This window comes from Myotis nattereri, assembly GCF_964212035.1.
Source record: "Myotis nattereri genome assembly, chromosome: 2".
NCBI lineage: Eukaryota > Metazoa > Chordata > Mammalia > Chiroptera > Vespertilionidae > Myotis > Myotis nattereri.
In genome coordinates, this window is record NC_138076.1 from 211,421,314 (window position 1) to 211,490,301 (window position 68,988).

The 68,988-nt window shown below is 55.1% G+C and overlaps 3 protein-coding genes across 4 annotated transcripts; 1 reads left to right on the forward strand and 2 right to left on the reverse strand.

Moving 5' to 3' along the window:
* Positions 1 to 1,765: 1,765 nt before the first annotated feature.
* Positions 1,766 to 19,515, forward strand: L3MBTL2 (L3MBTL histone methyl-lysine binding protein 2). The gene is made up of 17 exons (XM_081084273.1): positions 1,766 to 1,855; positions 5,151 to 5,391; positions 6,977 to 7,110; positions 8,821 to 8,944; positions 9,711 to 9,790; positions 11,377 to 11,494; positions 11,918 to 12,052; positions 12,295 to 12,383; positions 13,308 to 13,539; positions 13,973 to 14,049; positions 14,215 to 14,319; positions 14,665 to 14,812; positions 14,931 to 15,013; positions 15,291 to 15,525; positions 15,983 to 16,048; positions 16,821 to 16,937; positions 17,367 to 19,515. Exons 1-17 carry the CDS (start codon positions 1,832 to 1,834, stop codon positions 17,477 to 17,479), a joined length of 2,121 nt encoding a protein of 706 aa, XP_080940399.1. The 5' UTR covers positions 1,766 to 1,831; the 3' UTR covers positions 17,480 to 19,515.
* On the reverse strand, positions 18,556 to 29,041 carry CHADL (chondroadherin like; the record flags this gene model as incomplete). The annotated part of the gene is made up of 6 exons (XM_081084054.1): positions 18,556 to 18,781; positions 21,838 to 22,032; positions 22,659 to 22,825; positions 23,329 to 25,026; positions 25,781 to 25,958; positions 29,025 to 29,041. The coding sequence occupies 6 exons, from the start codon at positions 29,039 to 29,041 to the stop codon at positions 18,556 to 18,558; spliced, it is 2,481 nt and encodes an 826-aa protein (XP_080940180.1).
* Positions 29,042 to 30,743: 1,702 nt separating this feature from the next.
* Positions 30,744 to 58,314, reverse strand: RANGAP1 (Ran GTPase activating protein 1). Of its 2 annotated transcripts, none has more exons than XM_081082907.1 (16): positions 58,295 to 58,314; positions 50,794 to 50,943; positions 46,521 to 46,648; positions 43,663 to 43,722; positions 42,487 to 42,666; positions 40,394 to 40,528; positions 39,234 to 39,392; positions 39,033 to 39,146; positions 38,001 to 38,100; positions 37,819 to 37,903; positions 36,697 to 36,886; positions 35,709 to 35,828; positions 34,358 to 34,460; positions 33,289 to 33,377; positions 32,930 to 33,051; positions 30,744 to 31,742 (listed from the first exon to the last, which is right to left on the reverse strand). In XM_081082907.1, the coding sequence occupies exons 2-16, from the start codon at positions 50,903 to 50,905 to the stop codon at positions 31,673 to 31,675; spliced, it is 1,767 nt and encodes a 588-aa protein (XP_080939033.1). In that variant the 5' UTR covers positions 50,906 to 50,943; positions 58,295 to 58,314; the 3' UTR covers positions 30,744 to 31,672. The 2 variants fall into 2 exon arrangements, with proteins under 2 accessions (XP_080939033.1, XP_080939032.1); XM_081082906.1 differs by lacking the exon at positions 58,295 to 58,314 and adding an exon at positions 55,039 to 55,465.
* Positions 58,315 to 68,988: the final 10,674 nt, after the last annotated feature.

The following is a 68,988-nucleotide window of genomic DNA, read 5'->3' on the forward strand; positions in this document are numbered from 1 at the left end:
GTCCTGGCTTTGTAGCTCAGTTGGTTAGAGTATGGGCCGGATACAGCAAGTTTGTGGGTTTGATCCCCAGTCAGCACACATGCAAGAGTCAACCAATGAATGCATGGAAGGGCAGAGTGGCAAGTTGGTGCTTCTCTCTCTCAAACCAATCAATAAATAAATACATTTAAAAAATATATATTTTTATTGATTTCAGAGAGGAAGGGAGAGAGAGAGAGAGAGAGAGAGAGAGAGAGAGAGAGAGAGAGATAAAAACATCAATGATGAGAGAGAATCATTGATTGGCTGCCTCCTGCATGCCCCCCGCTGGGGATCAAGCCTGCAACCCAGGCATGTGCCCTTGACCGGAATTGAACTTGGGACCTTTCAGTCCACAGGCCAATGCTCAATCCACTGAGCCAAACTGGCCAGGGCAAATAAAATTTTAATACATTTTTTTTTTATTGATTTAGAGAGAGAGGAAGGGAAAGGAATTGAGAGAAACATTGACAAGAGAGAAACATCGATTGGCTGCCTCCCACATGCTCCCCACCTGGGGTCAAGCCCACAACCCAGGCATGTGCCCTGACCAGGAACCAACCAGTGACCTCTTGATTCATGGGTCGCACCCAACCACTGGGCCACACTGGCTAGGCAATTTCAAAAAAATTTTATTAAAGGAATATATTTAACACATATTTAGCCTCCACTTACTTCAGGGGTCCTCAAACTACGGCCCTCGGGCCACATGCAAATACAAATATTGTGTTTGTTCCCGTTTTGTTTTTTTACTTCAAAATAAGATATGTGCAGTCTGCATAGGAATTTGTTCATAGTTTTTTTTTTTTTTTAAACTATAGTCTGGCCCTCAAACGGTCTGAGGGACAGTGAACCGGCCCCCTGTTTAAAAAGTTTGAGGACCCCTGATTTAGATTCTCAATTAAATCAGAGCACAGCATAACATAGAGAAAGAATTTGAACTAATTCTTAAACTCCAATCCAGTGTGATCTTGGAAACTGTCTAAACACAAAGATGTTTCCTCCTCTTTCAAAAGGTGAGGCGTCCCCGGATTTGAGGTGTTTGTGAAGCTCCAGGACAGCACCTGGCACCGGGAGCCTGAAGAAGGTTGTGGGAAATCCAAACGGAATGAGGCAGAGAGCCTCATCCTTGAGGTTTTATTCAGGAGAGGGTGATGTAGGGCCAGTGTTGCAGGATTTTAAATATGCGGAACATGTATAGCATTGGGCATAAGAGTATTCCTGTTTCTCCCTGAATAGGAAATGAGTTTCTCTGCTAGGCACCCGGTCCTGGAAAAGCACCTGACTATCGCGGGTATCAATAACTGACTAATGCAGATGGGATCTGGGTGACGGGAGGAGGTTGTCTTGCAGTGGTTCTCAACCTTCCTAATGCCGCGACCCTTTAATACAGTTCCTCATGTTGCGGTGACCCCCAATTTCATTGTGACAAATTGATCATAATTAAGGCATAGTGATTAATCACAAAAACAATATGTAATTATATATGTATTTTCCGATGGTCTTAGGCGACCCCTGTGAAAGGGTCGTTGGACCCCCAAAGGGGTCGCGACCCACAGGCTGAGAACCGCTGTAGAGAAATAAAAAAAACCAGCGCCCCCGCCACAAGCACCCCGGGATGAACTACAAGTCCCACAAGACCCCGCCTCAATGGGAGGCGGGGCGCAGGCGAGGGCGGCACCGGCTGTTCCTCTTTCTTGAAGCGTGATTGGCTCGCGGCTCTGGGAGGCGACCAATGAGCGCACTCGGGAAAAGCGGCGAGGCCAATATGGCTTCCTGCACCTGGTGACGGTTGTGGGAACTGTTGGGTCTCATGGAGAAGCCGCGCGGCGTCGAGGTGAGTGGGAGAGGACTTCGGCGGGAGGGAAAGGGAACCCCGAGAGCCCAGCTCGAGGGACGCTGCTGCGGGCCTTCCAGCGACGCCTTGCGGTGCTGGGTGGGGGGATGGATAAACAGGCTGAGCAGGGCCAGAGGGGTCGGTGCTGCCTTCGGGTCCGAGGTGGCTGGGGTCGGCGTCTGGGAGCAGTTCCCGGAGGAACCGCCTCCCTGGCCTCGGGAAGGGGAACCGGATTGGGGGGTCTGAGAGCTCCCGAATCCCCGTCGTCCCTCCTGTCGCGCGGCCCCGTTCTTTAGGACTTGCGAGGCCTGTCACATCCCGGGTGGCGTGACGGGAGACGAAGGCAGAATAAGCATTCCGTGTCTAGGCTGCCCACGTGCGCCGTCTCCCGGGACACGCACCACCGTCCTGGGTACTGTTTCGCTTTTACGGTTCTACGGGCTGCGGCTTCGGTAGCGAGACTCCAGGAAGTTCACGCCGCCGGGAGGCGGAGGAGCCGGCGCCCAGACTCCACCTGTTCGGTCCCCGCTCTGCCGACCTGTGCCCCGCTCACTCGTTCATCATTGGCTTCCGGTCGCCTTGTGTTTTGTGTGTTTTTGTTTTTGTTTTTGGAGACCAGAAGGGAGAGGGAGAGAAACATCCATCGGCTGCCTCCTGCGCGCCCCCTACTGGGCATTTGGGGATCGACCCCGCACCCCAGGCTGGTGCCCCGACGGAGATCCCAACTGGCCACCTCCTGGGACGCCGCCCAGCTAACTTAGCCTCCACGGCCAGGGCCTTGTCACCCTGTATTTGAATTCAGTTTCCTTTCTAGCACATTTGCATGTGTAGTTGGAACTATAAAGTGGAATCGCCCTTGAACCAGGGGGTCACGGTTGGATTCCGGGGGTTGGATTCCGGGTCAGAGCACACGCCTGGCTTGCGTGCTCCATCCCCAGTAGGAGGCCTGCAGGAGGCAGCCAGTTGTTGATTCTCTCTCATCACTGATGTTTCTCTCTCCCCCCCCTCTCCCTTCCTCTCTCTGAAATCAATTGGAAATATATATATATATATATATTTAAGAATAATAGCTCACACTTTGAGAGCTGTCACTAAGTCCTGGAAACAGATCGCGGCTTTACATATATCTTCATAACAGTCTTCTAAAAGGAGGCCTGCTTTTATCTCCCGTGCCCTAGTGAGGAAACAGAGAGCGGCAAGGGTGACTGTCTTGCACCAAAGCACACAAAAGTGGCAGAGCCAGGATTCAAACCTGGGCAAATCTGATCTGAAATGCCATGCTTTTAACCAGTAAAAATTGCCAATATTCATTGAATACTTACTATGTGCAGGTCACTGTTCCAGTGCTACTCCTTACTTTGCCCCAAAGCCTATGAAATAGGTGGTATTGTGCTCATTTACAGATGGGGAAACAGACACTGGAAGACTGACGGACTGCAGAGCACACAGCTGGTAAAAACTAGCACTGGGCCCTGGCCAGGGTACTCAGCGAGGCAGCGGTTCTCAACCTGTGGGTCGCGACCCCTTTGGCGGTCGAACGACCCTTTCACAGGGGTCGCCCAAGACCATCCTGCCTATCAGATATTTACATGACGATTCATAACGGTAGCAACATGACAGTGATGAAGTAGCAACGAAAATAATGCTATGGTTGGGTCACAACATGAGGAGCTGTATTTAAAGGGCCAGAAGGTTGCGAACCACTGAATTAGAGCATCACACTGCGCACCGAAGGGTTGCTCGCTCCCACCCGGGTCGGTGGATGTGTGTGGGGGAGGCAACCAATAGATGTGTCTCTCTCAATGATGTTTCTCTTTCTCCTCCTTCTTCCTCCCTTCCTCCCTCCCTCCCTCCCTCCCACACTCTCTCTAAAAGCAATGGAAAAAATATCCTCAGGTGAGGATTAATAACAACAACAAAACTAGAGATGGTATTTGAGCCCTGACCTAGAGTCCAAATTCTTCACACCTTTTCCACTACACGCCAGGTAGATTCATATACACTATCTCATTTACATCTCACATCCTGTGAGCCAAGTTTTTTATTTATTTTATAGATAGGAAAATTGAGTTCCAGAGGTTAAATGCCTTGCCCCAGAGCCCCAGCTAGTTAGGATCAGAGCTAAGTCCCAAGTTGTGGTCCATTCCACTGTGCTATAGCTAGTGTGTCTTCTGCCTTGCAAGTCCTTCTTACGGCAGTCTGGCTCCCAAATTAACTTTTCTCTGACTTAAGTTGTTTTTGAGGTGATTTTGATGTACATATGCTGAAGGGGGAAGAATACATTTCTACTGAGTTCAGTTTCAGACCACCGCAACAAAGACAGTCGTAATCCATTTGCTGGTGGAGAGTCTTGCCTTCAATTTGTGAAAATTGCAACATCTGTGAAGTGCAATAGACACCAAAATCTGCAGATGCTCAAGTCCCTTATATAAAATATCATAGTATTTGCAAATAACCTATGCACATCCTCCCTTATACCTTAATTCATCTCCTGATTACTTAAAATACCTAATACAATATAAATGCTATGTAAATAGTTGTTATTCTGTATCACTTAAGGAATAATGGCCGAAACCGGTTTGGCTCAGTGGATAGAGCGTCGGCCTGCGGACTAAAGAGTCCCGGGTTCGATTCCGGTCAAGGGCATGTACCTGGGTTGCGGGCACATCCCCAGTGGGAGATGTGCAGGAGGCGGCTGATGGATGTTTCTCTCCCATCGATGTTTCTAACTCTCTATCTCTCTCCCTTCCGCTCTGTAAAAAATCAATATATTATATTAAAAAAAAAAAGGAATAATGAAAAGAAAATTGTCTTCATATGTTCAGTACAGATGCGACCACAGGCCTAACTATATGGTACATGTCAGCAACACTAACATTGTATTGATTTTTTTTTACGGGAATGTGGAACCCACTGATATGGAGGGCTGGCTGTGTATTTCTTTCCCAGAAAGTCTTCATAAGGCACGTCACTTAGGATATTTTCATATCATTGTATTCTATTGAATCATGTAAAATATCATCATTTACAAATCCATAGAAGGAGCTTGCTTAATTCCTAAAACATGTTTTTTTCTGTTTTAAGCTATTCTGTTGAATTGTGCCTGCAAAGTGTATGAACAAGAGTAACGATCTGGTGTTCCCAAAGGGGTGTTTGATTCTGCCTGCCATTTTGCCCAAAAATGTTGACTGACCAAAAACTGGAAAGGGAGCAGCTAGCGATCTGCAGCTGCCCTCCCTGTACACGAAGCCAACCAGGATTCCTGCCTGCTGTGTGTCCTCCTTTCTTGCACTAGGAGATTCCTTCTTCAGAACCCATGGAGGAGGAAGAGGAAGATGACGACTTGGAGCTCTTTGGTGGCTATGACAGCTTCCGGGGTTACAACAGCAGTGCGGGCAGCGAGAGCAGCTCCTATCTAGAGGAGTCCAGCGAAGCAGAAAACGAAGAGAGGGAAGCAGGGGAGCTGCCCACCTCCCCCCTGCATCTGCTCAGCCCTGGGACTCCTCGCTCCTTGGACGGCAGTGGTTCCGAGCCAGGTGCCTTCAGAGTGTCCCTGAAGATGGGAGGTTTCAGGAGGCTGTGGCGGAAGAGGGGGGATATAGGCCATGTGGACAGAGTTGTCAGGTGTAAAGGGCTGTTTGGTCTTAAGTATGAGGGATCAGATGTGTAAGGACCTGTGAGAGAGACAGAAGCACCCCAATTATCCCCAAAGGTCATTTCCGCTGGTGCAGTCTGATTTCAAATTGTGATTTCACTCCTTTCATACAACTGATTTTATTCAGCACATATTAGGTGCTAGTCATTAACATGGCACTGCTTTTACATTTGTGTGAATAGCTGGTGTATTTTTTAAAAATATATTTTTTTAAAATTAATTTTAGAGAGGAAGGGAGAAGGGAAAGAGAGATAGAAACATCAGTGATGAAAGAGAATCATTGATCGGCTGCCTCCTGCATGCCCCCTACTGGGGATCGAGCTCACGACCCGGGCATGTGCCCTTGACCAGAATTGAACCCAGGACCCTTCAGTCCACAGGCCAATGCTCTATCCACTGAGCCAGGGTAACTGGTGGATTTTTTTAAATATATTTTTATGGATTTCAGAGAGGAAGGGAGAGGGAGAAATAGATAGAAACATCAATGATGAGAGAGAATCACTGATTGGCTGCCTCCTGAGGATTGAGCCCGCAACCCATGCATGTGCCCTTGACCAGGATCGAACCTGGGACCCTTCAGTCCACAGGCTGATGCTCTATCCACTGAGCCAAACCAGCAATGGCAGCTGGTGGATTTTTAAGCATGGATGTTGAGAAGGTAGGATACCTAAAGTGTTCTGATTATTATCCAGGAAGCAACAAGAAATAGCTTATGGTTTGGAAGTGACAGTGAGGGAAATAGAGAATAAAGTGACCCCTGGGTAAGAGGAGTAGGTGGTTGGGCAGATAAGAATCCCCATGGAGCATATGGAAGCTAGTTGGCTTCAGTGATGTGATGCTTGGACAGCCGCTGGACCCATGTCGGGGTCTCCACATGTCACTGCCTGTGAAGAGAGGCAGGTTAGACGGTCTCTGAGGACACTCTGTTCCTTGGTGCCCAGACTCTTCAGAACAATTATCTAAGACTCTCTGCCACTTGAATCTTATTTCTTTTCTATTCATCCTGTGCTCTCTGCCTTCGTGTGTCTGTCTCCCTTCTGTCTTCTAGTTGGTCTCTTAGAATCTCAGAACTTTAGGAATAGAAAGGCCCAAGAGAGACCATCGAGCCTAGGGTTCTCTAGCTCTGGCTTGGGCATTTTTAAGAGCCCCCGAGTGATTCTAATGTGAAGCCGGGGTTGAAACACTGATCTAGTTCAGTCTCTTTATAGATGAGAAAAAAATAGACTCATAAGTTAAATGATTTGGGCACTTTTTTCTACTTTTTTCCTCTGCAAACTTTCCAACACGTTTCTTCGTGGATTTCCCCCCACTATTGACACACAGCCAAGGGATGCCAAGCAGCTTATCTTATGTGAAGTAGATTCAGGATTTACCTGGTTAATGCAGTGCCAGGCTTTGAGGGCCTATCATTCTGTTTGATTTGGGGTGACATATCAGGTCAGTCATGTGCTAAGTTCTCTTCCCAGCTGTCTGTGAGATGTGTGGCATCGTGGGTACAAGGGAAGCCTTCTTCTCCAAGACCAAGAGGTTCTGCAGCGTCTCCTGTTCCAGGAGCTACTCCTCCAACTCCAAGAAAGCCAGTATCTTGGCTAGATTACAGGTGAGAGGCAGTCACTTGGGAAGACCCTTCCTGGGGCCCAGGGTACTGAGACAGGAACAGCCAACTAACTGATGGCAAGGGGCCAAGAGGGCTTGGGGAGGACCTTGCCTGTATCCATCCGAGGATGTAAATTACCTGGTATTAAGTATGATCTCAAACTTTAGAGGGCAGAGGAATCTATTTATGGAGCTTATTAACTTGCAGGTTCCTGGAGCTGCATTCACTTCATTCCCCACTCTGGGGAGGTTCAGTAAGTTTTAAACAAAAATGCCCTTGGTCCTTGCACCACACTTTTATAAATGTTCTGAAAGGAAACTGGGAGCCAGCCACAGGCTCATCAGCCATAGTGGGTTTAGATGGTTGATGTCTCATCTCTGACTCCATGTCATAGGCAGCCAGAAAGTCTTACCAATCTCCAGTTAATTACTGACATTCGTAGCAGTTTCAGACATGGAGAGATTCTGATATGCTGTCCGACCCGGACGCTAACTGGGACGTGTGCTGAAGTCCAGAGGAAGAATGACTTATTAGGGTGGCTCTGGGCTGAGGCAGCAGAGCGAGGCTGGAAGCGAATCTCAGGTGCTGGCCTCGTGTTGTTTATGGTGACTGGCTGCCGTCCACAATGCCTGTTCTCACACTTGGCTGCATGTTGAGCTCACCTAGAAGGTTTTAAAAATATTGACGCTTGGGTCTTGCTCCCAAAGAGCCTGACTTAATTGGGATGAAGTGTGGCCTGGACATGGGGGCTTCAAAGAGCTCCTCAGGTGAACCTACGGTGCGGGCAGGCTCGGGCCCCTGCTCTGATGTGTAGTGAGTCAGGGAGCCAGTTCTGCTTAGTGCTTCCTGCACTCGCTCACCTTCACGAGACCACTACTGTTGTCGCCCTCATTTTGTGGATTGTAGTCAAGGCATGGAAAATCCTTCCTCCGTGAGCTAGTAATATTGTGAATGGCTGCAATTTGGAGGTACTTACTGAGGGTTTGGCACTCTCAATGTAACCAGTGATCTCTAAAAATAATTTTTAAAAAGTCCTTTTAAAGGGCCACAAATTTTTAGTAACTTGCTGAAAGGTACACAAATACACTTGATCTTAGCCAAAAGGCCGAGAGGCGATGAAAGGCACACAAGTAAAATTGAGTCAGGATTTGACCCCAGGTTTGTGTGGGTTCTAAATCCACATTTCTACTACACTGATCTCTAGCAAATTCTCTGGGCCTCTGAGCAGTGCTTAGGTTACAAATTACAGAATGGATCGGCGTCCATCAGCTTTAGGGGAGGACTCTGAGCACCTGATGGAAGCGGAACCTCCATGTATATACAAAATGTCTCCCGGTTCCGTTCACAGATCCCCTGAAGCCCATTCTCTGCCATAAATCTGTAGAAACGCAGGAGCAAGTAATAGCTGAGAGTTCAGGCCGCTAGGAAAAGGTTGCTGCAGGAAGCAAAAGTTTGAAAGATGGAACAGGTGTCCCTCTCTGCCTTGCTGCTCAGCCATCTGTCCCCAGTGCCTCCCCAGTGAACAAGAGTTAAGCCCTTCTCCCATCCTTGCAACCCTTATTGTTATTAGCATCACCTTGATTTACAAATGGAGAAACTGGAACCCCGAGAGCTTACTAGGAACTGACTCATGTTAAGATTTAAACCTAAGCAGTCTAAGTCCAGAGCTAGATTCTTAGCCAGTATTCTCCACACATCCTCTCTGCCCTGCAGGGAAAACCACCTACCAAGAAAGCCAAAGTCCTGCATAAAGCAGCCTGGTCTGCCAAAATTGGAGCCTTTCTCCACTCCCAAGGGACAGGACAGCTAGCAGATGGGACACCAACAGGGCAAGATGGTAAGCGGGCAGAGGACTGTGCTCAGGGAGCTGCTGGGCATCGGTATGGGGGGCCAGGACTGGGTGGCCCACTCTGGGAGTGAGGAGAAAAGATGGTCTGCTAGAAAGAGCCCTGACCCTGTCTTACTGTGGGTTGCATCTTCCTCACCTGGTAGCTATTGTGGAAATGACTGCAGAAAATCCCTTCAGACACCCTAAATGGCAGGACCCCCACTGATCATTCAAAAGCCGTGAATTAGCCTCTATTGTTTTGCAATGATGTTAGCTCTATGCTTTCTGTTTCCCGGGGCGGTGGAAAACCAGGTCTAGTTGGGAGGGGTGGTGCAATAAGAAAGGGAACTTTGAATGCAGAGCAATTTCTGAGCAAGTTAAGTACAGGCACAAAGCAACTCTGCTCTGAGTGGTCTGAGTTTCTGACAGAAATTGAGCTCCATAGGTGTGAGGGTTGCCTGCTGTAGCCAATGACAGGTCAGGGGAGGTCTGAGGAATTTAAACTCAAGGGTCTTTGAATTTCATTTTCCTTTGGGGGAAGAAAGGCCAGACATTTCCTTCTGATTGTTTACTCCTGAGAGTCTGGCAGCCTTTGGAGAAGGTCCTGATGGCCACTCGGGCAGGTACGGGGACAGGTGGCCTCGCCATGCACTTGGGACTAAGGCGCTGCTGTGGTGGGAAAGGGACCTGCCTCCAGGCTCCTCAGGGGCCAGCTGCCTGGGGTGGCTGCTGCCTGAGCTCCGGACTCCACTCTCTTCAACTCCTTTGTCTGCAGCGCTGGTCTTGGGGTTCGACTGGGGGAAGTTCCTGAAGGATCACAGCTACAAGGCTGCTCCTGTCAGCTGTTTCAAGCACGTGAGTGCCCTGGCGGGGAGGGGAGAGGGAGCCGGGAACCCGGGGCTCACCACCCACCTCACCTCACTGCCTCGCAAACACGGTTCCAGGCTGGACGCTGCATTGGCACCGCGAGAGAACGGTGGTGGTGGAGCAGGGTCCTGGTGGTCGAAGTCCAGCTTTGTTACTCGTTTACCTTTCTGTTCACTTCTTTGCAAAAGTCTTCCCTCGGACCCTCACTGAGGGCTTCTAGCACTGCACTGCCCCTCTGAGGGGAACTTGTTATTTACATAATGGAACTTGGTGCTAGCTTATGTCTGAGCACCAGATATGAACTCCTGTTCTCCTTTCTTCCCATTGTCCATGTTTCCCATTGAAAGCTTGGTGCTTCTGAACTAGCCTGGGCCCCTTGGTCCCTGGGAGGCGGATGTGGATGCCTCCTGGAGCCCCTTCTGCAGGCGGCTCCCTGGCCCTATCATTGAGAAACACCAGCAGGGGGAGGCCCTGGGGGCTGGGCGTGGAGTGGAGGCACTGACTGTGAAGCATCCGTAGGCGGTGGTTGCAGGCTAGGAGGGAGGCCTAGAGCAGCACTCTTTTGTCTTTCAAGCCAATTTCCAAAACACCAGGAAATGTAGGTGGAGGCCTCTCACCAGAGTAAACCCGCCCCCTGGCCTCTCCTTTCTGAGCTGCTGCTGAACTCTGCAGGGTGCCCTGAACAGTGGAGAGCTGACCTTCGACTCCTCTGAATGGCTGGTGCAGGTGGCCTCCTAGTTGCCCTGAATTCTCTAGCACTCCTGGCACTGGCACCTTCGCTGCAGGGGAGTTAACGGCACACTTGCATTTAACATGTCCGGCTCACGTGCTCTGGGAAAAGCCCGCCCCTGTGTGCCTGGGTAGCATTCTGGGTCTATGATGAACCCGATCTCTGTGGCCAGGGACATGGGGCAGGATACCCCGATTGGCTTAAGCAGGCTGGGATGCAGAAGAGGTGAGTTTCCCCCAAGGAGATGAGGTGCTATGGCAGCAAAGTGAGGGTTGGTCGGTGGGAAGGCACCCAAAAAGCAGCCCCTGCTGTCGGGGCACTTGTCCGGGCGGAGAGAGGACCAGCTGGAGGGGCGAGGAAAGAACTCGCCGGAGTAGTGTGTGCTGGGCGGCTCTGTGAGCGCCCGGGGTCATGATCCTTACTGCCCAGGCTTGAGTGACGATTAAGGACGTGATATTTGTGCCAAGAACAGGGTTTGGCACGTGATAAGCACTAGCAGCTGTAATGTGTCGTGCAGGGTGGCATGCAGGCTGGCACAGGTGTGATGTGCTCAAGATGCTACAGCGAGGGGCTGGTCCTGTACCGACTAGTACTCGGGGCTGCCTGACTGATCTCTGACGTCACTCTGGCCACCCCCATCTCCATTCCCTGACTGCTCTTCAAGGGCAGCAGACACACCTTGCTCACCTCTTCCCCCCTCATCCTGTGCCTGTTTTCCTCATCCAGTGTCTGATGCGAAAGGCGAAAGACACAATCAGTTGGGAAGCCATGGGGCCAGCGCTCTTCTCTGCCAGCCCAGGCAGTGACTTCACTGTTTCCTTTGGGTTCTCTCGTCCCCACCCAGGTCCCACTCTATGACCAGTGGGAGGATGTGATGAAGGGGATGAAGGTGGAGGTGCTCAACAGTGACGCTGTGCTCCCCAGCCGGGTGTACTGGATTGCCTCTGTCATCCAGGCCGCAGGTGGGTGTCCTCTGGCCAAAGAGGAGCAGGGTCTGGAGAGGGGCGTCTGTAGATGGGTGGGCAGTGCTGTGGGCAACAAAACCCCACCTGCTGGGGTTGCTGGCGCCCTGGCAGCCCTACCTCGCCTGCCTTAGAGGGGACCACCGAGCTGGGTGAGTTTGGAAACTCCCATTTTTTAAGGTTTATTCCAGGGATACTCAAACTATAGAAAATTAATTCTCCCCATTATGCCGCACTGCTTTCCAAGTAAGTGGCATGGGTTTGTTTTGGCCATGACTCGGTGGACAGCAGAGACCACAGTGTCTGCAAGGAGTTCTTGGAGGTGGCAGCTGAAAGTCTGGGTTAGGCTGCGGAAGGAGGAAGGCCTAAGAACACACCTTTCCCCGTCGCACCCTCCCTCACTGCGGCTCGTGTCCTCTCCAGGGTACCGAGTACTGCTCCGGTACGAGGGCTTTGAAAATGATGGCAGCCACGACTTCTGGTGCAACCTGGGAACCGTGGATGTCCACCCCATCGGCTGGTGCGCCATCAACAGCAAGATCCTGGTGCCGCCCCGGAGTGAGTTGTGAGGGTTCCGTGTGCTGGTGTCCGAGAGCCCTTCGGTTAGGCAGAACAGAACCCACTTGCCTCCTCTGTCCCAGAGGCCTCGTGGCAGCTCCGGGTTTAGAGCCTGATTGTATAGGATGAGGTGATTGCGGACCGAAAGGCAGAAATAAGTCGTCCATCTCCTGGGGTGGCTCTGGCGCCCCCTGTCGGTGGAAGTGTTGTCAGCGTGTAACCAGGAATCTTCTGTCTCGCAGCCATCCACGCCAAATTCACCGACTGGAAGGGCTACCTCATGAAGCGGTTGGTGGGCTCCCGGACGCTTCCCGTGGATTTCCATATCAAGGTCCGGCACTGAGCCCTTTGGGTCTCCTAAGTGGTCTCCTTCCTGACCCCCTGTTTGATGTGCTTCCTGCTGCTTGTTGGTTCTTCCTAAGACCCTTGTCTAACAGTCGCAGTGGCTCTATGGGGGCAGGCATTGCTACTAAGGTGCTACAAAAGCCATTCAGAGTCGCGGCCCGGTGAGGCCAGAGCTGGAATTGGATGGATGGAAGCAAAGGCGACTGCTCAGGAGGCTTGTGTGTGCCACCAGCAGGAGGCGGGCAGGAGAGGGGGTGTGGGACACCTGTGGGTCAGAACACAGGTCCCGGAAGGAGCACAAGGCTGGATACTGGGATCAGGTTCAAGGCTCAGCTCTGGCACGAATGACTGTGACCCTGGGCAGGTCACCTGACCCTCTGGGCCCCTGCTTCCTTAGTCTGCAAAGGGTTCTGTAATTCCCTGCAGGTTTCTTTTTTTTTTTTTAGATAATGGGGTTTTTTTGTTTTTATTTTTAACATATTTTTTATTGATTTTTTACAGAGAGGAAGGGAGAGAGATAGAGAGTTAGAAACATCGATGAGAGAGAAACATCGATCAGCTGCCTCCTGCACATCTCCTACTGGGGATGTGCCCGCAACCCAGGTACATGCCCTTGACCGGAATCGAACCTGGGACCCTTCAGTCCACAGGCCAATGCTCTATCCACTGAGCCAAACCGGTTTCGGCCCCTGCAGGTTTCTTACTGGCATTCTGGTGTGCGCGTTGTGAGCTGCGTGCCTTCTCAGTGTCATCCTCAGGACGTGGAGGCCAGGGTGGAATCGGGGGACAAGAGGGCTCACTTCCTGACTCAGCGTTCGGGCGGCTCCACCCCACTTCCCTGTCCTCTGGTTGCTTGTACCAAGGTGGTGGCAGGGCCATGCCCACAGCAGCCTGTGCTCTGATGTTGCAGATGGTGGAGAGCATGAAGTACCCCTTCCGGCAGGGCATGCGGCTGGAGGTGGTGGACAAGTCCCAGGTGTCTCGGACCCGCATGGCCGTGGTGGACACGGTGATTGGGGGTCGCCTACGGCTCCTGTACGAGGATGGCGACAGTGACGACGACTTCTGGTGCCATATGTGGAGCCCCCTGATCCATCCAGTGGGTTGGTCACGGCGTGTCGGCCACGGCATCAAGCTGTCAGGTTAGCAGAGCCCCAGGCAGCCTGACCCCAGCTCTGTCACCCCGAGGCTGGGTGGGAGCACCTCTGTACCCCACAACAACGCCCTGTGGTATGGGTGCTCATCTCCACCCTGCAGTTGGCAATACTGAGGCCCAGAGAGGTTGAGTGACTTGACCAAGGTCACTCAGCTTGCAGGTGGTAAAACTGATTTGGAACTAGAGACCACAGGCCCCATCTTCCCCCCGTCACCTGGGAGGAGAATGGGTCTTGGGGCTAATAGTTCCCATAGAGCGTGCCTGACGTGCTTGTCTTCTAGTCCAGGCGGGTGGGGGCTGAGACACAGATCACAGTATCTGCAGGGCAGCACCCGCATTTCTGGGGAGTGTAGCGATGGCCCTGTTAGCAGCCTTCAACTCCCTTCTCTCCCTCACTCCCTCTGCCATCTCCCCAAAAGAGAGGCGCAGCGACATGGCCCATCATCCCACCTTCCGGAAAATCTACTGTGATGCTGTTCCTTACCTGTTCAAGAAGGTGAGGCACCACTCTTGGGCCCTTTCCCCTTGATCTTGGGTCCAATCCAGGCCTTAGGACCCTGGCCCTCCCTGTTCCCTTCCCAGGCCTCTGGCAGGAGAGGCCTGCTCCCTCCGCCCTGCACTTGGGCTGTCCCAGGTGCCCCAGCTGTCCCATTCCTTTAAGGTTCGCGCTGTCTACACAGAAGGCGGTTGGTTTGAGGAGGGGATGAAGCTGGAGGCCATCGACCCCCTGAATCTGGGCAACATCTGCGTGGCAACCATCTGCAAGGTGAGCCTGTGGCTGCCTCAACCTCCAGGCGGCTCAGGGGAGGGAGCTGGTGCAGAGCCCTCACTCCATGTCCACCACATTCCGGCTGCCTGCTCCTGGAGCCCTAAGTTCCGTTAGCTCCCCACTGAGAACACAGTGGCACAAAGACAGACGTGGGCCCTGTGGGCACGCATTACTGTCCAGTGAGGAGGGTCAGTAATCTCAAGCATAGGCTTCAGAGTGCCGTAGCTGGAGCAGCAGCTCAGGGGAGCCATGGCCTCGTGTCCCACCACAGCCACCTTGCCCTGGGATGGGGTGCAGCTCATGATACTATGTTCTCTGGGTACCCCTCTCGACCACCCCCAGGTTCTCCTGGATGGCTACCTAATGATCTGTGTGGACGGGGGGCCCTCCACCGATGGCTCGGACTGGTTCTGTTACCACGCCTCCTCTCACGCCATCTTCCCAGCCACCTTCTGCCAAAAGAATGACATTGAGCTCACACTCCCAAAAGGTAAGACTGGCCTGACCAGGCTACAGGTGCCCCTTTGGCTGGTGCTCCCTCCTGGACTTCTCCCACTCCCCCTCCTCCTACTCCCCCTCCTCCCTCCACATCTCCTTCTGCTCCTCAGGCTACGACACACGCACTTTCAACTGGGACACCTACTTGGAGAAGACCAAGTCAAAAGCAGCTCCATCGAGACTCTTTAACATGGTGAGGAGACTGAGGACTGGGTACTTGGGTGACCTCGGATTGGCCCTGCCCACTGTCAGCGAGTATCTGCTGCTGAGATCAGCCACTTCCGGGGAGAGGGCCCCGCTCCTAACACAGGCACCGCGCCCTAATAGTCCAGCGGTCCCTTTCCCACAGGGACTGGTGCTTGGGCACAAAGTACAGGGGGGCCATTGGTCAGAGGGACCTTCCCCTGCAGGCACTCACCACTGGGGCAGGGAGCTGGCTGGCTAGGTCACTGCCTTCTTCCTCCTCCCAGGACTGTCCCAACCATGGCTTCAAGGTGGGCATGAAGCTGGAGGCCGTGGACCTGATGGAGCCCCGGCTCATCTGCGTGGCCACGGTGAAGCGGGTGGTGCATCGGCTCCTCAGCATCCACTTTGACGGCTGGGACAACGAGTATGACCAGTGGGTGGACTGTGAGTCCCCGGACATCTACCCCGTCGGCTGGTGCGAGCTCACCGGCTACCAGCTCCAGCCACCCGTGGCCACAGGTCTGGGTTCTTGCAGCCCCAAGGGGTTCCTGACTTTCATTTTTCCTTCCTTCCAACCACGCCCCCTGCCCCATGCCCACCTCATTCTGTGGCATGAGATCGAGAAGTCTCTTGGCCCACCCTTGCTCCTGACTTCTCTGTCTCCCTTTCCCTCTGGCCTGCAGAGCTCCTTCCTTGATCTTGCCCACTCTGTCATATGCTCGTGCCCTTATGCACCCAGGTAAACTACCCAGGTCCCTCGGTGCAGCCCTGGTGACGAGGGTGGGAAGGGACAGCTGCTCTCCAGTCCCTCCCCCAGCCCCTTCCCCTTTCTCATGCCCAACTTTGGCTTTCCTTCTTGGGGTGTCCCGAGTGTCAGGGAGGCTATGAGGGGTGGGCAGGGGTCTCGGGATGTGCCTCTACCCTGTGTCCTCTCAGAACTCTCTCCTCACCTCTTGTCCTTTTCTTTCAACAACAGAGCCAACCACACCTCTGAAGGCCAAAGAGGCCACGAAGAAAAGAAAGAAGCAGTTTGGGAAGAAAAGTAAGTGGCTCTAAAGCTGCCTGGGCTGGTGTGGGACCTGGATCAGCAGGGCCTGTGGCCCTGGGAGCAGAGCTTGGGTGTTGTCACTGAGGTCATGACGACGGTCCCTCCATCTCCTCCCCTTCCCATTTGGCCTCACAGGCCATCATCCTGTCTTCAGTGACCCAGAGCAGAGTAGGGAGCCTTTAGTCCCTGGCAGTGGTCAGATGCCAGGAAAAGACAGGAGGTTGTATTTGAGAGCAAGAAGGGGAGGGAGGGGCCCCATGCTGCCCATGACAGGAACCGACCCCTCTGCTGTGCTCAGCTGCTGGGTGTGGAAGTCAGAGGTGCTGGAGGAAACGAAGCTGCTCCCCAGGCTGCCGGTCTTCCCTCTGCCCCCTTCGGGACGGGAGCAAGGGCAGCCACAGCTTCAGGGTCACTTCCCCAGGCGACGCCACTCTCAGCAGGTCCTGAGTCCAGCAGGGGCTTGGCTCGGGGCAGCCGGTTGGAGGGGGCAGGGAGTAGAGGAGGGTGGTGGCGAGGTAGCCTCCATGACCAGCACCACCCAGAGAAGAGGTGCCCGCAGTGGGAGGCCGCTGAGCAGGATTAAGGTTGTGAAGGGCTCTGAGCCTCGGGCACAGGGCCTGAGGGGTGAGGTCAGAAGTTCAGGCCAGTTCCCCTAAATCGGTACCATCCCCTCTGCTCTGCTGCCCAGCCGCTGGATGAGATCCAACCTTCAAGCCTCGCATGGATGTGACCCTAATGCCGGGTTTAATTCCAATTTTATTCAAAGGGAAAAGAATGCCACCGACCAAGACGCGGCCCCTGAGACAGGGATCCAAGAAGCCCCTGCTGGATGAGGACCCACGGGCCACAGAGAAGGTCTCGGCAGGGGCCGCTCCCGATGAGAGTAAGAGCCCAGGGCGGGCTGGCGGGCAGGGCAGCCTGTGGCAGGGCTCAGGGGCGGCGCCTCTCCTTCCCCACCTGGCACAGAAGGGTACAGTCAATTTTGAAGGGAATTTTTTGGGCACCAAGCAGCCCTTCTCAGACCACTGGGCAGAAGAGCTTCCGAAACACCCACCCCCAGATCTGAGCGGAGCCAAGCAGCTCAGCCTGGCCTCTCCACCTCTGCCCACCTCGTGCTTGGCAGGGTGAGCGGCAAAGGGGCAGGTGCAGCGTCTCTGGCACAGCCAGCCTGGCGGGCATGACAGGGCCTGGGCCTTCTCCGCACCTCATCCTGAGACCCCCATCTAGGGAGTGAGATCCCTTCCCCAGACCCTCCCAGTGTTACATGCACAGCCTCTCTCTCTCCCCCTACCCCCACCTCCTCCCTCTTCAGTCATCGCTGTGCGCGTGAAGGAAGAGCATGTGGAAGCGGCCACGCCTGACCAGGCCCTGAGTCCAGAGCTGCCTGTTTCCATCGAGAACATCAAACAGGAGGCAGATGACTGAGCCGCCCCTGCTGCCAGCCTGGCGGCCACCGGGACAGCCAGCGCAGGCTCCTCTGTCGCCACCTCCCTTCCACCCTCCTCAGTTTGGAGACTCAGCCTTTTTGCATAAATACCGCCTGGTGCTGAGGGCCCGGCACTGAAGGATGAGCCGGGTCTCCTTTGACCTGCCTTGTGACCTCTGCCCTCTGGCAAGGCCTAGTGACTGGGGCTGCCTGGGGTCCCCACATGGTCGGAGTGGCTCCCTCTCCAGCTGCAGTTCCTGAAGCTCTCCCAGTCGCCCCCTCCACACCCCTCAGCCGCCGGGGTTGGGGGCTGTGGCCTGGGCTTGCCACACTGCAAGACAAAACAGTGAAGTGTGCGTGCGCCTGTGTGTGCGGCCCAGCACGGCACATAGATAAAGGCCTGCAGCCGCTCTTGAGGGGGAGGCCTCGCCTGGTTGGGGTGAGTGGTGTGATGGTCTGAACATTTTACCAAGTGGCCTGTCTTGCCTCCTGGGCTGTGCTCTTTGCTCCCAGCTCCGCAGGGACAGCCATGTCTGTCGGGCAGCTGAGAAGCAGTGACCAGGATGTGGGTTTCAGTGGCTTGTGAGGCGTCCTTGACCTATGTTCTCTGTTGGCAGGAGCACCAGTTCCCATTTCTAAAAGGGCAGAGGTGGGGTGTGCTCCCTGGCTGGGGGCTTGCAGGGACCTAGCGAGGGGAAGACCACACCAGCCCGTGCCCCTGGGGGAGCAGCAGGTGTGGGAGCCCCACCTGATTGGGAGACGACCTCCAGCCTTGATCTGAACCTGCTCCAGAGGCCGGCTGGGCTGGGGCCTGTCCTTGCCACTCCCCTTCTGTGAACCAGGGTCAGAGGCACAGGGCTGCGAGGGGAGTGTCAGCCCTGCTGGCGGAGGAGCCCGTGCAGGAGCTCCGGAAGCAGGGAGCAGGGGTAACAGGACACACTTCCTGGTTCCCTCTCCTCTGCTGTCCAAGCCCTTACCTCCTTAACACGGGTTTCCCTGCTCCTCTCGGAAATTACATTCTAGTTCACCTCCTGTTTGCCCAAATTAGTCTCCTTTGAAACTGTCTCCTTTCTGATCAGTCCTGTCTCTTCATTCGCTCCCCTTTCTGGAACCTAAGGCGGAAGCTGCAGGCCTCAGCCCTTTTCTTTCCTCTGCTGTGGTAGGGAGCCGCACTGTCAGGGTCCACCTCTAAGGCACAGCTGTGCTGGCCCAGAGTCCAGCTGCCGCCTCTGAGCTGGTCGATCAGGCTGCTGTGGCCTGTGTTTGCCACACGGGGTGCTGTCTGCTTGCTCAGGGCCTGGCTATGTGGTGTCATCCCAGGGATGGGTGATCAGCCCAAGGGGAGCCAATTTCCAGTCAGTGGAGAGAACGTGGGCTGGTCTCCTTTTCTGAAGGCATTAGGCAGCCCCACATGGTGCAGAAACGAGCCCCAGAAAGCAGCTTGTTGGTGCAGCCTGATTTCTCCAAAAAGCGACTAGATTTGCAAACAGCGAAGGCCAAAAGCAGGGACAGACCTGGGTGTGACAGGCCGTGGCATCAACCCCCAGGGACGAAGACGGCCCAGGTGTTCCCTGTGGCTTCTGGGGAAACTGGGATCGAATGGCACTTTGGCCTTTAGTTCTTGAATGAAGAAGTGACGCCTACAGGTGCCGTGGGCACAAAAGCTCATGACGGCGGAGCTGAAGGACAAGTTTAGCTGCCACTCAGGCCCTGGACTGGCCTCCCCAGACAGTGAGATAATGAAATCCCTTACTTGCTGAAGTCCAGTTTGTCTGATTTTTGTTCCTTACAGCAGCGTGTATTCTGATATACCGCCTCATAGTAACAATTGCGAGGTGAGTTCACATGTGAAGAAGCAATAAAGAATAAATGGCACCTGTCTCCATAGCAACCACAGATAGTGCCCTTACTTCTGCCATTCCCCTCCCCCAGACCCTGAGTTCCCCCAAGGCTGAGCGCCAGTGATGGCGAACCTCTGACACGCGAACTCATTTTTTTGGTTGATTTTTCTTTGTTAAATGGCATTTAAATATATAAAATAAATATCAAAATATGTCTTTGTTTTACTATGATTGCAAATATAAAAAAATTTCTATATGTGACACGGCATCAGAGTTAAGTTAGGGTTTTTCAAAATGCTGACACGCCAAGCTCAAAAGGTTCGCCATCACTGGCCTAGCCTGTGCCTTGTCCCTCGTGCCCTCTGCATGGGCCTGGTACAATGAGTGTGTACGACATGAAAGGGTATGGATGGGGCCTAAAGGTCAGTTGGATGTGTCGCAGGTGCAAGAGTTGACCTCTGGGGCATTCTTCCCCACAGCACAGAATGACCTGTGTCTCAGCTCCCGGAGGGTCTCAGTGAGGCTGCTGGCTGGGAACCTCCTGAAGGCCCTTCCGACTCCCTGCTTCTGCTGGACATGCCGCAGCTCCCGGTGCCGATTCGCCAAGTCCAAATGCACCTCACACTTTCCTGCCACCTAGTCCAGACCTTCTCTGCCCAAGGGACTGAGAAGCAAGGGGACGGCCTTTTATGACAACTTCACATGCCAGCCCTGGTTTATACACATTTACAGCTTCATCTCCACAGGGGCCTGCAAGGAACATGCCTTTATTTTACAGACAAGAAAGGCTCCCGGAGGTCTAGTAACTTGGTTGCTTAAATTTACCACTTAAATGACAGCAGCGGGATTAAACCCTGGCTGATCAGCCATGTTGCTGCTGCACTTCATTCCCTAACACTGAGCATCTTCCATGTGCTGGGCCCCAAGCTGGAGGTGAGGCTCCAAGGAGAGGCAAGGTCAGCATCCCGACCCAGAGCATTCCTGCCACAGCTCAGGACCCTTATCCTTCAATTCCTTTGTGTTCCTGGGAGAAAACTGCCACTTTCAACAAAATAAAACAAGCCCAGAACTCCAGGCTGGCCTTTGGTGGTATCTGCGTCTCAGGAAGGGTGGCTGGAAGGCATGGTCTGAGGTATCCCCATTCCTGCCGCACCACCCTACTCTGTGTGTGTGTGGGGGGGGGGGGGGGGGCCCTGGCCTGGAGCTGGGGCCGGCAGGTGTGCTCCAGGAGCTCCGGGCTGGCACCGGGAGAGCCCCGTGCCCTTCGTCAGCACGAGCCTGGCGCAAGTCCATGCACACAAGTGTCAGCTGGCCTCTGCTGCCGCTGTCACCACCCTTCCAGGCCTTGCTTCTACGGCAGAACTGCTCACCTTCAGCTTAGGGTCCTATGAGGGGTTCCTTTCTACCCCCACAAGGAACACTCTTAGGGGTTGCATTATGTCCTCCAGAGAAATACCTCAGAATGAGACCTTATTTAGAAATAGAAACTTCACAGAGGTAATCAAGGTCAAATGAGGTCATTAGGGTGGACCAGAACCCAATAGGTCTGTGTTCTTATAAGAAGGGGGCACAGGATGTCGCGAGATGATGTGAAGACGAGGAGATAACAGAAGTTGGAGCTGTGCTGCCACAGGCAAGGAGCATCTGGGGCCCCCAGAAGCTGGAAGGAGCGGGAAGGACACCTCCCCCCCCCCCAGAGCGTCAGAGGGAGCATGGCCATGGCCATGCCGTGGTTCAGACTTGTGATCTCTGGAGCAGTGAGGTGATAAACGTACCGTTTGTGGTACGTGGTTCTGCAGCCCCAGGGAACTGCTCCATCATCTGACGGTCCCCAGGCACCCCAAATCTTCCGATGCGGGTCCTCTCCCTCCCAGTGCCTCCTTGTTCTGTTCTCATTGCCCTCTGAGGACTGGCTGCTCCCCTATAGACCCTCCCGCCCCCAGTGCCCTCACCACCCAGCACGGCCCCTCCTGGAGAGAGGCGCCTGCATCTCGCTCGCTCTCCTCTGATGTGCTGAGATCTGGCTACAGCTGATCTTTCAGGTGTGCATGCATTTGTCAGGACGGTGAACACCATGCCCAGGGGCTGACGGACTGCCGCAGAGTGGAGTCCCGCTGGTGGCCGAGAAGCAGGGGGATCGGCACTGCTGGCCCGCCCGCCCCAGGGACAGCCAGGCCCTCGAGGTCAGAGTGGGAAATGGCTGAGTCAACGGGGATCCAGCCTTTCAGCGACAGTGGGATTGATTTCACAAACACATTGGTCCAGTGTGCTGTGGCCTAGCGGAAAGGCCACTGTCCCACAGGATGAAATCACGTGAAGCAGCGAGTCCGACTGGCCCACCCCAGGCCCAGCCCAGAGGTAGAGGAGGTGAGGAGGCGGGCATGGGCATTCCTGAATGGAGGCAATGGGTCCTTGCCCACATCTAGAACCACATGAAACTGAGACCAAGAGAAGTCAGAGCCCTGCTGCCCGGGAGCTCTGGAACCTGCCCCCCCCCCCCCACGGCCTCCCCCCACCTGCCAACCTTGTCTGCTCCCCGCCGACTTCCCTTCATGCGGGCTCTCCGGGCACTGGGCATCCGCTTGGCCTTCCTGGAAGCCCAGCTCGGGCAGGCTTCAAAGACAGCAACTGCAGCCTTCACCCTCTGGCCGCGGGCACTGGGCGGGGCGGCACAGGTGGCCCCCACGCGCAGGTTCAGCCCAGTGAGCCACCTGAGGAGAAAGAGTTCGGGGAACCCACGGTGCTGAGCTTTCCTGAGGCGAGGGCCTCGGGAATTTGGGGCAGTGGGGCCTCGTGCCTGAGAACCAACTCCAGAGAATCCTGGTTCGGCCGCTCACCAATTATGTGACCCTGAGCAAGTCACTTCCAACGTCACATCCCTTCTCTGTAACAAGAGGGCAGTCCTGGTGATAAACACTTACGCAGGGCTGTAATGGCTCACACCAATCTATACACGTAACTAATTCAATGTAACTGCTAACAAGCCGCTGCCATGAGGTGGACACGATTACTCTCAGCCCCTTACAGAAGAGGGTTGTGTGGCCCAAGTCAGACGGCCAGACAGGCAGGAATCCAGGTGATTGTTGCTTTCTCGTGTAATTATGTGAAGTGCCCACGAATATTGATGAGGTCCCGCCCCGCTGGGCTGGGCAGATCTCATTCCCACTCTATGGCTGAGGGACTCGAGGCTCAGAGAAGCCACCCCAACTGTACTCTGGCAGGACCCCGCTCCCCAAAAGCTGCTCAGCCAGGCAGACACGGGGCCCTGGAGAGCCAGTGGGGACTGGACTGAGAGCAGCTGGCGGGTCCCGCTGGGGGTCCAAGTGGAGGTGCTCACCTGTGAAGTGGGAGCAGCTGGCAGTCACAGCGGAAGGGATTGCCACTGAGGTCGACCAGCTCCAGCTGGCTGAGCCCGGGCAGGGCGGGCAGGGCCTGCAGCTGGTTCTTCTGCAGGTGGAGGCTCTGCAGCCGGGGCCCCAGGCCTGAGAAGGCCCCGGGAGAAACCTGCAAGGAAGCGCCAGGCCCTGGCGTGAGCTCCTGTCGGGCCAGGGAGGGAGGCCCGTGCTCCCCTAGCACAAGGCAGTGGGGACCCTCAGGTGGCCAGGCAGGAGGCAGCGCCTGGGTGGAAACGTAGGTGCCTCTGACGCCAAAGCACTTGCCCTTTGCAAGTCACCTGGACCCGGTCACGGTGCTTCCTGCTTTGCCTGAGCCACCCCCACCCCCATCGCGGCAAAGCCCCTGAGGCTCCACCCTGCCTCACAGTGCACAACAGCAGGTGGCCCTGAGTCCCCGCCTCCTCCCTCCTCGGAGCCCCAGCAGTGCCCTCCCCGGCAGGCCTCTGTGTGGCATGGATTCGGATGCTCTGTCGCCCACACCCAGTTCCCTGGGCAGAGTAGTCTGGCTTATCTAAGGGTCCCCGTGCCCAGCCTCGGGCCTGGCACTGCCGGGCTGGCAGTGTTTGTTGAGTGAATGTTCCCTACATAGGACCAAGCTGCCCCCGCGCCCACCTGCTCCAGGCCACTGCTGTTCAGGAAGAGGTGCTGCAGCGACCGGCCCACGGGCCGGAAGGCGCCATCCCGCAGGGTCCTGAGCGGGTTCCCCGAGAGCTGCAGCTCCAGGAGGGCAGGCAGCCCCTCCAGGGCCCCCGTGGGCACCTCTCGCAGCTGGTTCCCGTCGAGGTGCAGCTTCTCCAGCTCCGGGGCGGGGCCCAGGGCGCCGGGGGACACCTGGGAGAGGCGGTTCCCGCTCAGGTAGAGCCAGCGCAAGGCCGGCGCGCCCGCCAGGTCCCCGGGCGCCAGGCGCTCCACCGCGTTGTCCTGCAGGTGCAGGGAGAAGAGGCGCGGCAGGGCGCGCAGGGCGGCCCCCGGCACCTGCAGGAAGCGGTTGCGCTCCAGGTACAGGTAGCCCAGGCGGGGGGCCCCTTCCAGGGCGGCGGCGCCCAGGCCCGAGAGCTGGTTGTCGGAGAGGTAGAGGTAGAGCAGGCTGCCCAGCCCGGCCAGGGCGCCCGCCTCCAGCGCCGCGATGCCGCAGTGCTGCAGGTGCAGCGACACCAGCTGGCCCAGGCCCGGGAAGGCCGCGCGGGGCACCGCCGGGAAGCGGTTCCGCCGCAGGTCCAGGAGCTGGGTGTCGCCGGGGAAGCCGCGGGGCACGGCCTGCAGGCCTCGGCCCTCGCAGCCGCTGTGCCGGGACGCGGAGGCGCACACGCAGGCGCGCGGGCAGGGCTGGGCCGCGCCGTCCTCCTCCGCGGGGCCCGGAGGGGCGCGGGGCCGCGCGGCCGCCGGCTCCTCGTCCTCGTCCGGGTCCTCGGCCGGGTCCCCGGGGCAGCGCAGGTCCGCGGGCCGCAGGGCGTCCAGGGCCTCGCCCCGCAGGCGCCGGGGGCCCCGGCACGCGCCATCGGAGCGCACGCGCGCCCGCGCCAGCCACTCGAGCAGCGGCCGGGCCTGGCAGCCGCACCACAGCGGGTTCCCCTGCAGCCTCAGCCGGCGCAGCTGCCCCGGGCCCTGCAGCGGCGGCAGCGTGTCCAGCTGGTTCCCGCGGAGGTCCAGGGTGTGCAGGCGCGGGCAGTGGGCGAAGGCCCGGGCGTCCAGGGCCTGCAGGGCGCCGTGGTCCAGCACCAGCTCCCGCAGGCCGGGCAGGGCCAGCCCGTCCTCCTCGCCCGCGTAGGTGAAGGGGTTGTGGCCCAGCTCCAGGCGCGCCAGGCCGCGGGCCTGGGACAGAGCCGCGCCGGGCAGGGCCTGCAGCTCGTTGTGGTGCAGGCTGAGCCTGCGCAGGGCGGGCAGGCCGGCCAGCGCCTCGGGGGCCAGCACGCTGAGCGCGTTGTGGGCCAGCCGCAGCCCGCGGGTGCGCAGCAGCCCCTGGAAGGCCATGGCGGGCAGGTAGACCAGGGCGTTGTGCGCCAGGTTGAGGGTGACCAGTGCGCCCAGCGCCCCGAACGTCCCCGGCCGCAGCTCCTCCAGCAGGTTCCCCTCCAGCTCCAGCCGCCGCAGGGAGCCCAGCCCGTCCAGCGCCTCCTGGGGCAGCGCGCGCAGGCGGTTGGAGGCCAGGTTGAGGAAGAGCAGGCGGCCCAGGCCGCGGAAGGCACCCTCGGCCACCAGCTCCACCTGGCAGTGCCGCAGGTCCAGGTGGGTCAGGTAAGGCAGGTCCTGGAAGGCGGCTGGGCCGAGCACCTTCAGCAGGTTGCCCTGGAGGTCCAGCCGCTGGGTCAGCTGAGGGGGAGGGGAGAGGAGCCTGAGCACCACAAGGAGGAGTGCGACCTGTGCCCCTGGACACGTCTCCTCCCCCTCACCTCTCATTCTCCTCCTCCTGCTCCCTGACACCTCCTCCAGGGAGCCTTCCTCCCCAGCCACCTGGGCCTCCCCAGCTCTGGCACTTTTTGCATTGAATTATCACTGCCTGTGTACTTTTATTTCTTTTTTAAAAATATTTTTATTGATTTCAGAGAGGAAGGGTGAGAGAGAGAGAGAGAGAGAGAGAGAGAGAGAGAGAGAAAGAGAAACATCAATGATGAGAATTATCAATTGGCTGCCTACTGCACAGCCCACACTGGGAATCGAGCCTGCAACCCAGGCATGTGCCTTGACCAGGAATCGAACCGTGATCTCCTGGTTCATAGGTCGACACTCAACCACTGAGCCACACCGGCTGGGCATGCCCATTTACTTTTGTCCCCACTAGTTCTTGTGTCTCTAGAGCAGACACCATATCTTCCTCCAGTATATCTCCTGTTCTCTGCCACAGGGTCTGTAATTCATTCAGTATTTGTAGGTCAACTACTTATGCCAATCACAGAGGATTTTAAATAGCTTGTCTTCTTGTTGTTGCTCATTATCATTCCCATTTTACAGCTGTGAAGACTGCGGCTCAGAAAGGAAAAGTGACTTTCCAAGGTCTCCTCCCAGCCAGGCAGAGGCAGGCCCTCTCATGCCAGCCAGCGTCCTCCTGCCACCCCCCCCCCCTCACCCTGCTGACCTCAGGGATGGCGCTGGGCACCTCAGTGAGGTTCTGGTGCCGGCAGGCCACATGCCGCCTGGAGTTGTCACAGACGCAGGTCTGTGGGCAGCGCTGGGCGGCTGTGTGCCCAGTTGGGCCCAGGGGCAGCAGCAGAAACAGCAGCAGGACCGAGGAGATGCTTTGGGGACTGGGGGAGAGAGGGAGAGCCCGTGTTCACAGGGGCCAGGGTCCCACATTGTCCACTCACGGAGCCCAGGCTCTGGTCCTTTGGCCCCAGGGAAGGTGTCAGCCCCCCCCCCCCCCCCCACGCAGCAGAGGTTCTGTTGTTAGCCTTGCTTTACGCTGGAGGAAACTGAGGCTCAGAGAGGTGACCTGGCACCTGCCTTTGGCTGTCAGCCCTGAGGGCACCAAGGCCTTGCTAAATCCTAGAACGCCTCTGGGTGCAGTCTGTGCAGCTGTAGGGAGGCTCCCAGTCCAGGGAGGCCTGGACCTCCCAGCCGAGGTGGGAGGTGTAGGGAGAAGCAGCCCCCGTGGTGGCAGGGAGCATAATGACACTCACCTCAAGAAGACAGGCTGCCAGCCAGAGGGGAGGGCTTAGGTCCAGCCCAGGTTGTGGGGTAAGACTTGGGGGACCAGGAATTATGGGGTCCGAGAGCCTGGTCAGAGCCACCTGACAGGCTCAGCCCTCCCCTCTCCTATTTATTCCCTGTTGTCCTCTCATTTTAGTGTCATTAGCTGGCCAGGACCGGGAAGGGAAACTGAGGGTCTGGGATTCGGGCTGAGCTTTGGGCAAGGTCTGTCCACTTACCTGTCTGTCCCCCGTCTGTCCCTCCACCCCACCCCCACTCCTCCATCACCCACTGGGACCTCTTCCTATCACAGCATCAGCCACTGCCTATTGCCTCCTGGGGACAGTCGCTGCCACAGCGTGTCTCCTGCCTCCGCAACGCTCCGCTCACCCCCAAAGGGAGCTTTCCAAAGTACAGATGGGCCCTGACAGCCCCGCTGAAAGCCCTCAGCACCTCCCAGCTGCCTGTGATGGCAAGTCCAGCTCCTGTTCCAGTGGGAATCTGCTCAAACACTTGAGGTTCAGCCTGTGGCTCCCCCACCCTAAGCTCCCTCCTCACCTGCAACACCTATCGCACCGGCTCTTCCTTCTGTTCACAGCTCTGTCGGCCCCTAGCAGCCTGCCCTGATCCCTGGACTCCGTCCACCCTGGGCCTCCCCCATTTCCACTCACTGCTTTGTCACCAACTGTTTTCCACTCTCCTTGGGTCTCAGGGCTCAGCCCCGGCCTTGGGGCTGGTGGCATCCCTTAGTCTGCGGCGAGGCTGAGGCTCAGGGTGGACCAGGGAGGGGGGCCTGGAGGAGGGGACAGATCCCTGAGGGACAAGCCCCCTCCCTGCCTCCTTGGAACCCATTTCGAGGCGACCCTTGGAGTCTCTGCCCAGGCAGATCCCAGAGGCCGGGAGAGGGGCGGGGTGGGCTGGGTGAGGGGAGGGCTTGACTGCAGCCGCTCAGCTTCTCTACTGCCCCCCCACCCCCGACTCCCGGGGCCCGAAGACTCACCCCTCCATGCCGTCTCACGGGCAGTCCAGCCTGGAAGAGCAGCAGCACAAGGGAAAGGCTGCGTCTGTCCCTGTCTGGATGCTGGCAGGAGCCCCCTCCCCGCCTGCAGGCCTGGCAGCGGGGACAGGGCTGAATGGGAGGCATTGTGGGCAGCTCAGCAGAGGCTGAGGTGAAGGAGGGGCGGGCAGGGGCGGGAGCAGCGGCTGGAGTTACAGGGCCTCCTGCCCAGCGCCAGCTCAGGATTCCGGCCCAGGCCTGGGGGCCGGGCCTGGGGAGCCAAGTCTCAGGGCGGCCCGGCAGGGAGGGGCCTGGAGGGGCTGAGGGGCCTCCGCTGTGGGGTCCTGTGTGGGGCTGTGCCTCACGGAGCCTGTTTCCTACTCTGTGAGGAGAAACCATAATTAGTAACTAGCTCAGTGGGTTCCTGTGGGCATTGAATTAGGCACCTGGCACATAGTAGGTGCTTAAGAATGGCTAACTCTGTCCCGTTTGTGATGAAACATTACCACATCGTTTAATGCCATGCATACAGCTTCTGCAATGTTTCTTTCCACTCAGTATCAGATTATTGTAAGCTATTCAAATTGATCCTTAGCCATACTCATTCATTTTGACAGCTGTATAGTATTTCCTGGTATAAATGTATCAACTTTACTTACCCATTAATTTCTGTTACTTCCAAGTTTTTGCTACAGTGTTGCAAAAAATATACAAATAATTACCTTCTTGGAAACATGTGTTTTTATGTATTTATTTAGGTTAATCTCACTTGAATATTTTTTCCATTGAATTTTCAAGAGTGGAAGGTAGGGGGAGAAGGAAAGAGAGAGAAAGATAGCTGGGGATCAAACCTGCAACCCTTTGGTTTGAGGGCTAACGCTCTAACCATTGAGCACACAGTTGCATTTTTAAATGAAATAGTTCATCCAGACCATAGCAAACATGAAATTGCACTTTTCATTATTTTAATTGACTTAACTTTTAAACATATTTTTTAAATTGATTTCAGAGAGGGAGAAGGGGAAAGAGAGATAGAAACATCAATGATGAGAATCATTGATCGGCTATCTCCTGCATGTCCCGACTGGGGGTCGAGCCCCCAACCCAGGCATGTATCCTTGACAGGAATTGAACCTAGGACCTGTCAGTCCACAGGCCGACGCTCTATCCACTGAGCAAAACCAGCTAGGGCCCTTTTCATTTTTACTGATTTGAGAGAGAGGGGGAGAGGGAGAGATAGAAACATCAATGATGAGAGAGAATCATCAATCGGCTGCCTCCTGCACGCCCCCTACTGGGAATCAAGCCCAAAACCTGGGCATGTGCCCTGACCGGGAATTGTGGACTGGCCTCGTGGCTCATAAGTCAATGCTCAACCACTGAGCAACACCAGCTAAGCTTTTGTTTCTTGTTTAAGCAGAAATAGACCCCCATCACACACAACCTGTGCTATTTCACTCAGCAAATCCCCTATCAACGGAATCACGGTGCACACCCTTTATGTCCAGCTTTCTTCACTCAACGTTTAGTCTGTGAGCCTCACCTGTGATGCTGTTTTTTAATGTGTTCATTTTCATATGGCCTTCCAGCATCCCCTCTGTAAGGACTCCGCAACAGTGGCGGTATACTCTCAACACGAGTCCTTGTTTTATGCTCCCCACGTTGCCAGGTCTTTCCACTCTCTCACCTTGTCTTCACTTCCATGGTATCTTCCCATCACACAGGCCAAGGCCCCATTTTAAGCTTTTTGTGTGTCCAAAACACTGCTCTCCTGTGTTCTATTTCCACTTGAAGAATATGGCTCTGAGGTGGACGGACTTGGGTCACTTCGAATGCTTGGTGCTTCCACCCCACCCGGTCTGTCCCCTGCCTTTCCCAGACTAAGTCCTATTGTGAATGCTGGGTTTAGCGCCCCTGTCATTGATAACAGCATCGCACATACATACGGATGCCTAAACACATGTTAACGTGCTACTGCATCGCCCTGAGATTTTCTTCACTCAGCACCGCATGGACTCACCTGTGGCGTGCGTGGAACGCTCCCACCTAGCTGACACGTTTTCACCGTGTGGACCCTCCACTGGCCCGCATCGCATCTGACCCATTTCCCCGATACTGGCTCCTGCCATCAGGATGTGCGGCTAGGGGCACCGCTGACCACACTTCCTGGGCTTTCCTAGCGGAGTTTCAGAATGGGATTGGTGGGTTAGCCCCGAGCCAGAGGTGGTGTTCCCTTCAGTGGGGACCGCCTGGTGCTGAGCAGGCCCTTCACACGTGGGGCTCCCAGGCCAGAGCTCCTATGATCTTGCAGACCCCCAACCACGGTGCTTAGGGACTTGCAGCCTCTGCGATCTCAGGGTTGGCTAGGGCTCTCAGGACCCAGCGCTTTCCCGAACCTGCAGCCGGTGCGGGGGTCCCCACAGCTGAGCTGGCCTGAGATGAGTGGGGCTGGAAAGTCAGAGCCTGCACCCCTGGGACCGAGAGGAAAGGACAGCCAGGCCAGGAGCCTCGGACAGGCCCTACTCAGCCCTGAGCCTATTTCTCCACCTGTCAGTGTCTCCTGTGAGAAGTCCTATTTGAACCTCAAGACTCAGCTCTTGCATCCCTAACTCTGGAGCTTCCCTGCCCTCGCTGCCACTGTCCCACGATGGGCCTCGATTGTGGGGCTCCTGCACTGGCCTGGGGGCTCCCCAAAGGCAGCCAGCAGCTCCAGAGCCCAGCATTCCCGAGGCAGAGGTCTTGCCCTGCTCCTCCCCCACCTGGTGAGGGTCACCTGAGTGGCCCATAGCCAGTAGGAAAACCTGCCCCCAGAAAACCTAGAGGAGCTCTCCATCCAGTGGACCCCAGGGTGCCTGCTCTCCCGGCATGAGGTGAGGAGGGTCTGCGAGCCTGTCCTTCCACCACATGTGGCAGGAAAGACCCTCCGGGAGGTGTCCTCTCGTCCAGGCCCCACAGCCCAACACCCTCCGGTGGCTTCAGCCAGGCCGGCCCTGTGCAGTGACCTTGCTGGCCAGCCCAGGGGGTCCTGACTGCAGACAGCGGAGCCTGTGGTGAAGTCAGCAGTGTCCAGCCAGCCAGGCCCACAGATGGGGCAATGCTGGGACCCGCGGCGCTGGGCTCCGGGAGGGGGAGGATGGCCTGGAGCCCGGCAGGTGAAACACGCCCTGAGGGGGAGCCCTCCACCCCCCCAGCGCCCCCGAGCTAGAGCCTGGTCCTCGCACCACTGCTCGGCCGTCAGGGCGCTGGCCTGCCCACATGGAGGACGCATCGGGCTGTGGTGGGAGACCTGCCCCAGGTGATGGCCCGAGGCTGGCACGGGGACTCCTCGGCAGGAATGACTGCCCCTTCAGTGGAGGTGGGGTGCCAGGTACGCAGGCCCCGAATGGCCGTGGGGGGAAGAGCTTCTGAGTCTCCACTGTTGTCACACGACTTTATTAGGAAGCCTCAGGCACAGCCCGGACACAGAGCGCGAAGGGAACACAGGACGCTGAGGGCATCGCTGGCCAGTCCAGCCCCCTGGCCCCACCCCTTCCTTTAAGAGCTCAGTAACGCAGCTCAGGCAGCAGTGGGCCCGGCCCCCGCCCTCGCCCTCGCCCCCCAGGCTGGAGAACAGGTGTGGCCTGTCCAGGTGCCCCTCCAGGCCAGTCACTGACATCTCCTCGGAGTCCAGAGCCAGCACCGTCGGGGCATCTTCTACTCCAGGACCCTCTGGTGTCTGCCCACTGGCTTTTGTCTTGTCCACATGGCACGGCACCAGGGTCTGGCCCTCTGCTGACCACCCCGGGGCTCCACCCACGGCCGTCTCCGCCTCTCACGGGAGGGTCAGCACTGCAGGGATGGACAGCGGGGACTGCGGTGGCTGCAGGGCCCGGGCTTGGTGACAGGAAGCAGAGGCCAGGCAGTGAGAAAGGCAGCCGAGCCACAGCCCCGAGGGAGGACAGCACGTGGGCAGCAACGCCCCAGGCGCTGGTGCCGCCTGAGGGCAAGGAAGGCAAAGTGGTGGGAACAGCCACAGGCCGAGCCTGAGGCACAGACCAGCAGAGCGCCCTCAGGTGGCGGTGAATTTAATGGCAGAGCAGCTCGCAGCTCACAGCCCTTTCTCCTGGGCCAGCTCCCCTCCAACGGACCAGGGCCAGCCCAGCAGGGAGACGTTAAACACCCAGACCCCGACAGGAAGCACACACTGGCACGCATACCACACCGACACACATACTCGGACCAGCACGACACACGCAACAAAGACCCTCCCTGCCTCTGGCCAGAGTCCTTCGTCCGAGTCCCTTCCCGTCACTGGTCCAGGCTGAGGGTCGAGGAGAGGCCGCCTCGTGTCCAGGTCTAGACCTTGTACAGCGTCTGCAGCAGACTGTGGCGTGCGAAGGAGCAGGCCTCCAGGGCGCCGTTGGGCCTGTGGGGAAAGGCACCTGTGGGCCGGGAGCTCAGGTGGCAGCAGAGCGTGGGGCCATTTTTGCAGCTAGAAACGTGCCTGACTCCACTCTTCTAATTTTCACGACTTTTCTTTTTTAAATTTTCATAATATATTTTATTTAGCCCAATGGATCCAAAATATTATCCTTTCAATATATAGTTACTATGAGATTAATGAAGTACATGAAACTATTGCTGTATTTTGCACTGCCGTGTTCTCGCTAAGTCTGTGGAACGCAGTGTTCCTCAGCCCTCAGCGTGCTGACCGTGTGGAGCTCAGGGCCACACGTGGCGGGCGGTAGAACGTCGGCGCACAGCTCTCCGCTGTGCCCTAGCTCCTCAGTCTCTCCCAGTCCGTCTCCACTGCAGCCAGTGGGCGTATCTGCTGGTGTCACTGCTTTTTTAAGATCCTTGCTTGATTCCATGCTACTTCAGACTTCAAGACCCGTGATAATGGTAATAAGCTGTACTTACCTCTCCAGCCTCGTCTCACTCAACCCCACCCGAAACCCTACCCCGGATTCAGTTCATAGTGACTTTTCAAAGGGGATGCACACGCAGTGGGGGTGGCCCCGTCCCACCCCTGCCCACCACTGTCCCCCGAGGCACTGGATTCACCCGCAGTGTGGCTGGTCAGAGCCCTTGGAGACAACCTTGGGTGGTCATATGGGGAGACTGAGGCTTGAGGCCTCCGTGAGGACAGGGGGCCAGCCAACCCTCCATCCATGCTGGGCCCCAACAGGGCCCAGAGGCTCCTCATGACTTGACTGGTCAGCGCTCACCAGCTCCAGGATCCTCCAGGCCAAGGCCAAGGTTTTCACGGCCGGTGGCTGTGCAGGGCCAGCACGACCAGGCCCTGTGGCCTCGGCTGCTGTGGGAGTGGACACAGAACTGCTCGGAGGGATGTCGCCGAGCGCCGGTGAGGGCAAGCTCCTGAGTGGGCTTCCCCTCTGGAAAATGGGGCGCTACGTCCTCAGTCTCTCGCAAGGAAAGGCTTTGTCCCCGAGTCCCGTGTCCTCAGCTGGGCCGGGGAGGAGGCCTCAGGAGTGGTGGTCACACAGAAGCGAGACCCAACACGGATGCCAAGAGCCTGGGAGGCACGAGGGCCTCTCACAAGCCGAGTGGAGGCAAGCCTCGGACCACAGGCGCCGCCGGGGACACACTCACTTGGTCATGAATGCCTGCAGCAGGGGAGCGAGGGCCTTGGGGAAGTAGTCCTGTTGCACCATGTGGTTCAGTGCCATCAGGGGACCGTACAGGTTGGCAATGGCCTTGACCTTGTCTTCACTCTGTGAGGGGCACACATGGAGCTGCAGGTGAGCTTTGAGGTCCCCTGGGGGCCCAGGGCCTCCACCATCCAGTCCCTGCTCAGAAGCCCCACGGCCAAGGTGCTGGAGCAGAGCCAAGCCCAGGACGGGGTGGGTGGCAGGCCCCTACAGGACTCGTGTGGGACGGGGCATGGAGCGTGGCCAGAACACCCGCTGGGGCACCCCCTCCACCCCTCCCACCACTCCTTCCAGCCGCACCTTGAGCAGACCCATGTGGATGAGGAGCCTGGTGAGGAAGACATTGGGGTTGAAGGAGGATGAGCTGAAGGCCTTCTTCATCAGGGCGTCTGCAAGGCAGAAGCAGCGTGGGCAGAGCGCTCACTGCAGCAAAGGGCTGGCCTCGGGCCAAAGGACAACAGCCCTTCCCCAAGCCAGTCCCGCTGAGGGGACAGCTAGCACCGGGGAAGGGCTGGCTCTACCGCCTGTGACATCTTGGCCCTTCCCTGTCCTGGCCTCTCAAGTAAAATGGGCTCGGGGACCTCGCACCGCTGGGGTGCAGGCGAAGTGAGGGTTCAGCCACTTTGTGGAGGCGAGGGAGATGGACAGGGAGACGGAGGAGAGCCTGTGCTGGGCTGCTCGGGGAAACTGGGTAACTTGTCCTCACAAACGGGGCTGGGCTCTCAGGGAGACCACCTGGAGACCCCTGCCTGGCTCTCACCCACCTGCCCAGCCTCACTGCTCAGTGACCCTCCTGCCTCAATGCTGCCTTTTCCGCATGCTGTGCCCCTCACAGGCAGGCCCTTCCTCTCATCTGCCGAGCAGGACCTGGACCACCCCAGCATACACTGACAAGGTGGGAGGTTGATGGAGGTAACAGAGAACCAGGTGGGACAGGGAACTCATGACAGGGCTTGGGGGAGGGGGACCAGAGATCCCGGAAAGCCTGGAAAGGTATCAGGGAAGCAGGGGAACCTCCAGGTGGAGGGGACACGTGTGCAAAGGTTCAGAATTGGGGACAAAGGCTCAGTCTTCACACCCCTCTGAGAGCAGTGCCTCCCCAGGGCCCTGGGCTGTGGCCGCTGGTCTTCCTGTGTGGCCGTCCCGGCCCGAGTTCTAGATGCATAGAGCTGAGCTGACCTGGGAAAGGCCTCTGTCTCCCCATTTACAAAAACCAGAGAGGAGAGCCTCCAGCGAGAACCCAAGAGGAACAGGTGGGAGGGGCCGAGAGCAGCTCATACATCAGCGCTGGAGGGGATCCGATAACTGGAAACGTCCCGCCCTGGAGCAGCGAAGAGGCAGGGGCCCCCAGGCCCCGCCCCCACGTTACCTACTGCGTCCTGTACCGCCGCCCTCACTGCGGCTTCATCCTTGAACACAGAAGACACCTTCAGGAAGGCGGAGACCACCTTCTCCGGGTCAGAGGTGTCGGTCTGAGGACAGAGACAGGGGCTGGTCAGCAGGGCCAGAGCCCCAGGTCCTGCCTTGGCCACACGGTCCCCGCAGAGCTGGCGTGGACCCGGCCCAGGCAGGTGGGCCGCACACACTGAGTGAAGCAGCAATCGCACCCGGTGACTCTGACCCCTTCCCGTGATCTAACCTGATAACCCCCGGTGCAGACATTCCCAGGCAACCAAGTGACCTCAACTTGACCGCTAACGAGAAAAGGAGGGACAACGCCAACGTCCAGAAACCGGGGCCGCCTGGCTGCTCCATCTCCTCCCCGGGCAAAGGGCACAGAGTTTTACTGACACAGGAAGACGATGAACCGTAGCCGATGGAAAGGTGGGCCACAAACAGGTTCACATTATACAATCTCACTTACCATGAAAACACAAAACAAAAACAGATAAAACAAGGAAATCAGCCAAGCCAACCGAGAGTGAGCCCATTTAAAAAAACACACATATATATTCTTATTGATTTCAGAGAGGAAGGGAAAGAGAGACAGAAACATCAATGAGAGAGAATCACTGATCGGCTGCCTCCTGCACGCCCCCTACTGGGGCATGTGCCCGTGACCGGAATGAAACCCGGGACCCTTCAGTCCACAGGCCGATGCTCTATCAACTGAGCCAAACCAGCTAGAGCGAGTGAGCCCATTTTATTTCTATTTATCACTCACCCTCTTCGAGCCTCAGTGTTTTCATCTGTACAGTAAGAGTAACAGGTCTCCATTTCTAGTTGCCAACAGTGTTAAAAAAAACCACGCCCAGGTCTCAGAACAGTGCCTGGCAGACAGGAGGTGCTTGATAAACACCTCAGAATGAATGAGTGAAAGAATGGATGAATGACCGAACCCACTAACCAACCAGCAAGGGAGGCCAGAGCAAGGGTAGCCTGCCCACAATACACAGGAGATGATGGCCACACGAGTCCTGGGCAGCCGGTTGTTCTAGAAGCAGCTGGTCCTACAGAACATGCAGAGGGAAGCCTAGGGCTGTGTGTGTGTAAGAGAACACACTCCCCAATTCCAGTCCTCTGAAGTGCGGCCGGCCTCCCGACTGCGTTCTGCCTTATAACGCCACACTCACTCACACGTCTACGTATAAAAGCGTCTGCGTATGAAAGGAACCCTGGCAGCCCACTCCCCTAACAGCCTCCCCTCCCAGTCCTGCCCTCGGCTCGGCTCGGCTCGAACCTTTTCTCCGGCAGCAGCGGCGGCAGCCCCGCACTCTCACCTGTTGGGCTATCAGCACGGAGCTCTTGGGCCCCAGGCGCAGCAGCTTCTCAGGGGAGGGGAAGGCCAGGAAGGTGGAGACATCAGCGGGAGGCGGGGAGGACAGCACGGGAGCTGGGTCCTGGATGGGGGGCACAGGCAGCACGGTAAGGTCTGAACCCAGACTCCTCACCCAGAACACGAGCCAATCACGGCTCAGAGTCTGAATTCTTCCTGCCACTCACATGCACTTCCCCAAAGGGCAGAGCCCAGACACTGGCTCCCAGCGCTCAAGCCTCCGAGCTGGGGACAAGCCACCTCCCGAGGACTCCAAGAGCCTTTAAGACGAAGTGGGCCCTCGCCATGACGTGACATGCCCCAGGAATGACCCAGGAGGCATGTGGGCCCTACCGTGGACCCCCCAGACCTGGATGGAGCCTGGCCCGAAGAAGCACGGCTAGTGAGCACCAGCGGTGCCCAGAGAAAAACCAAAACTGCCGAGTGGTGGCTGAAATGCTTCCCTAAAACTAGGAAAGCCAAACTCAGCAGAGCAGGGGACCCCTGTCCAACCCACAATTCTCCAGAAGCTTTACTGGGGACCCTGGAGGGAACAGGATCAGTGAGGCAGGACACGGCAGCCCTGGCTCCACCAGCCTCCTGGCCAAGGAAGGGCACCAGGTGCCAGCTGGGTCATGTCCCCGCCAGCCTACGGGATGGGCTGTCCCTACAGGTCACCACGATAACCCACCGAGGGGTGGGAAAATTCTCTCTCTATTCTTGTTCTTTTAGAAATATGTATGTATGTCTTATACACAACACAGCAGCATGACATACGCTGTAATCTCTAAGTAGACACATCTATACTGGGCTCAATACGAACACAGCAGAAATAGCTGGTGGCGTCTGTGTTCAAGTGGATTCCGCGCCTGCCCTGTGGCCCCGAGAAGCTCTCTCAGGATTTCAGGGTCGGGGGCCCGGACTCTGATCCTGGCAAACGATGAGGAGCTCACCCCACTGTTAGGGTCCAGAATCTTCCTTGAGGGTGTGGATGACTCCTCTCCTTGCCCTCCCTGCTGTGGCTCTTCCTCCTCCTCCTCTTCCTCTTCTTCTTCCTCCTCTTCATCTTCCTCCTCTTCCTCCTCTTCTTCTCCTTCCTCCTCCTCCTCGTCCTCTTCATCCTCATCCTCACCCTCATCATCACTGCAGAGAGGAGTTGGCTAAAGCAGACCCTCCCAGCCCATGGCCCATGTTGGCTCTGAGGCCTGGCTCTGAACCCACAGACCCCAGCTGGGCAGCTGCTCTCAGGGCGGGGCAAGTGGGTCACCAGGGAGCCGGTCACTCATAGCTCAGCGCCCAGGGAAGCCATGCTGAGAATCAGATCGCGTCCCTGTCCGAGCCCCCAGACCCACTGGGGGGGGACACAGGAAAGGAAGAGAACTGTCTCAGGGGGCCCAGGGTCTGCCAGGCTGAGATGCCCAGGGCGGTGCCGCCCTTATCTTGCTGACCATAAGCAGCCCCAGCTGGAGGGGCGGGGGGTTCCTGCCCCGAGGACAGCTGTTCTGTTTCCCCTGGACCCTGCGCCTTCAGCCCATCGAGTCCCCACATTCTAGGGGCAGCAGAGCTTTGGCAGTGACTGAGGACGACAGGGAATGAAGCCAACTTGGGGGTTACAGGGGCGGAGGGAGAGGGTGCTACCTACTGGAGGAGGCCACCGTCCCCCCATGCCTCCAGTGGGCTCTGCAACCCAGAACCCCCCCCCCCCTCCTGCATGGGTCCCTCCCTTTCTAGACAGTCTCTGAGAGCAATGCCGAGCCCAGCCCCAGGCCACCCCGGCCTCATGCTGGCTGCCCTGCCTCATCCGTCAGCATCAGACCAGCCATCATCCCTTCAGAGCTCTCCCCAGCTCCCTGCGCTAAAGGGGACATTGCCCTCTGCCCTCCTTTGTCCCTCTGCTGAACATGTAATAAAAATGTGGCTATTCTGGACCCCCTGCCCCACTAGAATGAAGTGGCGCCTTCATTGTTGTTTTCTCACATCCCTAATGCCTAGCACAGCGCCTGGTACATAACAGCCTCAATCAATGTTTATGAAATGAATAAAATGAATGAGTCCCCAACCGCCCAGAGCCCTACCTGAGGGATGCCAGCACCTGGGCCATGTGGAAGCTGTCCAGAACCTCCTGGAGCTGCTCACAGCCTTCTTCTCCCAGGGCGTTGCCTGCTCGGGGCAGGGGGAGGGGGAGAAGAGGAAACAGGGTCAGGGTCAGGGTCAGACCCACCGGCAGGCCTGTGCTGAGGCCACCGCCACTACTTACCATTGAGGTCCAGTTTCTCCAGCTCGGCCTTGTCTGCCACAGCCTCAGCCACGGACAGAGCAGCATCTCTCTTGATTTCACAGAACGACAAGTTCAGCTCCTAAAAATAAGAGGAAGGGGTAGTGGCAGGCAGCAATGTGGGCCAGGAGAACCAGGTCCTACTAGGAAGCCTCCATTTCCCCAGGACCGGAAGGTAGGCTCCGTCCTCCAGATGGCCAGAATGACACCAACAGAAATGCCAGGTACCCAGTGATGTGCCAGGTACCCAGTATGTTTATATACAGTCAACTATGATGACCTCATTTTAAAAATTAAGAAACTGCCCAGCCGGCATGGCTCAATGGTTGAGAGTTACCGATGGACCAGGAGGTCATGGTTCGATTCCTGATCAGGGCACATGCCAGGGTTGTAGGCATGATTCCCAGTGGGGGGCATACAGGAGGCAACTGATCAATGATTCTCTCTCATCATTGATGTTTCTCTCTCTCTCTCCCTCTCCCTTCCTCTCTGTTTGCTGGAAGCTTTTTGATGACTGCTTCAATTTCTTCCATAGTTATTGGCCTATTGAGATTTTTAGAATCTTCCTGATTTTTGGAATGTTGTATTTTTCTAGGAATTTGTCCATTTCCTCCAGGGTGTCTAGTTTGTTGGAGTAGAGTTGTCCATAGTATTTTTTAACAATCATTTGTATTTCTGTGGGATCTGTTGTTATTTCGCCTCTGTCATTTCTGATTTTGTTTATTTGGGTCCTTTCTCTTTGCTTCTTGGTGAGCCTGGCTAGAGGTTTGTCAATCTTGTTTATCCTTTCAAAGAACCAGCTCTTTGTTTCATTGATTTTCTGTATTGTTTTTTTGGCCTCTCTGAACTTAATAAAAATATGTTGTTTTTTAAAGAAGAAACCGTGCCCAAAGGGGAGAAGGCACTGGCACAACGGCACGAGGGAGGATGCAGAAGAACCCAGGCCCCGTGCCTCTGCCATGGGACCCTCTGCCACCCGCTGACCAAGTGGGGGAACCCTGACCCCGGAGGCACCTTCAGCTTGGGCAGGCCCCCGCGGACGGCGTCTGCAATGGCAACAGCACCCTTGGAGCGCACCAGGCAGTCCCCGAAGTTGATCACCTCCACCTGCCGCAAGGTCTTCAGGGTCTGCAGGAGGAAGTGAGGGCCAGGGTGAGGCTGCAGGCCTCACCCAGGCCCCCTGAGCCAACGTCACACCCGGATCACCTGCCTCACCTTGGCCATGGCCACAGCGCCCTTCTCAGTGAAGGTGTTGTCGTTCAGGTTGATGACCCGCAGCAGGGGGTTGATGGCGAAAGCCTGGGCCAGGGCAGTGATGCCAGGGTGATTGATCCCATTCTGGGGCATGTGCACCTCCTTCAGAGTCCCTATGACCTGATGGGTAAGAAACATGAAGATTTCTATATATTTGTAACAACTATAATTTGACATGAAGCATCTGCGATTGCTATTGTTAACAAAGTCACAGACATTTCTAAAGCTTACATTCCCAACTGAAGTGAGGTCATACGTTAGCCATGTTAATGATGAAAATCATGTGATTCCCCCGATCCATGTGCAAAGGCTCCCTGTTGTATCCAGGCTAGTGGGGTCCCATTGGCCCGGGTTAAGAACCCCGACCCAAGGGCCCCAGAGGACACCTGAGGACAGCCCAGCACACCCACCACGCGCCTGTTCCCGGCACTGAGGACGGCGGCTGAGGGAGAGGGTGCAGAGAGGGCACCATCGTTTGCGAGGACGGTAACCTGTCCCTCCAGCTCCAGAGGGGAAGGCTCCCCTGCAGCCAGGGGTCCAGTCAGATACAGACCCTTCTCCCCTGCCATGTCACTCTGACTTGAGGCAGCGAGCTTCGGCAGGGAGACCCCTCAGGGCAGGACTGTGGGGGACACTATTCTGGCCTGAGGACCGTTAACGCTGATAGAATATTATTGGCCAAAGAAAACGTTTAAGTTAAGAGGAGGGGCACAGACCCTGTGGAGGCAGGTCTGGTCCTCTCATGGAGCTCACCACCAGGGACTCAGCAGTGTCCTGGGGGAGAAGGAGGAACACCTGGGCCTCCGCTCCTTCCCACCTCCCTGTCTCAAGGGCCAGTCTGCCCTGCCCATTAGAGGCCAGAGATGCTGACCCCACCGCTCCGGCATCACCACGCCTGGCAGATGCCCCTGACTCTCAGAGCAGCCTCATAACCTTCTCAGGCAGCACTCCAGGGGGCCACTGCCAGTTCACCTGGGTGAAGGGTTGTGCAACTTTCAGGCATACACAGAGCAACCAGCCCCCTGCAGGATGACCAGCAGGCTCGGGGCAGGGAAGTGACTTGCTTAGGTCTCAGCTGTCCCAGAGCTGGAGGCACTCCCAGGACATGCAGAACCACTCACCCCAAAGGCTTCTGCCAAGGCAGTGGCTCCGTCATTCTCCAGACGGTTTCTGCCAGCCACAAAGACCTGCAGGGCCAGCGGCTTGCCTTGGGCACTGGACTTCCGGTAACACTCAGTCAGAGCTGCCGCCAGGATCTGTGGGGGAAAAGGTAAGAGGCCCAGGCCTAGGCAGGAGGCCCTTCTCCCAGTAGGGCAGCAATGCCACTGAATGAGTCTTCAATGTCCATGCCACCCACTGGTGGTGGATACGGGGACAAAGAACTGCTCAAGCCCTAGCCGGGTATCTCAGTTGGTTGGAGCATCGTCTCAAAACGCCAAGGTTGCAAGTTCAATCTCGGGTTGGGGCACATTAAAGAGACAACCAACAAATTCATAAATAAGTGGAACAACAAATCAATTCTCTCATTCAAAAATTTTTTAAAAGAACTGCTCGAAAGCTGAATGGTCACCTCTCACATGTGCCCAGAACCCTATAATTTACAAAGAGCTGTTACATCTATTGCTTCATGTGCGGGTCCCGCCACCCTGGGGGTGTAGCCTCATGGTAAAGATGGGTGACCAAGGCCCAGGGGGAAGGGAGAGACTAACACCAAGGGGCCAACCTGAAGCCAGGTCCCGGGAAGGGCTTTCACAATTAGCCCACTGGACTGTCACAAGCCCTCTCGCAGGCGGGACCATCAGGAGTCCCTTTCCAGCTGAAGCTACGCAGGCTCAGGGAGGGACAGAATCGGTCCTACGGTTGCTAAGCAAGTGGCAGACTCTGAACAGGACCCAAGTCTTCCAGTGTCTCTCCCACGCTCCCCAAGATCTAAGGGGAGCCGGCCACGGAGACCACGGCCCCCCTGAGCCCGTCTGAGACACGCCAGTGTGCAGGCAGCCACACAAAGCGGGGTCTCAGCTGCTGGGAGCAAAACCTAAACCCAGTCTCTCCTGTCCTTGGGTGGTGCCTAGAGCAGCTTCTAAGCCTCAGTTCCCTGGGCAGAGGTGAGGTGAGGGGTGGAAAATGGAAGCATTTTACAAGGATGAGTCTGGCTCCCCCAATATATCACACTCTAGGCAGGGTTGGGCCCGATTTCTGTGCTGACTCAAATCTTTTAGGTCGTAACGCACACCAAGCTTATTTCCCAATCAGCTGGGGGGAGGGCCGGCCGGGACAGCAGGGGAGCGTGGCCTTTGCTCCCCTCCCAGGGGGCAGGGCAACAGGCACCCTCTGCAGGGGAGGCCGATCTGGCTCCTCAGCCTGGAGCACTGCAAGCATCACACAGGTTCTTCCCGCTGCCCTGACAGGGCCACGTGGATGAACATTCAAGTCCCACATTATCTGGGGCACTCGACCCCAGATCTCTAAGCCCAGGTCTACTCATCTGAAAAGAGGGGGACAGCATCACCCACCTGTCACCGTGGGTAGGAGAGTTAAGGTTATGCACATAACACAGCCTCAAAGGGAAGGTGTCCCGACCGCTGTCAATTCCTGCATCCCAGCCCTTTTCTACTTTAGGTCAGAGCGTGAAGGGGAGGCACTGAGTCTTCCTAGAATCTGGGCCTAACGGAGCCAGAAAGGAGCAAGAAGAGGCTAAAGAGCCTCCTCCCTCTGTGCAGGTTCTAGGAAGAAAAGAGGAGCCTTTTGACACTGACCAGTGGGCCGACCAGCAGGATGGGGGAGCACCCGGCCCCCCAGGAACAAAGGCGAGTTGCGCCATCTCTCTCTGGGCTCCTTTCCCGCATGCACAGCCAGGCCTCACGAGGCTGCCACCTGCTCAGAGGGCACAGCAGGCCTAGGGACACCCAAAGCCCTGCATTTTGCAGAGCCAGCAAGTCGGAGCACATATGCAATACTGCCTGTGTTGCCAAGCAACACAAGAACTGGGGTGGTTGCTTGGCAACCCCACCCTCACGAACTCCATCTCCTCTCCCCACTGGCCACAGGCTGCCACCTTTGAGGCCTTCCTCCTTTGAAGAGAAAAGCAGGCCAACCAACCCAGATGGTGGGTGGCCAGGGCACACACTGCCGATGGAGGCAAGTGTAGTGGGGACTGGGCAGGGAGGGAGAGTGAAGGACAGCGGGGACGTGAAGGAGGGGCCCCTGCACCCACCTTGCCACCACCGATGCCCATGCCACAGTTGTTGAGCTTGAGCTCGTGCAGGGTGAAGCAGGCGGAACTCTTCAGCAGGGCCTCGAAGCCTCGAACTCCATCGGGCCCGAATGCATTGTCACTTAGGTCCAACTCCACCAGCTGGGCCCCGGCGGTGATGAGTCCCTCCCCTAGTGAGATCTGGGCACAGAGGGAGCTCATGTCAGTGTCCTACCAGGTGCTGCTTCTGTGCCGGGGGGCACTCAGGCTGGTGGGAACTGGCAGAGGGCTCCCAATTCTGCTGGGAGTGGGGTTTGGTGCATGCCATGTGGTCAGGGAAGGCTCCTTGTAGGAGGTAACATCTGAACTCAGTCTGGATGAGAATCAGCCAATCAAACATGAGATTCCAGGCAGCAGTAAAAACATGAGCAGAGACATAAGCACAAAGCAGCACGTGTGTGCCTGGGGCGACAGCTGGTAGATTCCAGAGAGGCTGAGGCTAGAAGGGAATCAGGTTTTGCTACAAAGCAAGTGAGGCGTCAGATCAGGCAAGAGCCTTGAAGGCCAGGCCAAGAACTGTGAACTGAGAGCAATGGGCTTTGAGGTGGGTGAGGCGTGTGGAAGCAACAGCCCCCCAACCTGAGGAGGGCAGAGCGAGGGGCCGATGGAGGCTGGAGGCAAGTGCCCACCCAGGAGTGTGAGCAGCAATCTCGGGCCCCAGGGAGGGTGCTGCTGTCCGGTGCGCTGGGAGACGGAGGAGAGGAAACCGAAGCCTCTGCCCAGGACCAGCTGTGGCAAAAAGATGCTGAGCAATCCCGGGCCCTCCAGCCATGGGACCTGCAGTGCCCCAGGAGGAAGGGGGCGGAGAGGAGGCTGGGCAAAGGTCAGGGAATGGGGGAGGGGAGGCAATGCCTAAGCTGGTCTCTGGCTGCCCCACCCACAGGAGCAGGCCCAGCCCTAAGATCTGCCTCAACCGACCTCTCGCCCTCAAGCAGGCAGAGCTGCTCAGACCCTCTGAGCCTGCTCCACCTTCCCTTACTTCACGCAGGGCAGATGCTGTGCTTGCCAGCCTTCCGTGTCAGCATCTCAGTCACCCACAGGCCATATCCTGGCCTCCAGAAGGTGTTAGAAAAAGGCCTGGAATGGCCAGAGGGGTCCTGTGCCAGAGGGGACGCACGCCACGGCCCGTTCACTTACCAGGGCTGGTGGGATCTCCGACCGCAGCCGCCCTGTGAACATGTCGCTCCAGTGGCATCGCTTTGAAAGGAGGAAGAAGAGTTAGCTGCGACCTCGCCTCATGGACTTACACCACCAAGCACTACAAGACTTCTTCATCTGGGCTTTGTCAGCGAAAAGCTGGACCAGCTCTGGCCAAAGCTGGTGGGACCTGGAGACCCGCAAGGGCCGTGGGGGCTCAGCAGAAGGTTAGGAAAACCCCGATCTGCCCGAGCCTCTGGCTTCTGGGAGGGGGAGGGACACACGGGTGAGAGAAAGGAGATGCTCCGGGAACAAATGGCAGTGGCAGTGGCAGGACCAGGACCAGGACCAGGACCAAGACGGCCAAGTGCTCCTTTCCAATACAGTTTCCCACACGGGCCGGGGGCAGCGACGTGAACATGACTGGGTGGTGGAGGAACAGCAAAGTTAACAATGGGGGATCCAGCAGCAAGGAAATTACTCTTTCTGAGCCTCTTTTCAGCCTTCCTGCTGCCTCAGGAGGCGAGCTCGCCTTGAGGCTGGCGGGTCTTGCCCACCTCCCCACTTCTTATTCGTCTGCCTTTTGAGCCAAGGAGCAGACCTTGGGCTCAGGGCCTTGTGGGTTGGGACACCTGTGGATTGTGTGTGTGAAGTGCCCCAGGACAGGATAACATGTCCCCATTTATAGAAGGGATCGGGTTTGCTTTTCAATTACTTCAAAGTGAGCTGATTTCGAGGAAATACTAGGTAAATGGCACAGAAGTGGTGGCCACAGCACCCGTCTTATGCTGCCCAGCAGTTTAGTCTCAATGCATGGGCACAACCCCCCCTCCCACTTTGGCTGCTGTGTCCATCTAAAACAGTGGTTCTCAACTTTCTGGCCCTTTAAATACAGTTCCTCATGTTGTGACCCAACCATAAAATTATTTTCGTTGCTACTTCATAACTGTAATGTTGCTACTGTTATGAATCATAATGGAAATATCTGATATGCAGGATGGTCTTAGGCGACCCCTGTGAAAGGGTCGTTCGAACCCCAAAGGGGTCGCAACCCACAGGTTGAGAACCGCTGATCTAAAATATCACTCTGGCATCTCCGGCCTTTCCTGACCAATCCTGGGACTGATGAGACATGGCCTGGGTTCTGATTCTGACTTAACGGATCCCAGGATCAGAACCCTGGCCCGACAATCCCATCTCTGACTCTGAAAGAGGCTTCAGGCCTCATAATCTCAAGTGGCAGCAGAGCAGTTAGGAGGCTGGCTAGTATCGGCTCCAATCCCGGCCCATTCCTGAGATGTGTAACTGTGGGCCACACTTTTCTCCTCTGTCACAACAGGGGAGATAACATCTCCCATTAGCATGTGCCCAGAGCACAATGGGCATCAAGGGCAGCTCCCCCCGCCCCTGCCCCTGCACAGAAGCAGGCCCGCGATGCTGGGCGGGTGACTCGAGGCACTGGGTCTGCACAGGGGACAGGACGCAGGCAACGCTGCCCCTGGTGGCGCTCTCATGACATGAGCCTGCGTCTGGCCATCACAACCACCTCTCAGGGAGGAAAAACTTTTCATGAAGGAGCCCAGGCTCAGAGTTTAGTGCCAGGACACGTAGCGCAAGCAGGTGGTGGTGCTGGGGCTTGAAGCCAGGCCCTTGGGTGCCAAAGCTCAGCTCCTGCAGCCTCCAGGCCCAGGCTCAGGCCGCATCTGCTCCGTTCCCTTCCTGCACAGGCCACCAGCCACCGGGAAGGGCTAAACTCTTCTGAAGGAAAATGTCCAGCTTCTGCTCCAGGAAGGGCCTCCCGGGCAGGAGAACAGACACAAGCACTGCCCGGCTGCTCACCCGACCATGACCTTCCTGAGCAAACAAGCACCAGGGGCCACTTCATAAACCAGCCGGCCCTCACTAGGCAAGTCCCCTCCACCTCTTTCGTGGCCCAGCCCTGCACGCCCTCCGTTTCCCAAAGCCCAGGGGAGGAGCACTGGACGCAGGAGTACCAAATGCGTTCGGCCACGCAGCAACAGGAGGATCCCGGGCCATTACTCAGCCCCTGAGCCTCGGTCCCGTGACTCACAGAATGGACACTCTTTATTGCCTGGGCGGCTGAGAGGGCTAAGGGACCCGTGCAGAGGCCAGCACGAGCCCAGCCTTTTATGAACTAAGCCGTTCTCACCTACAAAGCAGGGCCCTTCCCCTCCGGACTCTTTGGGGCTTTGCTACACTCACACACGCCGCCCCCGGCAAACAAGAGCAGGCGGCAACATCTTCCCAGTGATGTGAATGTGGTAACCCACTTTTCCCAAAGAGCATCTTGACGTACTGGCGTTCAGTGGCACCCACATTGGGACGCACGAGGAGGGTCACCCCTTGGATCTAGCCCATAAGAGGCCGCCAATCAGCCGTGAGGAGGGCAGTCAGCTGGCCGCCAAGGCACCCAAGCTAAGGCCGGGCCATTTCTGCCCAACACCAGACTCCCCTATAGGGCAGGGCAGCCTTTGCGTGGAGCAGGCTGAGCGTTTGCGAGAACAGGGAGGTTCTCATGCCGGTTCTGTGCCCTTCCCTCCTAACAGGCGCCAGAGCTGCTGTGCAGGTGAAGGCTCTCTCTGTCCCGTTCTGCTCCACCCGCTTTATCTTCACACGTGAGCCCAATAAACCCGCTACACTCCCAATACCATCTCCCTGTCGCCATTCGAGGACCCGAATGGACACATCATGCAAGGGCAGGACCCTGGCCAGTGCCGAGTGCCCTGGGGAAGCCAGAGGCAGGAGCTGGCCGTGGGCCTGGTATGGTCTGTGGCCGTGAGTGGAAGCTCATCCCCAGCCAGTCCCCTTGGGGCAGCTCGTCCCCTTGCAGGTCTCACCTTCAACTCCGACTTCTTCTCCAAGGCCTTGGCGATCACCCTGGCTGCTTCCACGCCCACCGTGTTGCCTTCCAGGCGCAGAGCCTCTAAGCCATCAAAGTCTTCAATCTCTTTAATCACATCCTTGGCTGCCCAAGACCAAAGGAGAGAATCTTAGACTTGGAATCATGAACAGCCGAGGCAGGAGAGAGCCCAGACACTACCTTGTCACTCAAGCTCCTACAGCGATAATGTACCTACCATGTACCAGGCCCTGACTCACAAAGAACAATCACACAGGCTCACAGTTCAGCAGGGGACACAGCTACACAGACCATTTTTTCTGTAACAAGTGTTAAAACAAGGCATGTGTAAGGGTCTGGGAGCCAAGGGAAAGACCAACTGGCTGCTTGAGGCAAAGAAAGAGCTTGGACACCTAGTGGGTGGTGTGCATGGAGCCTCCCAGGACAGGCAGGGCAGCAGGCCCAGTGGGAAAACGGCACCCAAGTTAGGGGGCCAGCAGCTACAATGGCACACGGCTTTCGAGCGTTCCATTATTCATGTTTGGGGTGTTCATTACTGTGCTGTTTTTTTAAAAATATATTTTATTGATTTTTTACAGAGAGGAAGGGAGAGGGATAGAGAGTTAGAAACATCGATGAGAGAGAAACATCAATCAGCCGCCTCCTGCACACCTCCTACTGGGGATGTGCCCGCAAGCCAGGTACATGCCCTTGACCGGAATCCAACCCAGGACCCTTCAGTCCGCAGGCCGACGCTCTACCCACCGAGCCAAACCGGTTTCGGCTGTGCTGTTTTATTATGATGAAAAATTCCAAACAACCGAAATGTCCATCAACAGCAGATAGGTTGATATGTTATTTGTATTCTCTCTAGTATGTGCATATGAGCATATAAACATACACATTCACACAATAAGGTCCAGAAAGATAGAAACCAAATGTTAAAGCAGTTATGTCTAGGTGGTAGGATTATAAGTGATTCAGGTTAATAAAGTAGCTTTTAAACTATCTGTAATATGATCCTAATTATTTAAAAAAAAGAAAAAAAGGAACTCAGCTATGTTTAGGAAAAACACACACACAGCAAATGACTAAAAAAATGTACAAAAATTAACAGTAGTTGTATCCCTGGGCTGTGTGATAACAAAGTTATAGACTTTTTTTCCCTTCTTCCAATGTTTCTGTATTCTATAATGTGCATGTATTAACTTTACAATCTGAACAAAACACACTAGTTACATGAAACAAATAGTGGAGAAGAGGTGGAGATATATGTGGGAGATAAAGGTTTGAACTTGACCTTCCAGGTTACAAAGCCCTCAGAGGGTCTTGAGAAAGGTTTTAACTTGCGATCTCTAAGGGGGTCCCTACAAAGCTTTCCAAGCTGGGGACCTCTGTACGACCCTGCCTCCCTCCGTCTCCCCTCCGCTGCATGTCCTCAGAAGCCCTTGCTAAGCTCCTAACAGGGTCAAATCTTCACAGGCAGCACAGCCCCGTCTCCTACGGAGCCTGCTACCATGTCACACGTCTAAATGAACTTGCTCATTATGGTGACTCTGTTAATACTGTCTTCCCACTGGGTCATGAGGAAAGGGACTCGCTCTGCCTCTGCTCACTACCTCATACAGAGAAGCACTTAACACACTAACATGTGTGTTTTATACACATCGACTCCTACATTCCCCACATCATCTAATGAAGTGGTTACTGTTACATCTATTTTATGTGACTATATTAAGACACAGAGAGGGGAAGTAAATGCCTACCAAGGTCACCCAGGTAGAAAACGAATGACCCAGCATCCATTTTCCATTTCTCAACAGGGAGGCTGGAGAGGAATGGGCCTCCATTCATAAAAGAGGAAGCTGAGGTTTCAATGAAGCAACATTGCTCAGGAGCTCAGGGAAACCAGCAGGGCTGCTTTTCCAAAACTGAACGTACATGCTCCCCCCTCTACCCTTGCCTCTGTGTACAACCATGGGTTTCAAACAGCCCCCCAGCAGAGAAGCTCCTTAATCCCTCCTCTCCCCTCCCTGCCCCCCTCTCCTGGGTGACTGCACCCTGTGCAAGGGCTGAATGACCTGTTCCACAGGGGAGCGTCCCTTAACACCCAGGGACTGGCCAGGTCAACAAGGGGCGAGGAGGGCTGCTCAAGGCATGTTTACAGAGTCCTTGAAAGCAGGGCCCCAAGGGAAGACAACCTATGCTGCCTCAGTGACCTAAGGACAGAAATAGGTGCTGTACTTTCCACAGACCAACCTGGGAAGGAAATGCACCAAAACGGGAAGAGCAGGGACAGGAGGAGGTGGGGGCCACACGTGAGCTGCCTCTCTCACTTGGTTTCCAATCCAAATGGAGTTACACTAACTTAAAAACAGATCAGAAATGGGTCCCAACCACCCCTAAATAACCAGCTGTCACGTGGCTGCATGGCAGGGATTTCTCTCCTCAGCCTCTGCCGCCTCACAAAGTAACAAACTCCAGGTTTCATTACTCTGCCACACAAAGCAGAAAGGCCTTTCTTTGGTCCTTAAATGACTTCCTGGGGAGAAAAGGGCCTGACCTAATCATCAGACACATGGCCTCCTCGCACAGGCCCTTGCCCAACCCTGTCCGCGCTGGCTCACTCCCAGCCAAGACAGAGCCCTTTGTGGGTCCAAGATGAGGCCGCCAGGCTCCTCGGCACAGCATTCAAGGGCCTCGGCCCTGGGTCCCTGTGGGACTCTGACTTTTCTTCCAAGCCCACTCTGTGGGTCTCAGCGTCGGTGTCTGGCTCACGTGTTTCTCCCAGCCTGCAGTGCGTTCTCTCCTTAAATCTTCCTTCCACAACAGTTCAAATACACCTCATCCACAGAGACGTCCTGGACCTCCTACACTCAAACTACACGCTTCCCTGAGCCTTCCACTCAGGTCTCAGAGTACATTTCACCTCCCGCCTCCTGTTCGTTACTGAGTACCTCATTCCCATTCCACATTATGAGCTCCTCCGAGGCTGGGGCTGGAAGGGGGCATCCTTAGTGACCGAATCGGGAGGCAGCATGTCCAGCCTGTGCTGGTGAAGTGCTTGGCTATCTGCACGGATTTTAGGGCCACAGAAACCTGAGTTCTAATCCAGCTGCACTACTTACAGCTGTGCCCTCAGGCAAATCATACCACCTCCCTGAGCCTTAATGGAGATGAAACCTACTTCAAGGGCTTTTGAGAGGATAAACTGAGATGCTATTTGTAAGGCACTTAAGACTCTGCCTGACACAGTTCAACAAATAGCGTTTAACAGCAAATCCACGCTGACGGCACGGAGCTGAATGTCCACGGAGAAGCAGAGGAACAGGATGCAGCCGGACCGCTCTCAACATCCTGGCCCTGTTTACCAGCTGTATGACCTTGGGCAAGTTATTTAAGTTTCCAAAGTCCTTTTTCCCTATTTCTAAAATAGCAACATTTGTATCTCAGGGATGACGCAAGAATCAACAGTAACAAAAACACAGGGAGGAGCTGGGTAAATTTTAAGAGCCTATAGCATGTCAGGAGTGTGCAGCAGCAAAAACTGAAGCAGTCTCTGACATGGCGGAGGGGCAAGCCTGCCACGCACACTCCGGACCAGTTTCCTGGTTGGGCCAAAAGTACCAACATATGTGCCTTCACTTCCAGACACCAGGGGATTCAGGGATGGTCAGTGCCAGGCTTGCCTTGGCCAGGGATGGAAAGACAGGGTCTGCATTCTGATTCCTAGTTCTCTCCCATCCTGGTGCCTGCACACAGACAGGGGCGGCCATCCTCCCTCGGGGAGATTCACCTGCATCGACCAGACCTCCCAAGAGGGACCAGACTGTTGTTTTAATGCAGCGCCAGGGGGAGGGCCTCAGCGCTGGGGAAGGTAACAGGTATTCCCAGACCATCTTGGGGTCATGGGGGTGAAGGTGGGAGTGGATCTGAAGTAAGAAGTTAGCAACTAGTCCTTGGGGCTGCCACTAACTGTGGTCGCTCACTGCCTCCGTCCCCCCAAGAAATAAAGGGGCCCTCCCCACCTGCCAGCCTGAGCCATCCTGGCAGGAATGCCCACCGCAAACATGGAGACCGGCAGGGAAGCCTGCGCATGCTCAAGGGCAAGTCATCTTTGAGCCTCACTGTTAGATGGGCCCAGTGATACCTCTCAGAGCTGCAGGGACAAAATGTGACAATGTAGCTAAATGAGCCTGACAACCAGTAAGAGTGAGCACTCGTTCCCACACTCCCTCTCCTCCCCTGGGCCAGCCCACCCCGGAACTCACCATCTTCTGCAGTGTTGAGTTTGAGGCTCTTGCCCTTGAAACTCAGCTGTCCCCCAGCCACCTGGGTTTTGGCTAGCGTCTCTGCCAACTTGGCAATGTCTTCAGAGGCCATGCTGGACACACTGGTGGGCTCCCCCAGAAACCTGCAAACTGAGGTGACCAAAGTTTCATTAAGAGAGAGGAGGCTCATTTCCAGAGAACATCGCAGAGCTGCTTGTGCACATGAAATGCACTCACGAATCGTTTATAAGCAAGCTATGTTAGCAAATCAGTTCAAGTCATAAGTATACACAAGTGCTGTAGGATGTCACTGATGAGATTAGTTTTGTGTTTTAAATAAAATCTTTAAGTGGTAGAAAACAATCCAATTTGGGAGAACGGTACTTTGTGATAAGATGGAGAATGGCTATGAGTACTGTGTGCACCACATCAGGTTCACTGGTTAGCTGGTGGCAGAGTGCTCAGAAGCAACATCAAATTTATGGCCGCCTGCATTTTTCTTTCACACGATGACAAAGAATTCTATTTTACTGCCCTCTTCAAGACGACAGGGTGGGCCTGTGCAAGGAGGCCATGTGTCTGATGATTAGGTCAGGCCCTTTTCTCCCCAGGAAGTCATTTAAGGACCATTTAAGGACCATAGTAATGGATGACATTACTATGCCCTATAAACATATATGTACTGTGTGTGTGGGAAAAACCCAAACAAATATACTTTATCTCTATTTTTAAAGTAATGATAGCTACAATGAACGAGAAGGTAACTGAGACTCATGTTATGGAGAGAATGTTTTCATATTTAATGTTTGTAATTATTTTCTTTTATTTCTTATGTTATTCTTTACTTTTTATTTAATGTATTGTGGTGATACTGTTTAACAAAATGATACAGGTTTCAAAAAAATGATACAGGTTTCAGGTGCACAATTCTACAACACATCACTTGTACACTGTATTGTGTTCATCACCCCAAGTCAAGTTTCCTTCCATCACTTCTTATAGTCTGCCCCCCACCCCTCCTTGTAATTATTTTCATTATAATGTAATCTGTTGCTAAAGCTAATGTTATTGTAAAACTTGAGTTTCTGTATAATTTTAAAACTGCACAAAACTGTACCTGAATACTTGGAATAGAATTTTATAACTTGTTTTTTTGTTTTTTTTTTAAATATATTTTATTGATTTTTTACAGAGAGGAAGGGAGAGAGATAGAGAGTTAGAAACATCGATGAGAGAGAAACATCGATCAGCTGCCTCCTGCACACCTCCTACTGGGGATGTGTCCGCAACCCAGGTACATGCCCTTGACCGGAATCGAACCTGGGACCTTTCAGTCCGCAGGCCAACGCTCTATCCAGTGAGCCAAACCGGTTCCGGCTATAACTTGTTTTAAAATCTTTCAAATGAAATCTTTAAATCAGTTCAACAAAAATTTTTTTGTTAAAAAATTTAAATATGCCCTGGCTGGTATTCCCAATGGTTAGTGTCATTGGCCCTCACACCGAAGGTTTGCAGGTTCAATTCCCGGTCAAGGCCATGTACCTGGGCTGCAGGTTTGATTCCTGGCCTCAGGCTCCCGTCTGGGCACATTCTTGGGGGCAACCAATCATGTCTCTCACGTTGATGTCTCTCTCTCTCCCCCTACCCCAACCCCTTACTCACTAAAAAAAAAAAAAAAAAAAAAAAAAAAAAATCAATGGAAAAATACATTCTAATGTGGATTAACCAAAATAATAATAATAAACAAATAAAAATGCTACATATAAAAGAGAGACAGAGTGGGGGAAGAAGGGAGAGACTCCTGGGTCCCTGGTTGGGGAGAACCCAACTGCCCCAGCTGGGACACCTAGCAAAGCCCTGTGAGTTGCCCAGTTCCTGGGCCCCCAGTGAGAGGCAGTTAACTCCCAGACCCATGGCTGTAAGGAGTCTGCCCCAGGCACACACCTGCCTGATCATCTTGGCTACTTTCTGTTGGAGGGTCCCATTCCTCAAACAGGACGTAGAAGGCTACGGGATCCAGGTCATCCATCCCAGAGAATGCCCCACCGCCCACGCTGGCATGACTCTGGGGGTGGGGCACAGGGGTCAGCCCACTGCACATCCGGTTTCAACCTTGGCCAGGGGACTAGGCAGCCCACGGTGGTCAGACCTCAGGGGTTCCTAGGACACCAGAGGTCTCTACATCACAACAGCCACCATCACAATAGACCAGGGGCAGAGCTGCTGGAAAAAGGAGCTACCAGCCGGGAGTCCAGCAGACAGAAAGGACCACTCCATTCTCCAGAGGAAACGGCAGGTAACAGGGGAGAGCAAGCAGACAGAACTAAGGGACGCCACAGATACTGCTCCCCTCCAGACGGCTCCCTCCCCAAGCTACTCACCCTCAACGTACAGTTGTGATAGCTCCCCATCTTCTCACTCCCCAGGCTTCCCCTGGGCCTAAGCAGCCAGCTTCCCACCCCCTTCTCCTGACCTTAACCCTTATCCCCCTAGTCCAGTGGTGGGCAAACTGCGGCTTGCCAGCCACACGCGGCTCTTTGGCCCCTTGAGTGTGGCTTTTCCACAAAATACCGACTTCTGCGCATGGGCCACGAAGTTTCAATCGTACTGTACGTGCACGCCCGCTAGTGGTGCTTTGTAGAAGAGCCACACTGAAGGGGCCAAAGAGCCGCATGTGGCTCGCGAGCCGCATTTTGCGGACCACTGCCCTAGTCTGTCCTTTTTTTTTTTTTTTTTCCCCTTTTTTAAGAGAGAGGAAAGGAAAGAGAAACATCAATTTATTCTTTCACTTATTTATGCCTTCATTGGCTGGTTGTTATTATGTGTCCTGACCGGAGATCGAACCCACAACCTTCGAGTATTGGGACGATGCTCTAACCAACTGAGCTACCCAGCCAGGGCCTGTCTGTTTTTATCAATAAGCATGAATTATTCTTCTGGAGTAAGGAGGCATCCATCCACTCATTCATTCAGCATTTATGAGTGCTGCTGTGTGCTGGACATCCTTCCAGGTACCAGCAGTGCACGATGAAACAAAAGTCCTGCACCGTGGGAACACGTTCTAAACAAGATATTTAGTATCTTAAACAAGATACTCAGTATCTGAAGAAAAAGAAACAGAAAAAGGGGTGGGTAAAGAATTTTCTTGGTGTGTGTGTGTGTGTGTGTGCCCGCGCAATTTCAAGTGGTGTGGTTAGAGAACTTATTAGGAAAGAAAGGCTGGGAGGAAGCGCATTCTTGCAAATGCAACTGCTCTTGTGGGGGGAGGAGTGGGGGGCGGACTTCAAGGAGGCCAGCGGGGCCGGAGCACAGAGAGCTGGGAGGAAGGAGGGAAGAAATGAGGAAAGAAAACGAACAAAGGCCCAAGTCACAAAGGTCATGGGAAGAGCGGTGGCTTCTATTCTGAGTGGCGAGGAGAGCCACCGACGGTTCCTAGCAGAGGAGAGGGGTGACCTGCCACGACCACTCTTACCCGCGTGGCATTTAGAAAGTGCGCCGGCCGCGGTCTGAAACGGAATAAGAATTAGCCCGAAACTCCCCCACCTCTGGCAGTTCTGGGAGGGGACCATTTGAGGCTAGAAAAATGGAGGTGAGGCCTCCAAAGGTAGTAATAGGCGCACAGAACTAACTTATCAGCTGGGGAGGAGCGCAGCCTTCAGTCTAGTGCACACACACCGACCCACGAGGCCAGGAACCCCAAGCCAGAGGGGTGCGTTCACTTGTGCAAAGTCTGCAAGCAGCAAAGACAAACAGTAAACACACGCACAGCCTCCCCGTTCTCGGGAGGGGCGGCACACGCTTTCGGATGCACAGCCATCGCCCCCGCGAGGCGCCCGCGGTGACTCACGCAGCCCGGCCCGCGGCGGCGGGCGTGGAGGCAGCGCTGGCGGCGAGCGCGGGCCGCGAATGACAGGCGGGCGGCGCGGGAGCCCCACCCGGGACCCGGGAGGACGCGCACCGCCCCCAGCTGACACCGACGCCAACAGGAAACGCCACTGCCGCGGCGGCGTGCGGGGCGCCCCGGCCAGACGAGCCAGGCGCCCTCTCTGAGCCTCAGTGTCCCCACCGGTGAGGGGGGCCGGCCCCCCACTCCCAGCCCCTCCGCGCTCGGCCATGGAAGGCGCAGGGGAGACCACGCTCTGGAGGCCCCACACCTCCCACGTCCAGTTCCAGGGACGCGCCACCCCCGCACCCCCGCACCCCATCCCCGGCAGGTGACGGGAAAGGAAGGGGACCCGACTCTACCGTAAACAGCCGGCGCCGCCGCGCGGGGAGACCCGAGCAGGCGCGAACTCCGCCGGGGCGAGGACGTGGGGTCCGGCAGCGCAGGTCGGAGTCGCCGCCTCCGAGTCCAGCGGTCCCGATGCCCAGCCCGCCCGTCAGTTCTCCTGACGGTTCTCCCCACTCGCGTCTCGACACCACCTGCTCGCCGCACGGCGGAGGATGATGGCGGAGGAGGACGATTTTGAAAGCCGGCAGTTTCTTTCCTTCGATTTGATTTGTTCGAGGCCTTGACGGCTTCCCCGGCCCCCGCGCGTGTGGCCTACGGGGAGTGGTAGTCCAGTTCTCCCTCTTGGAGCGCGGCAGAGAGCGGCCGCGAACTACCAATCCCGTGATGCAACGCGCCCAGAGCGCCGCCGCCGGCCCCTCTCCGCCCTCCCTTTTCAGCTTCTGGCTCTTTCTGCGGGAGACCACGGGGCGGCGTTTAGACGTGAGCGCCCCGGAAGACTACAATTCCCTTTGTGCCTTGCGGCCTAGCATCCCCGCCCTTCCGGAAAGGTGCAAACTCACTTAACAAAGCCGTAGAGCCGAAGGCACGCTGTTGGGTCAGTTCAGCATGCGGTAGGTATTTCCTAAAAGGAAAGCCGCGCCTTTTTTTTTTTTTTTTGTCCCATGAACTTGAAAGGATATTGGAAGCTTTCCATGTAAATAGCCACAAATTACTTGATAATTAAAAAGGGAAAATAGTAACCCTATGATAGAGAAACTCGGTGACACTACACTACCTTAACCCAAGTGGTCCACCTGAACATTGATAACAGGACAAACTGGCACCCATCGTACACCTCCCGATGTGATGCACTGAGAACGCAGCATCACCATCCAGTGAGCAATGCATACAATTCATCTAATAACGAGGGAACATCAGACAATCCCAAACAAGTTCCAGAATAACTAGTCTGTACTCTTCCAAAAACCTTCTGTTGTGAAAAAGACAAAGAAAGGCCGAGGAATTGTTGCAGATTAAGGGAGGCCAACAAAACAGGACAACTAAAGGCAATACATGATCCTGTACTATAAAGGGTAATATTGAGCCCGGCTAGCATGGCTCCGTGGTTGAGCGCGGATCTATGAACCAGGAGGTCACGACACATGCTCTGCCCCAACCTGATCCCCAGTAGGGGCTCCAGTAGGGGGCGTGCAAGAGAGCCAATCCATTATTCTCTCTCATCACCATTATCTCTCTCATCATTGATGTTTCTCTCTCTCTCCCTCTCCCTTCCTCTCTGAAATCAATTTAAAAAAATTTTTTAAAAAAAGGTAATATTGAGACAATTAGCAGAAGTTGAAAAGGGAGGGTGAAGAGGGGACCCGCGGCAGCGCTCTGGGCATGTTGCATCACGGGACTGAAAGATAACAGTATTGTATCAACATTAAATTTATTGATTTTTATTACTGTACTGGGTTATGTAGGAGACTGCCCTTGTTCTTGGAAAATACATGCTGAAATTATTAGGAGCATGAGGTCTGCAACTTCCTCTCAAATGATTCAAGCATTCCTGTAAGCCTTCACGATGTAAAGCAAAGAAGCAATTACCATTAATTTAAATGGGAAAAATTTTAAGGGTTCCCAGACTCAAAAAATAACCTACCCAATCATATCAAATAACACATAAAATCTAAGCTAACACAAGCATAGAGTAAAAGCAAGAATGATGTGATACACGGCCTATATAAAGTAGAAATAACGTATGTACAGTGCAGTTTCACTTTCTACAGCACACTGTGTGTATAACAGCTCACTGCAAAACCCAAACGTAGCTCACCACAAACACTAACACTATTTTTAGTTTTCGGCCATTTTCTGAAATCTTTCTGATTTCTTTCAGTTATGAAAAAGAGGTAGTCATCCCTCAATATCCATGGTGGATGGGTTTCAGGACCCCACCAGAGTGCCAAAATCTGCAGATGCTCAAGTCCCTTATATAAAATAGTGTAGTATTTGCATATAACCTAAGCACATCATCCTGTATACTTTATCCATCTCTAGATTACTTGTAATACCTAACCCAATGTAAATGCTGTGTAAACAGTTGCTGTACTATATTGTTTAGGGAGCAATGACAGGAAAGAAAGTCTACCTGTTTGGTACAGATGTAACCACTGTAAGGCCTCACTACACGGTACAACAGCATAACTTTTTCCCCCAAAATATTTCCAGCCCTGTTGATTGAACCTGAGGATGCAGAACCCGCAGGGACAGTGGGCTGACACCACAGGGTATGTCTTTCATAAAAAAGAGTGGCATAGCAAACTTTCAAAAACAGGGAGATAAATATATATATAGAGAGAGAGAGAGAAAGAGAGAGAGAGAGAGAGAGAGAGAGCGTGCAAATGTGGCAAAATGTTAACAGTAAATGAATATGAGAATTTTTGAATATTTTGGCTTTTCTGTAGGTGTGATTTTTCTAATACACAAGTAGCTTTTCCTTTTTTCTTTTCATAGAAACTGTTTTAACCATTATATAAATAACACATGTTCATCATAATCACTTCAACCAATATAAAACAGGATACAGGGGAAAGTAAACATTACCCAGAAACTCTCGCACCCAGAGATAATCACCGTCAACATATGCAGCTGTCTTTTCCAAGGTTCCCTCTCACAACTTGTCCCACACACATGCTTTTGCCCTACCTGCAATTCGGTTACATACAGGATGGGGCAAAAGTATGTTTACAGTTTTAATAATACAAGAATAAACTGTTTTGTGTACTCACAACTGTAAACCTACTTTTACAAGCCAGATTCTTCCACACACAGCTAATTTAATCTTTATAACCACAAAGGAAGTAGACATCTTGACCACCCTTCCCAGCTCAAAGGTGAGAAAACCGAAGCTCCAGCCGGGTTCACACAACATGCGGGCTGTCTTTCTATCCTCTTTTTCATCCTTTGCCTACAAGGCTCATATCCAAGGCCCCCTTGTTCAGGAGGCTTCCCTACACCCTCCAGCCAGGATGAGTCACTTTCCGCCGGCCCCCACAGCACGCTGAAAACCCCCGCAGCACGTGGTCTGTGGGCTTTTTCACAGCCAGAGTTCATGGCGTCCTTGTCAGCCTCCTCCTCAACCTGGGGGAGCCTCTAGGATAGGACTGTTTCCGTCCTGGCAGCATCCTCTGGGGCCAGGCCTGTTGCAGGTGCTTCACGTTTCCTCGTTTGAATGGGATTCCAGCCAGAGTCACGGGATGTTTCCTGAAAATGAATCATCATCCCTACCTGGTTTGGTTCAGTCGATGGAGCGTCGGCCTGTGGACCGGAGGGTCCCCGGTTTGATTCCAGTCAAGGGCACGTACTTTGGTTGCAGGCTCCCCCCTGGCCTGGGCCCTGGTCGGGGCTCGCACAGGAGGCAACGAATGTCCATGTTTCTCTCTGTCTCTCCCTATCTCTTCCAATCTCCCTAAAAATCAAAGGAAAAATATCCTGGGGTGAGGATTAAAAAAATAATAATAAAATGAAGCATCATCTGAGAAGGCTGAGATGCTCCCCATTAGGCCTGATGGCATTCCCGTGCTGACTCCAGCTAGGATCCATCAAGTCTGAGGTTACCTTGGGGTGATCCCCAGGCTCCTCCGAGGTTACTTCCTGTGCCTTCCAGGCCCTCAGACACATACCGCCCGAAGAGAAGAGGAAGATGGGGGGCAGTAGGACATATTAGGCGATCTTCCCTTTCCTCATCCAGCTGATGAATCAGGGGTTTCAGAACTGGGGGTGGGGGGGGGTCTTAGCAGAAACTTTATGACCTTCAAAGGTCAGGGAGGTAATGGGAGGTAACGGGGGTCAGTGAGGCTGGTGGAGAACTCGAGAGTAGGTGTTCCGCTTGAAGATGTTCACATTCCAAGCTAAAAATCACGAACCCAGCCTGTCACATTCTGTTTGCCATCCTGAATCTAGATTCTAGCTCGAACCCCTTTAAGATGGAGACTGGGGTTTAAAAATAAGAAGGAAAAGGGGTTTGCCCGAGGGTGTACAGTGAGTCAGAAGTGTCCAGAACCATCATGTTTCCAAGCAACCCATTTGTCATCTTTTCTCATTCCTTCCCTTTCTCCAGCTCCCTCTCCTTTGTTACCACAGGAGAGCTGGTCTGTTTGCCTGGCTCTGGAAGTGCAATCATAGCCTTTGCAGGCAGATAAAGCTATCTTAGCTACCCCTTTCCTCTTTAAAATAGACGAAGACCTGCAGCCCAGAGAGGTCAACTAATCTGCCCAAGTTATACAGAAATTTAGACTAGAGACAGAAGCCGGGTCTCTAGGCTTCAAGTCTACCCTCCCCCCGGCACCCCTCCACCCACAGCACACACGCACACACACACACACACAAAACAAGTCATTTTGTGAGTGTGAGGTGGGAATAAGAGGAGGGGGAATGTTCCAGACCTTTCTCTGTTTGTTATACAGTGTGTTTTGTTTTCTTTTTTAGCGTTTTGAAGAGGAAAGCAGGCTGCCTCTGATTAGGTTTGGCTTATTTTAAACTGAGTGTTTTAAATTCCATTCTGGTGCCTGAAATCAAACTTAATTGCCAATTATAAATGATATAAATAATATTTACCCTGGTTTCCTGAAGAGCTACCAAGGCTGCAGACTTGCCATTTAGTCATATCAAAAACAAATGCCATAAGCACGCGAAACAGTGAGGAGGAATGTGGAGAGACATTCCTAAGATCCAAATGAGTGCCGCCCTTGGGCCTAGGAGAGAGATGTGTGGGCCTGGCCTACCCACATGCAGGGGAGCCTGCCCCTCATTCCCAGGGGACACCTCCTGGTGGGAGGGGGTCTCTACACAGTTTACAAAAGACAACTCAACCCACATTCCCCCTGGGTGCAAGCCCAGGGCTCTCCACCAGAACATACTCTCTTTTTTTAACCTCGATAAACACCCATAATTAAAATAATTCATTAACTCTATTAATAGTTACCAAGCATCTACTCTGTGCCAGGCACTGTTCCAGCTCCTGAGCCGACAGTGATGAATGAAAAAAGAAAAGGATGGTGTCTGCAGAGGAGCTTAAATTCCGAACTAGCATTTGTGAAGGGTTTTCTAGTACCAGATGCTTTGGGTAGATTATTTTCTCCTTTAATAAGTATCTTGTTCCAAAACAGCAATTAAAAAAAAAGAAGAAGAAAACTGCTGGTAATTAAGAAAATTAGTATAAATGCAAAAGAGCATAAAGAAGAAAGTTAAAAATTATGTTTTTTAGCCCTAACTGGTTTGGCTCAGTGGATAGAGAGTCGGACTGCGGAGTGAAGGGTCCCGGGTTCGATTCTGGTCAAGAGCATGTACCTTGGTTGTGGGCGCGTTCCCAGTGGGGGGTGTGCAGGAGGCAGCTGGTCGATGTTTCTAACTCTCTATCCCTCTCCCTTCCTCTCTGTAGAAAATCAATAAAATATATTTTTTTAAAAAATTATGTTTTTAAAATTTTATATATATTTTAAAGGTTTGCATTTTTAAAAAAAATATATTTTTATTGATTTCAGAGAGGAAGGAAGCGGGAAAGAGAGATAAAAACATCAATGATGAGCCCTGGTTGGTTTGGCTCAGTAGATAGAGCGTCGGCCTGCAGACCGAAGGGTCCCGGGTTCAATTCCAGTCAAGGGCATGTACCTTGGTTGAGGGCATATCCCCAGTGGGGGGTGTGCAGGAGGCAGCTGATCAATGTTTCTCTCTCATCGATGTTTCTAATTCTCTACCCCTCTCCCTTCCTCTCTGTAAGAAATCAATAAAATATATTTTAAAAAAACACATCAATGATGAGAGAGAATCATTGATTGCCTGCCTCCTGCACGCCCCCTGCTAGGGATCGAGCCGGAAACCCAGGCATGTGCCCATGACCAGAATGGAACCCGGGACCCTTCAGTCTGCAGGCCAACACTCTATCCACTGAGCCAAACCAGCGGGGTCCTGTTTTGTTTTTATTTTTTATTATTTTAAAAATATATATATTTTATTGATTTTTTACAGAGAGGAAGGGAGAGGGATAGAGAGTTAGAAACATCGATGAGAGAGAAACATTGATCAGCTGCCTCCTGCACACCTCCTACTGGGGATGTGCCTGCAACCCAGGTACATGCCCTTGGCCAGAATTGAACCTGGGACCATTCAGTCCGCAGGCCAACGCTCTATCCACTGGGCCAAACCAGTTAGGGCAGGGCCTGTTTTGTTTTTAACATAAATGTTATGTGGATTGCTGGATGGATGGATGAATAGAAGGATAAATATGTGACAGAGCAAATACAACAAAAGGTTCCCAATCATAGCATAATCTAGGGCATTCAAATACAGTTCTCTCAACTTTCTGCGTGCTCGAACACTTTTATAATAACACTAGAGGCCTGATGCACAAAGATTTGTGCAAGAATGGGACTTCTTTCCCCTGACTGCTGGTACCACCTTCGCTCTGGTCGGAGATGCCTTTCTGCCTTCCCACACTGCCCAGAGGCCCGGAGGCTGGGGTGGTGAGGAACGCAAATTAACCTGCCATCTTTGTTGGGTTAATTTGCATACCCACTCCTGATTGGCTGGTGGGCACGAAGGTACGGTCAATTTGCATCTTTCCCTTTTATTAGTGTGGATGTGGGGGACAAATGTGGCCACCTTTTATGGCCTGCATTTCATCCTCTGTATTACAGGCTGACCTCTAGGCTCATGGGCTTAAGTCACCTTTGAGAATCTGAATTCTATGGACTGTTTCCCAGAAGGATGTATTTTTTATTTATTTTCTCGTTAACCACACATTTATCAGTGCTTTGCATGCTTAATCCTCATAGTGACACTATTGGGGAAAGTGCTCTTACTATCCCCAACCTAAGCCTGAAATTGTGCCTACATCCTCGGGGGCCTTCCCTAGGCCCCAAGGTGAGAATCTGTGCTGGAGGACTGGGGCCTGGGGCCTGCCAGAGCTGTGGGCACATGGGGCTTCTCTGCACTCCCGGGACCCAGCGAAGAAAGGAATATGTGTCAAGTGAGTGAAGAAACTGCACATGGTTGCAGCTAAGGTTGCCATGTGCTCAGGCTCTGCCCAGGACACAGCAAGGCATCTCTGGGGGCCGGGCGGTGGCAGACCCGCGCCTGGAGAAGGGATATAACCTGTCTGTTCCTCAAAGGTCGGAGCAGGAGTGTCCGGCTCCCATTCTCCTGCAACCCACTCACATGACAGGCCCTCGTGATGCATTCGGATGGAAGATGTCCACGGCTCGGTGGGTGCAGTGGCCAGGCCTTTCAGGTGGACAAGCCTGGGATTGAACTGTCTCTCTGCCTCTCTCTGAGCCGTGTCATCTCAACCAAATCACTTCCTCCTTTGTGTCTGTTTCTTCACCCGAAAACCCCACGTTACAGGGGCTTGGAGAGGGTAAAGAATCAACATGTGCAGAGTGTGGCTCATCCTATACAATAAAGCAGTAATATGCAAACTGACCCTCACGCCCTCGCATCATCACAAGATGGCTGCCCCACGTCCTCACAAGATGGCCACCCCCACGTGATCACAACATGGCTGGCAGGGGAGGGCAGTTGGGGGCGACCAGGCCTGCAGGGGAAGGCAGGGGGGGCAATTGGGCGGCAGGGGAGCAGTTAGGTGTCAATCAGGCTGGCAGGGGAGTGGTTAGGGGGTGATCAGGCTGGCAGGGGAGCAGTTAGGGGCAATCAGGCAGGCAGGCGATGGGGTTGGGCCTAAACCAGCAGTCGGACATCCCCTGAGAGGTCCCAGATTGGAGAGGGTGCAGGCTGGGCTGAGGGAACCCCCCTCCCCCCCAGTGCACGGATTTTGTGCACCGGGCCTCTAGTGGTAAATAAGAAGTGGTGGCTGTTACTGTTGTGTGGGGTTTGGGGAGGGTAAAGAATCAACATGTGCAGAGTGTGGCTCATCTGGGGGCGGGGAACACTGCTGCCCAAGGGACATGGGGCACTGGGGTTTCCCAGAAAACAACCTGCCGGTGCCAGCCTTGCTGCCTTTCTCTCCAAAGCGCCACCACCTCTGGGTGGGGTCTTGCAAAGGCCCACTGCCCATCTCAGAGAGTTTAACTAGTTGGTGCCAAATGAAGAGACAGCGGGGCTGGTGTCCAGCCGAATTCCCCCTTGCATGAGGAGTGCCTCGAGGGTTACAGCTGGCCTCCCTCCTTGGTAGCCTCCCTCACCTTCTGGGTCTTCTAAGCTGCCTCGCCGCCTTGCAGGAAAGGTCCCACTCATAGAACACCAACCCAGCGAGGTCCCGAGGCCTCTCTGAGACAAGACACAACGCAGCTGGGGCTTTGGGAAGCCTTCAGTGAACGCTCCCTGGAAGCCCAGGCGCTTTTCACACACCCGGGAAGGGCGGAGGCGTGAGCCGGCCCGGCATCCGCCCAGAATTGCCCAAAGAACAAGCCTGGAAAGAGAAGGACACTTAGGGAAAGTCACGATGAATTCCAGGCGTGAGCTTTCCCGGGAAGCAGGGCTGCCCCGCCCCCGCGCCCCCAGGTGCGCCCCGCGCCGCCCCCACCCGGCGCCTGGCTGGGGAGCCGCGCTAGGACCCGAGGAGGAAGCGCCGCGGCGCGGACGGGCCTCCACCCGGTGCTGCCCCAGCGGCGGCCGAGCGGCTGCTGATGGAAGTGCAGCGCCGGGGCCGCACGCACGGAGCTGCCGGGGCGGCGGCGCCGCGAGCAGGATGCGGCCGCCCGTAATTAAATAGCACTTACTCTTATTATTACTAATAATAATAACGTAATCATACCTCTAGTCATAGCATACCACTTATCGGGCTCGGCGCGGGCCCGCGGGGAGCGCAGCCGGAGAGGTGAGTGCAGCGGCGCCCGCGCCCCGGGCGAGGCCGGGCCGAGCGTCCGGGCGACCGGCGGGAGGGCGCCGGGCCGGGCGCGGGGCGGAGGCGCGGGGCCCGGGGGCGGCGAGGGAGCCCGGCCCGGCCGGAGCTGCGCGGGGCCACCTGGAAAGTGCGTTTGGCGGAACCTAAGCCATGGCCCCCCCCACCCCCATGTCCTCCTTTTGGGGGCTCCCCCTCCCGGTCCCCGTGCCCGGCCCCAAAGTTTCAAAGTTCTTGGGCGGCCGGGGGCACCTGCCGCTGGGTGATCGGGGCGCCCCTGGAGCTCGGAGGGTGGGGGGTGCCTGGGAATTTTCTTTAGGGGGTGCTCTCGGCGATCGGAGCTTGGGGGTGCGCGGCGGCTCGGCCCGTGCCCGCGAAGGGGCCCAGCCTTTTGTGTGCGCCTTGGCCCCGCAGCGCTGGGAGCTGGGGGGACCCCAGCGAGAGCCGTGGACTGCGCCCGCCGACGCGCCGCCCCAGCCGGCTGCGGCGGCCACGCGAGCCCGGGGATTCCGGGCCTGCAGCCCGGCGGGAGGGGGGGCAGGAAAGGGGGGCGCGGTCGGGGCGGTGGGCCTTTCCGGTCGCGGGGCCGGTCCTGGAGCCCCGAGTCCTGGGAGGTGCGGGGCGCACGGGGGCCGCGAGGGACGCCCCAGCGCCTGGCGTGTGGGGGGGGCGCCCCTGGGAGAGGGGTCCCCCGGAGCTGCCGACCCCCAGCCTCGGACCCCCTCCCATCCCAGCGGCCTCAGACCGCCGGGGCCTGCTCCCTGGTTTTTACCCATTTCTCCGTAAAATCCGCCTGCAGGTTTGGGGGTCACAGACACAAAGCCGGTTTCCCAGGGGAAATCAGGTGGGAGGGGTCCCTGGCAGACCCTGATGGCGGGGTGACAAATGGCATTAGTGGGGAACAGTGGAGTTGGGGTCCAGGATGGGGGTCGAGGGGGGGCCGGGCAGGAGTGGGGGCTGGGGTTCCACCGCAGCTGTGTCAGGAATTTCATTCCTCCCGGGGCTGCTCACTGGGACTGTGGTTCCCAGGGACCAGACTACGAACCCCAACTTCTTACCATTTCTCTCAGCGCCTGGAATGCATCAAGTCTCACGAAAATAGCAGAACGCAGATCCTTGAATTGTCACAAGAATTCCATAATCATAGAACATTGAGCAATGGTTGGAAGCAGGATTCCAGCGGAATCTTCAGTGGTACCACCATGAGGGCCCCTCCCCTCTCCCCACATACAACCAAACCCATAGTGTCTCTTCCTCCATTTCCACTTCCCATAGGAACCGGCCCAAAGCGGGGTGGAGCAGGTTTGAGGGCCGGATGCCTTAGGCCGGGAAGGACGGACCCGTGTGGAGGAGGGAGGAGATCTGAGGAGGGGAGAGAGATTTGTGGCCCCTGAGCTGGGCTGGGGTTTGTGTTCCATGGATGCAGTGAATTCTCAGCTCTTGGCTTTTTGTTTCTGATGGACAGTTAAGAATGTGGGTGTGGGTCTGGCCGGCGTGGCTCAGTGGTTAAGCGTCCACCTATGAACCGGGAGGTCACGGTTCGGGGTCCCAGTCCAGGCACATGCCCCAGTGGGAGGCGTGTACGAGGCAGCTGATCAACGATTCTCTCTCATCATTGAAATGTGGGTTTGGGTGGCGAAGGAGCTCTGTGGAATGAGCTAGTCTCTTGAGTCTCAGGTATAGGAAACTTGAGGCATCAGTAGGTTTGGATGCGAGAGTCTGCAAATAATATACGCTTAACTAGCACTTCTAGCTCCTGACAAAAGGGCTTCCACGTGTGTCGGCTCCTCTGTCCTCCACAGCAGCCATGTCAGGGCGACATTTTTCAGTCCTCGCTTTCCGGTTGAGAAACCTGACCCTTCGCAAATAGAATGTCTCGCTGTGTAACTTTCCTGCCTGGTTTTCTGATTCCAAGTCTTCACCCTTTCCCAGAATGCTTGGCTCCCTTAGCAAGCCACTTTTCAAGCGCCTCTTGTGACCATGGGGAGGCGCTACGGGGCAGGCTTGGGGGTGCATTTTTCCCTTTGAGTCTGCCTGGAGAGGGAACGTGAACCCTAGTGAACCAAGGAGAGAACAAGGAAGCGCTTAAGACTGGGGTCAAGCAGAGGCAGTGGAAGGAAGAGAGAGCTCTTGGGTAACCTGGGCAAGTTAGGGAAGCCGTCCTCCGGGAAGTGGGGCTTGCACGTGAAAGGACGGGAGGCGTGGCTGGGTGGAGAGGATGTCATTCCTGGGCTCCCCACACTTGCCTCTGCGCTGGGAGGCTGACACGCTTTCTCTCTGATTCCTTCTCTCTGGCTCCGTGAGGGGTGGGTGTTGCTAATCTCCATTTCACAGTGGAAGACACCGAGAAACACAGGATTTATGTGGCTGGCCCCAGAGCGCCCAGCCGGATTTGCACCCAGGCCTGTGAGACTCTTGGCAACACAATGGCTGTACTAGGTGACACCATGTCATCGGGCCAGCTCCGTCTTAGATGTGTAGACAAGAACAGAGACCAGCACAGTCTGAACTGGCAAATGCAACAGGGATGGAGGCTTCAGCTAAAAGGTCAGCAGGCTCCCCAAGGCCAGGGAGCTTTATTAAAACGGCCCTATGTCCCAGCGCCTCGCAGGGCTGGCCCAGTAAATGTGCTCTCTCGGAGATTTCTGGAAGTGAGACTGGGGAAGGCAGGATGGCCCTGGAAGGAGGATTGGGCCCCGAGCATGGAGATCTAAGTTCAGTTCCTTCGTGCCTGCCGGGTACCTGGTGGGGTACCACGGGGGAGCTCGTAGCTTGGACAGGAAAAAGATCTGGATGATTAACTTGAGCTGCCCAAGGACAGGAAGTGGGTCTGACTCACTCGGTGCCCCAGGCCTCAGTGGAGGTGCCTGGAGGACGCGTCCAGCCATTGTGCTGTCAAAGTGAATTATGTCCCACCGGAAAGGAGGACGGCTTGTTTTGTCTGGAGGTGGGAGTTCTTCCTAGAAGTGCCGTTTGAATATTTGAAAGGTGGCTTGAGAAAGGCCATGCCAAGGGCATTCTAAGGAGATGCACTGAGAGGCATAAGGGCAGGGCCACGTAAGGAAGGAACAGGCAGACCATCTGGTGCAGCCACAATATAGGTGACAGGCCCTGGCCAGTGTGGCTCAGTGAGGTGGAGCGTTGTGCTGTACACCAAAAGGTTGGGGGTTCGATCCCCAGTTGGGGCGCGTGCTGGAGGCAGCCGATCGATGTTTCTTTCTCACATTGATGTCTCTCTCTCCCCCCCCCCACCCCCCTCTAAATGTCAATAAAATACTAGTATGTATGTGACAGGTACGAGTTCAGGTTCAAGTCTGGCTCTGCCACTGAGCTACCTGAGAGTCTCTGGGCCTAAGTTTTCCTTCCTGAAAATGAGCCCTGAGATTTGATGAGGTTTGGTGGTAACTTGTGGGAGAAGCTCAGTGCCCTGAGATCAGGACAGCAGACACAGATGAGAGGAACTAGAGGAGTGTATACATTTTTAATAATTGAAAAACCCCTATGTGGCAGTTACCTAGTGGTCAGGCCCTGTGTGAGTGCTTTTCCCTAGATTAGCTTATTTAATTTTTTTTTTATAAATATATTTTATTGATTTTTTACAGAAAGGAAGGGAGAGGGATAGAGAGCTAGAAACATCGATGAGAGAGAAACATCAATCAGCTGCCTCCTGCACACTCCCACTGGGGATGTGCCCACAACCAAGGTACATGCCCTTGACCGGAATCGAACCCGGGACCTCTCAGTCCGCAGGTCGACGCTCATCCACTGAGCCAAACCGGTTTGGCAGCTTATTTAATTTTTATAATAGCCCTATAGGTAGGCACTATAATTATCCCCATTTTATTTATTTATTATTTTTATTATTTTTAACTGATCTTAGAGAGAGGAAGGGAGGGAGAGAGAAACATCAATGTGAGAGAGAAAAATCAATCAGCTGCCTCCTGCATGGGCCCTGACCGGAAATCAAACACCCCACCTTTTGGTTGGTGTACAGGATGACGCTCCAACCAACTGAGCCGCACCGGCCAGGGCTAATTATCCCCATTTCACAGATGAAGAAACTGTGGCACAGAGACTGACATTCTGTAAGAGGCCGAGCTGGAGAGCAAACCCAGGGAGTCTGGCTCTTGAGCAAGGCCAGTGTGGGCCTAGGTTGGCTGGGAGGCAGGGAGGGGACCGCCGGGGCCAGCGTGGTGGTCTTCAGACAGAAGGCGGAGGGGTCCCCTGAGGAAGTCGGGCTGCAGTACGAAGCTGGAGCCTCAGCCGGAGTTGATGAAGTGACAGCTCCGTGTCAGCTCCCAGGAGCCTCCACAGAAGCCAGCTCTTTTCATCACATTTAATGGCCCATAGAACACGGGCTCATTTTCCTTTCTCTGTCATCACCAGCCACCGGGCCGCCTTCCCCCTCACTCATTTCCCCTGCCAGTCTGCTTTCTTTGCGAGCGTCCTGATGGCTTCTGCAGGTGCATTAGCGCTGTTTCCCCATCAGGCTGTGGAGGCCCAGAGGAAGGGGCAGCGCATTCCTGATTCAGAACCCATCTACAGCCACTCCGGTCAGCAGCAACTCCTGAGCCCCTTGTCAGCCCCGGGACACCAGCCTGATGGTAACGGTGGCAGTCGCCACAGCGGCCACCGCATGTTTAGCGCTGCTCTGTGCCAGCACGGTGCCTGGCACTTTGTGTCTTACTGAAACCTCTTAACAACTCGTTGAGTCAGGAGTGATTATCAACAGCCCCATTTTGCAGACGAGAAGACTGAGGGTCCAAGGCCACACGCTGTGGGGGAGCAGGGGTCAGAGGGAGCCTCCGAGCCTGAGGTCTTAGCTGCCGGGCAGGGGTGACGCCTTCCTGTTAGCTTGGTCTCCACGGAGCTCTTTTCTTACTGTCTGGAAACCTACTTATCTAACGTCTGTGTCACGCTTTGCCCACCGTCTCTCATTCATCCTCCTGGCAGTCCTTTAAGGTAAGAGATGTCCCTCTTTTCCAGAAGGAGAAAACGGGGGGTCCCCCACCCTCCAGCTCCTCCCACCCTGTCCACACTGCGCCTCAGAGAAGGGACAGCGTGTTAGGGTCGTGTCTTCCGAAGTGCGGGGTCAGCCAGCGAGCAGCCACCGAGCACTCCCCAG

Bases quoted from the DNA above. Each gene is read 5' to 3' on its own strand.
- RANGAP1 (XM_081082907.1), bottom strand. From the start codon at position 50,905: ATGGCCTCTGAAGACATTGCCAAGTTGGCAGAGACGCTAGCCAAAACC. The intron at 39,393-40,393 runs GTGAGTGGTTCT...CTTACCCATCAG, and splicing joins CCTTGGCAGAAGCCTTTGGG to GTCATAGGGACTCTGAAGGA. The intron at 38,101-39,032 runs GTGCCTCCGGGG...TCTTATTTTTAG, and splicing joins GGGGCCTGCCCAAGCTGAAG to GAGCTGAACTTGTCGTTCTG.
- L3MBTL2 (XM_081084273.1), top strand. From the start codon at position 1,832: ATGGAGAAGCCGCGCGGCGTCGAG. The intron at 11,495-11,917 runs GTGGGTGTCCTC...TGTCCTCTCCAG, and splicing joins CTCTGTCATCCAGGCCGCAG to GGTACCGAGTACTGCTCCGG. The intron at 14,320-14,664 runs GTGAGCCTGTGG...GACCACCCCCAG, and splicing joins GCGTGGCAACCATCTGCAAG to GTTCTCCTGGATGGCTACCT.